Here is a 72,089-nt window from a genome sequence, read left to right on the forward strand (position 1 = left end):
AAAGGGTAAACCGAGTTAGTTTTCTAGTATTCTCTCCTCCGTCAGGCTTCTTCTTCTTTGGACTTTATATGGCAGTTGGCAAACAACTTTAAAGTGCATTACCACCACCAACTGGATTGGAGTGTGGCTCTCAGTTCATCTTTCAATCACCCACATGGGTATATGCTCCTTAAAACCAATGAGGAGATGGGAGAGGCGGGACTTGCAGAGTATCAAGTGTCACAAATAGAACCAAGTTCTATTTTAGCACCTGGCTATGCAGATGACCGTTGACGCGCGCAAGTAGTGTGGTTCCAATGATTGAATAATATTTATGTGTACATTTATTTTGCAACGCTTGCGCACCCGACGTGAGCGGTGTGGTCAGCATGTTAGACAAATTTTTACTGCCAGTCAGTAGCTGCCGTTAGAATCTATGTTCCTTTTTCCTTCTTCCTTTTTTATAAACAGGATATAATGAGGACAACATGAAATATGTATTGCATGTCAAATCAAATCCAAGTTTATTTGTCACTTGCGCCGAATACAACATTTCATCTTACAGTGAAATGCTTACTTACAGGCTCTAACCAATGGTGCGGAAAAAAAGGGTATGTGTGTGTGTGTAGGTAAGTAAAGAAATAAAACAACAGTAAAAAGACATTTGAAAAAAGAGTAGCAAGGCTATGTACAGACACCTGTTAGTCAGGCTTATTGAGGTAGTATGTACATGTAGGTATCGCTAAAGTGACTATACATATATGATGAACAGAGAGTAGCAGACGAGTAAAAAGAGGGGTTGGCAGGTGGTGGGACACAATGCAGATAGCCCGGGTGGCCAATGTGCAGGAGCACTGGTTGGTCGGGCCAATTTAGGTAGTATGTACATGAATGTGTAGTTAAAGTGAATATGCAAATAAGATAAAACAGAGAGTAGCAGCAGCGTAAAAGAGGGGTTGGGGGGGGGGGGGGGCACACAATGCAAATAGTCCGTGTAACCATTTGGTAACCTGTTCAGGAGTCTTATGGCTTGGGGGTAAAAACTGTTGAGAAGCCTTTTTGTCCTAGACTTGGCACTCCGGTACAGCTTGCCATGCGGTAGTAGAGAACAGTCTAGGACTGGGGTGGCTGGGGTCTTTGACAATTATTAGGGCCTTCCTCTGACACCGCCTGGTGTAGAGGTCCTGGATGGCAGGCAGCTTTGCCCCAGTGATGTACTGGGCCGTATGCACTACCCTCTGAAGTGCCTTGCGGTCAGAGGCCGAGCAATTGCCGTACCAGGCAGTGATGCAACCGGTCAGGATGCTCTTGATGTTGCAGCTGTAGAACCTTTTGAGGATCTGAGGACCCATGCCAAATATTTTTAGTTTCCTGAGGGGGAATCGGCTTTGTTGTGCCCTCTTCACGACTGTCTTGGTGTGTTTGGACCAATCTAGTTTGTTGTTGATGTGGACACCAAGGAATTTGAAGCTCTCAACCTGCTCCACTACAGCCTCGTCGATGAGAATGGGGACGTGCTCGGTGCTCCTTTTCCTGTAGTCCACAATCATCTCCTTAGTCTTGGTTACGTTGAGGGATAAGTTGTTATTCTGGCACCACCCGGCCAGGTCTCTGACCTCCTCCCTGTAGGCTGACTCTTCGCCATAGGTGATCAGGCCTACCACCATAGTGTTGTCAGCAAGCTTGATGATGGTGTTGGAGTCGTGTGCGCCCACGCAGTTGTGGGTGAACAGGGAGTACAGGAGGGGACTAAGCACCACACCTCTTAGGGGCCCCCGTGTTGAGGGTCAGCGTGGTGGAGGTGTTGTTGCCTACCCTCACCACCTGGGTCCGACATGTCAGGAAGTCCAGGATCCAGTTGAAGAGGGAGGGGTTCCGTCCCAGGGTCCCTAGCTTGTTGATGAGCTTGGAGGGGACTATGGTGTGGAACGCTGAACTGAAGTCTATAACCAGCATTCTCGCATAGTTGTTTCCCCTTTTGTTCAATTGGTAAAGGGCAAAAGGGGCTATAATCCATCTCTCTCCATCTTCTCTGTGACAGACGGCTCCTGAGCGGTCTTGGCTAGAAGGGATCCAGCTTTTGTCAAATTAACGTCAGACTTGGGTGGCGCAGAGATCTAAGGCACTGCATCACAGTGCTAGCTGTGCCACTAGAAATCCTGGTTTGAGTTCAGGCTCTGTCACAGCCAGCCACGACTGGGAGACCCATGGGGCGGTGCACAATTGGCCTAGCGTCGTCCGGGTTAGGAGAAGGTTTGGCCGGCAGGGATGTCCTTGTCCCATCGCGCTCTAGCAACTCCTGTGATGAGCCGGGTGCATGCACACTGACACGGTTGCCAGGTGTATAGTGTTTCCTTTGACACATTGGTGTGGCTGGCTTGCCGATTAAGCGAGCATTGTGTCAAGAAGCAGTGCGGCTTGGTTGGGTTGTGTTTTGGAGGACGCACAGCTCTCGACCTTTGCCTCTCCCGAGTCCGTATGGGAGTTGCAGTGATGAGACAAGACTGTAACTACCAATTGGATACCACGAAATTGGGGAGAAAAAGGGGTAAACATTTTTTTTATATATATATTAATTTACGTCATATTTGAATTCATAGCAGGTTAGGAGAATTAACGTATCAGGTTAGGAGAATTAGGTTAAGGTTAGGAAAACGATTAGAGTAAGCAAAAATTCCCCAAATTGATATTTTTTACGTTAATAATTTGACAAAAGCTGTATCCCTTCTAACCATTAGCCTCCTCTGCACGTCAGGGAAACGAATGTGATGACGTAAAGAGTAAAGTGGGCGGAGACTGTTTAGGCAAAAAGAGCCATGGCTTCCGTGCAAGCCGAGGTAAGCGAGAGACACATTTACGTCAAGATTGATTTCCATCAGATGGGGGGGGGGTTTGTATGAATATGTGGGCTTGCCCGTAGCAACACATGTAATCGTTTTAGCGAAAGAACGCGAAACTTGGGTAACTGTAGTGAGACCTATGCTTGCAGTCAATTTCAAACTGCCCGCCCGGCTCTATCCTGAGCTTTTGTGTTGGTATGGCGATTGAATGAGCTTGTGTCGTTGGGAGGATGCGCGGCCCTTGAATCTGAATTGTGCAAGTTGATGTATTCAGCGCTGTCGTTGTGGTATCAGTCATACAATTGTCAGGGCTTTATTACTATCCGTCTCTTCACGTCTGGCTTGCCTGTGCAAAACACGTACATTACGTTATTGTAATTAGTTTAACTCTTGCAATGTATTACAACTTAATTTTTTGCATATGCTATTGCAAGATCAGTCAGTTTCTCCACTGGCCCACATGCTGGGACCTGCTAGGCAGCTGATTCGCTTAGCAAGCTAGCTAACGTTAGATTTAATGTTAGCGAACATGAGTAGCCATGGCTGGGGATAACTATATATCAATTTGGATTGGTCACGTACCCATTTTGGAGCTGTTATCGCAGGTGCAGCGAAATGCTTATGTTCTTACCTCCAACAGTGCAGTAATACCCAACCTAACAATTATAAAGGAACTAAGAAATATCAGAACGAGCCATGTCAGAGTTCGGAAAATAAATTACATTTGACATTTTAGTCATTTAGCAGACGCTCTTATCCAGAGCGACTTGCAGTAGAGTGCATACAATTTATTACATTTTTTACATACTGAGACAAGGATATCCCTACCGGCCAATCCCTCCCTAACCCCTAACCCGGACGACGCTATGCCAATTGTGCGTCGCCCCACGGACAAATGTATAGCTATGTATATTATGTTGTGTATAGACAGTATGAGTATAAAATGTGTACAGTACTGTAGTAGTTATGTAGGATGTGTACAAGTCATCAGTATATTGGGTCCAAGCAAGGCTTTCGGCCAAGGATGTAGTTAACTATCATTTATATAACTTAGTTACGGAATTGTTTTTCACGTCTGTTTGGTAGGCAGCAAGCGACATTATTCTGGACAGTTTATTCTGTACCTAATAGCATCGAATAAAGCCAAGTTTCCTCTCAAATCAAACTTCCAGTAGTGTTGCTGGTGTTAGCTGTACGAGACATCAAAAGTTCTATATTGAGCATGTAGAATATAGCTAGCCATCTAGCGTGGAACTCCTACTCGCTAGCTAACTGTGGGGGTTAGTAACGAAACATTTTGAGATCAATATAACACAAGATAGTAATCTGGTGACTTTTTAAAAAGAATCGCTAACGTTTCAGAATAGCAAAGTTTGTATGCACAGGGAAGCATGGGGATTTGTTAGATAGCTACAGTGTAACTTAGCCAGACGTGATTATTGTAGAAAGCTAGCTTGCACGCACTTTCCACCACCCTGTGTTGACTTATTAACCAACAATGTCGAATGCTTAGCTCATATGGGCCGTACAAAAGTAATATGATCAATATGTCAACAGACTTGGGTAACATCTACTCAAACTCTCATGTACATTTGCAATTTTGTCATAATCCGCTGTTATCCGACAGAGGGAGCTCGAATGACATGTTACTCGGGTACAGTCCCTCAGCACCGGACAGCTTCCTTCCATTGACTGGGGCAGCCCTCTGCACCATCTTCATTAACATTTAACATTTAAGTCATTTAGCAGACGCTCTTATCCAGAGCGACTTACAAATTGGTGCATTCACCTTATGACATCCAGTGGAACAGCCACTTTACAATAGTGCATCTAAATCTTTTAAGGGGGGGGGGGGGGGGGGGGGTCAGAAGGATTGCTTTATCCTATCCTAGGTATTCCTTGAAGAGGTGGGGTTTCAGGTGTCTCCGGAAGGTGGTGATTGACTCCGCTGTCCTGGCGTCGTGAGGGAGTTTGTTCCACCATTGGGGTGCCAGAGCAGCGAACAGTTTTGACTGGGCTGAGCGGGAACTGTACTTCCTCAGTGGTAGGGAGGCGAGCAGGCCAGAGGTGGATGAACGCAGTGCCCTTGTTTGGGTGTAGGGCCTGATCAGAGCCTGAAGGTACGGAGGTGCCGTTCCCCTCACAGCTCCGTAGGCAAGCACCATGGTCTTGTAGCGGATGCGAGCTTCAACTGGAAGCCAGTGGAGAGAGCGGAGGAGCGGGGTGACGTGAGAGAACTTGGGAAGGTTGAACACCAGACGGGCTGCGGCGTTCTGGATGAGTTGTAGGGGTTTGGGATAAACTAACTCAGACTATTTCTCCCACTTACTCTGTTTGAGAACTTGAATGTCAGTTTTGTGAGGGACAACGTGCATCTGGCTTGTTGAAAGGGATTAATCTTCTAAATCCTCAGTTGTCTTCTGCACCCAAAAATCCATTAATTATAGGTCCAGAGCCACATAGGCAACACGTTTTTTTTCATGTATACAATATCCTACACGTGCCAGTATATATATACGTATACAATATCCTACACGCCATGCCCATGGAGACCGCTTTGGCAGGGAACACAGAGGAGTGGATGTTGTCCATGTTGTTTAGACTGGTTTCTCTGTGAATCAAGAACACATTTGATGGTTTACTGACATGTTGCCTTATCCTACCTTGCTTTGAAGGTTACTCTTGTAAGTGTGTAGGCTTAAATTCTCATTAAAGGCCCTGGTGGTGGCTCCCTAAAAGAAGGGCCCCGGAGGCTTCTTTGTTGTTTGACAAAGCTCTCTATTGGGCAAAGAGAGAGAGCCTGACCTAACTTGGCTCTATGCTAGTTGTTTCGGCCATTTGCCGGCATTTTGGATGAGAGCATTAGAAAACATTAGTCGAGAGATTAATCTTAAAATGATTATTCAACAAATTATTTATTTACAGAAGTAAAACATTTGCTAAAGAGAAGTGTATTGATTATACAAGAAAGTCAGACTGGTGGTGGTGTGGGTAAACAGGGATACCGCTGGAGGGTTTCACCTCTTGATCATTGTTAGCCAGGAAAGCTAGTTCTTCCCTGCTGCCTTCCCTTTCTCTCTGACTGACAGATGTTGGGCATCAGTGAGCATGCTCAGCACCGAGTTGAGCTCTGCTGCTCCTGCTGTATAGACTGGGTACTGAACAGAGCAGACAACTAGGCCTCATTGAGCTTCACAGGAACGACCCACTCTTATGGCGTCAGCTCAGCTCCTTGAAGGCACGGCCTCTCTGTTGTTGACAGACAAAGGTATGGTGCACTGTGGGGTGGGCTTGGCTGGTGGGGTGTAAACATTCTATATTACTGCAACCTTATACTGGGAGTCTTCTGTTTTGGTCTAATGGGGACATCATTGGTCTTTATTTCTCAATATATTCATTCACCCATGTTGTGGTTATCACACTATTTCCTTCTATCTTATAGATTTGTCAGGTAACTGATAACTCATTGTTTTAGCCACAAACTGTATGTAGCCTAAACCTATTGTAGCCTGTGATGTGCAGGTAGGATATGTGTGGGTTTAGCTAATTCAGGTGTGAGTTGGCTGAAGTGCCGTCCACTGATATCTGAAGTGGCAAAAGGAGAGGGTGATCTTTGGGATGTATCTTATCGATCTTGCTTGGATTGAAGACTGTGTGTGATGGAAAAAGCCTCATATTCCTGTTTTTTGGGTCATGATAGAGCATGCAGCTTATCATCTACACAGATCCTACTCTTGAACGGAAAATATGCAATGCCTCTTTTCGGTGAAACACTTATTTAATGGGGAAGCCTATTTTTGGTTCAGGCTACTTTTTAATTAAATAAACCCAGCAGCTGTACAATGATTTAATGTAAAGTGAGTATAGCTGTGTTCTACAGATAATTTGTGTTGCAATGCAAGCAATTTAATCAATGTAATTCTAGATGCTGTCAACTGATCATAAGGCAGTTATCAACACCATTCAGGTTGTTGGGCAATATATCTTGTTAGTGTTAATCTGTACAAAACAGCTGACAATGACCCATCTGGACTCTTCGTTTTAGGCCTACCTCAGTATAGTTTATCCAAATAAAGAATTGTGAACTTCTTGGCCCCTGGAGGGGTCCAAGTTTGTGACTGGAAAGTGATTATTGCGTTAGGCTACGTAGGGTAGTTTAATAGGGTAGATGGACGTAGGGCAGTATAATTTGTATTTTTAGACATGTGCATTGTTAAAGTCCTTGTTTCTTTTAGGTAAGTGAACAAGATTTAGGCTATTTCAGAGGCTCCGTGCAAATGTATGCTAGATCTAGTATGAAAGACTTGGTCAGATGTTACCCTGATATTCAACCCCAAAAACTTTTCCGGCCATCCTAATCCTAAATCCTCTGGATAATATTGTTGATGTGATTATTAACAGAAAATAATATTTTGGATTGTGTGTCACCGGTTGATTGTGTAAAAATGTATGATTTCATGACTAGACATGAACATTCTGAAATGTTAGACCCCTTGACAATTTACCCATTGTCTCTTGATATAATTTCACGAAATGGCTGCAATGTTTTTTTTCCTCTTCCTTCTCCATGAAGAACAGCAGGGCTCCATCTGAGCATGCCCAGTAAGGGCCATGGCAGAGCTTTATACTGAGAGTTGGTCATGTGACCTGAGCTGGGACGCTGCATGTGTGGGAAGCTAGATGTTGGAGTGTGGAGCTCAACTCTCGCCCTCTCCCTACCCCATTAATGGACACTCACTGCTTTATCCAGGTACTTCAATGGTTGCCTGGGGGCTCAACTTAAAGAAAAAAGGACAGCATTATAACAATCTCCATTTTCAAGTATCTTCAAATGGAGCTTGCTCACATGGATCGTGTTGTCTATCAATGCCTGACTTCTGTCCTTTTTAAGTATTCTCTGCAACCAGTTTGGGAATTGAATATCCTTCATTTGTCTCTTTGTTTTTAAGCGAAAACTCATGATGGACGAATGGAATATTTAATTGGCTAATTAGGCTAATCGATGTAATTGTGTCAACGTTCCACAGACTGGGCCATGTCTTTTACCTGTAGACCAAAAATGCTCTAGTATCAATCACGGGAACCAGATCACCAGCAAGACTTGATCAGCTGCCTATAGCCTAGTATGTGGCTATTGCTAAGCCACATTCCTGTGGTAAAGACTGAGGGACTATCATCTGAACGCTCCATGTAGAGGGGCCTGAAATCCACATCCACCCCAGGAGCTCAGCTCAGCAGGGACAGGTTAGCAGAAGTCCTGTGTTCCACTCTGACTCATTGATTTAATTAATGGGGGCTGATCTGGGAAAGGACTTTGTTCCCAATGAACAGCATTGATCTTTCCAAATCTAGCTGAATTGTATGCTCTCCTAAAAACATTGCATGTAATCCTGAGAATCCTCCCACCTCTGCAACTAATGGTGCTATGTTTTATTGCAGATGTGGTGTTAAAATATGATAACTTGTGTGATGGCAGACGAGTACAGTAGAAACTGTCCAAATGTAGATGAGTAATTGTCGTGTCCTTTTCTTCAAGGCTTTTAGCATAGTTTATTTTAGTGTACTTGTGATGTCTGGTAGCCTCAATTGCCATGCATGTGCATAGGTTCTACTCATCGTAGTGGCTTTAGCCAGAAGAGATAAGGACTAAATGTATCATTGGCAGTAGGCCCCCTGCTTTCTGTGGGTGTGTGGTAGCATACACTGCTGCTAGTAGACTGACAGAGATCCTATCCTGGCTAGAGCTCCTGTAACAACTCTTTCGTTCTCTCTCGCTACCTCTTTCTCTCCATCATGCTCTTGCTCTCATTCATGCACTCTTTCTCTCTCTCCCCTTCTTGTTCTCTTCCTGCGTCGGCTCTATCGAGGCAGAAGAAAACAAGTTGATTCCTGTCAACTGAAAACGGAAACAGATTTTTTTTGTTCAGCGATGTGTAAAGATGGACTATTTTGAGAGAAGGGACTGCCAGAGTTTATCAGATCCTATTCCACCGCTTGCCACTTGGCTAGTTCATAGCTTCAAAATGGCTGAGATGCCTTCTACTGAGCATGCGCAGTAGACTGACTCTCTGCTTTGTGGTGCCATGTTGACAGCCTGAAACCATCATGAAAATAGAGCAACATGAACACAGAGGGCAGAAGTGTTGAGCACCGTTGAGTTCCCAGCCTATGTAGGCTAATTATCTTCATGTTCTGGAGAAAGTTTTGTTATTAGGAAAGTTTTTGGAAAAATTCAAGCCACTCCACTCATAACAGGGAATCCCAGAATAGCGATTAGACATTCTGAAAGACTAGATCCGTGTGCCAGATCTTGAGTGTCCTTATCAAACTATCTCTGAGAAAAGGGATGTTTCTATATTATCCTCCCTTGAAATACTTTTCACATCAGCTTGGCGGGAAACAATTCATTCTGGTGTTTTCATTTACCACAACAAATGAAAAAATGTTACTGTGGAGAGGTGAAAAAGAGGATGGGGAAAACAAGTGTGCATATCAAATCAGAGGAAGACCCTGTGTTATTGTGATATATGTGCTAGTTTCCCCAGTTCTTCTGGGAGGTATTGTGTGGTGTTGCCCTGTGGTTTTCAGCCTGAGGATAAGAAATTAATTCCGTAGTCAGAGAGGAAGTTTTGATGCCTCCCACCCTTTAGAGATGGAGAGGAAGCAAGAGTAGGAAGAGGGAGAGCTCCTGACTATGCACGGATAATGCATTTCACCTCTCGAGAGGTGGACCAGTTACCCAGCAGTGTGAATCAATGGGATTGGAGTAGATCCTAGAATAAGCTTTGGTGTTATGAATTATACACAAACGGAAAAATTATTGCGCCAGAAGGTAGCAACAGATCATCGGCAGTGCCCATGCTTTTGACGTAATTTTTGGGGGGTTATGGTCATGTTTCAGAGATTGTCCTCATCTTCGAGCTATCCTTTCTGTTATTGCCCCTGGTCATTGCTCAATTATTTTGTTCAATAGAATTAACATGAGATTTGTCTGATTCATGTCAGAGAACAGTGAGAGCTAGAGGCCTTTTCTGTCCTCTCCTAGCCTATACAGTGAAGTGGGCCTCATTAGGCTATTTCACAGGTGCATTACAGTAGTTGAGTTGCTTAGGCCTGATATCATTGTGTGTTAGCTTCTCCTTTTCCTGCCCTGAGGCTCTGTGGAGACCAATGCCTCGACAGAAGTAAGATGGTTGAAAGTCGCTCCCATGTTGGTTACATTTGGGGCTGTTCGTCCTTGTGAAGGAGAGCATATGTTGGGTCTTTAGGGTTCTGACTTACATGCAGCTCTCCTTTTTGGCCCCCCTTGCCTAGCTACCTTTCCTCATTTTTTTGTGGCTGTTCTTGAAATGGCTGTGCGCATTCATTAGCAAACAGGTAGCGAGCGAGAGAGACGGGGGAAAAAGAGCCACTGAAATTTGAACTGACTGAGCATGCTCTGCGGAAGCCCTCTGAAGAGAGAGACCAACAGAGGGAGCTGCTGGGTCACATGACCAACAAGATTAATGTGTGCAAGTGGGGAGGACAAGGAAAAGAGGAATAATCCGTTCGAGACTCCCGCTCTCTCTTGCTCGCTCTCTCTGTCCCTCTCAACCACTCTCCTCAATGGAGCCCATCAGGAGAAAGCAGGTATGATGCTTGCTGCAAGTGCATATTTACCACAGGGAAGGAGACGTTAGCCTACACTTTCCCCTTGGTTGCTTTTGAATCGTCCTCTGTCGAGACACATTGAACTTGCTCTGTATTTCCATGTATTTTTTTGTGGCTTTGTCGTCTCAGCCATTGACATTTAGGCTGCTAATCTGTCATCGGTTGCTTGGTCTGGTCTTTGCTCAGAGGAGGCAGTTCTTTGGCCCCTGGGAGGTGCAGCCAGTCTTCAGAGTCCATGACAGAGGGCTTGAACAGAGCGCTTGATCAGTAATCAAGGACTTTTCAGCCTTATGTGATCTTTGATTGCAACATTGCATATGGAAGCAAACCTCTACTACCCTATGGTGAAATGGTTAGTAATGCACTGTGTTCACCTGGGTCAGAGGCTAGAAAAATGTATTTTTTGTCTCACCGAGGTGTTTCGCCAATCCTGCTGTTTGAGAAATGTCCATGGACTGATTGCGTATTGTGCGAAAGGGACTCATTAGCTGTGCTTTGATCATTGACACAAGGGAAAGGAGCAGGCTACAGTAGGCTGGAGATGACTGCGTGCAGGGCAGAGATTGGACTTCCTGGTAATCTCGACTGGTTCTCCTTCCTGCCAGGCAGGCACTCTAGGACTGAGACCCATCCTCTTTTCAATCCTCTCTTTTTCCCTCTGCAGCCTTACCCTCTTCCTCAGGAAATGGCCAATGAGGTACTGCAGGGAAAATGTCCCATATGGTCAAAGCCATTGGATAGAAACAGAAGAAAGAGGAATGACTTCAGGATAATTCTGTGCAATAGTCAGCCTCGGGACCCAGGTCTTTATAATAGCCTAGCCTCAGTGCTGTCCCGCACCATGGTCACTATCCAGTGTGATGGTGCCTGCATTTTACACTCAAAATGGCTTGGTAACAATAGTTGATTTTTCAGTTTGGTGTAAATCCAAACTCCTCACTGTTTGTTCATGCTACCAACTTTCCTTTCAGGTGTTGCTCTCATGGGCAGTCTTAACACCTGCAATAGGAGAAGGCGTAATTGTTGTTTACTATGCTGGACTGTATTAGTAGATGTTTTCTAATCGTTCACCACCTTTCATTAGCTAGACGAGCCTAATTCAGGAGTCTGGCATCGGAAACAACCCAAGATAGCTAGGCCTATAGGCTGACCTCACTGCAATTAGATAGATTTTTGGCAAGAAATACTTGGCAGATAGATGCACAGTCATTTTTAAATGACAGTGTCTGACTCTGATATTAACATTTTAAAAGCCTGTCTTTTTTCTTTTTTTACAGTATCTCAGAATTTGTTTGGGTTTAGTTATATATTTTTGTACAGGATTTTATTATGTAGCCTACATTTGTAAAGATTCTGATCTGTCTTTTCTCATGTGCGCTAATTATTTATTAGTACCAATAGGTGGATCTGCCTTTGAGCTCCCATCCCCCCACCCACGCAAATCCTGGCTCCATGTCCCCCACCTAGTGGAAAAATGCAGCGTTGGCCACGTTGTGTCAGTAAACAATCTGGTTACGAAATGGCGGAGCTCTGCATATGGCTCTCCCCTCCCCCTCTCTTCTCTCGCCAATGGGAAAGTTCCCTTTTTACCCACTAGGGGGAGGACTAAGGACATGGAGAAGCACGGTTAGAGAAGGTTTCTTGATACCATGAAGGGTTTTCCTCCTCCCATATAGATGTGTGTCGAACCACACACCTTGGAACTCCTTGAATACCTTGGAGATCCTTCTTCTTTGGGTGCCTCAGCTAGTCTCTCAGACGAGTAAGCCACATTTACCCTGTAACTTTTGAAAAAGCTAAATGTACATCTGTTTAATGTTGGAAGACTTAGCCTTTATATGGTTATGATTTTTCATAAAACATCTAAGTCAAAGAGCATCTCTTCATTTCTTTATTGCATTTCTCTCATAACCCAGAGGATACAAGTCAGAGAATGCTCAGAATACTAATAGATTTGTCTGTAGAACCACTGAGTTACAAGTGTTGCTATACAGACAGATCACTACGTTGTCAAAAGCCTGGCAAAGGACACCTGTGTCTTTGTCCACTGCAGTGTCAGTGGTCATAATCAATTAACATATCCCTTTGCTCAGACTTAAGAAATTAGCCTATTGGTTGGGTTACTTTTAAAGATTATATTGCTTGTTTTTTTCTAAGGTGAATTATCAACCTTACCACCATGTTCTGTCAGGTGATGCTCCCTGTAGATTCTAGAGATGCATCCAGGTCACGAGAGCAGGGTCTCATGGCAAAATCTTCTTCCCTCAAATCTAGCAGCTAGGCTGTGTCTTTTTTTTATGCTGACAGGCATTGGTCAGGCTAATCCTGAAGGACACATTGAAGCGAGAGGCCTCTGTAACTGATCCAATAGATCCAGTCCTCGTCAGCTTCTGATGATCGCTGGGTGCCAAAAGGTGGGGGCCGTTCTGTGGCCGTGGACAGCTGGTGAAGAAGGCTAATGCTAGGCTAGGCTATATCCTCCAAAACCAAAGCACAAACTTCAGCTAATATAAGAAGACTCTGTGTAGTGGCTCCCCTGCTGGAGACTGAGAAGAAGGGTGCTTTAAGAGTAGACATTTTGTGGTGGTTTTAAAGCCAATTTATGGTTGATCTGAAAATGTGGTCGGAGGCGCCATATGGATGGTGTGACACAATTGCAGAGCCTCCGGAAGCATGCAGAGACAAATGAGCTCTCTAGCGCATCACTGTGCGCCTCCTCAAATTCTGTAACAATGCGGAGGGCTCCTTATAGCTCCGCATCGACATGATTGGTTGACGGTAGGTGAGGGCGGGAGGTCCTGTATAAACACAAACTCACTTCCTTCACAACAGTTCTGTGCTGCTCCATGAAGCGCAAGAATGCCCTGACTTCTGCAGAGGCCCTATCACCATAAATGCTCCACGGCCAATGCCGTCTGGGGGCCGGCCTGGGTTGTCACTGGGGAGGGGAAGATGGTGAATTTCCTTCCATTGCTGTTTTCTGGTGCTGCTGGAAGATTGCATTACCTTGTATTGAAAGAGAGACTAGGTACATCAGTGAAACGAGACAGAATGAGGCAAGGCAAACAAGAACAGACGATGGATTGTTTATTTTCCCTGAATAGGTCTTTACCATCATAGTTGATGTGGTCCTATCCTTCCCAATCACATTGTCTTTGGGTGTCTTAGGTCTCTGATAACAGTTGTTTGAGCATGAGATTCCTCTTCTGAAGGTTTGAGACATTGTAGGTAAAGCTTTTCAGAATGCAGCTCTCTGGAGGTGGAGACACTGTTTGATTCAGTTCCTACTGCTGTATGCTATTTCAGCCATGGGGATCATACGCTTCCAATAATACTTCGACCTACCGTGTTCTTTGAAATGTGTAGGCTAAGTTAAAAAATCTGGTGAAATTGTAAACGGCTGGCTACTTCGGTCAGGTTAATGACTGCATTATCTTAGTCTGTAACTTTTGTATATGGAAACAGAGTTGGGCTCTGTTAGTGTATAGCAGGGCTGCTTATTTTCCAGCATGCTGCTATATAGGACGTTCTCTGACCATAGTTGTGTTCTTGACGCTGTGTATGGAGTTAAGTGTATATGTGTGCTGTCAGCCCACAGGTCTGGCCAAAGGCAGAGTGGTTAAAGGGGAGTCCATGGAGGATGGGATGGAGTCTCCTGGGGACCGAGTGGAGGACGGAGGTGAGTTCATCTTTAAAGTCATCACAGCTAAACATGGCAAGGAGTACTCTGCCAACATAAAGGAAGCACCTACATAAAGTGTCTTAATAGGGCCACCACAAGTCACAACAGCTTCAATGCACCTGGGCATAGATTCTACAAGTGTCTGGAACTCTATTGGAGGGATGCAACACCGTTCTTCCTCGAGAAATTCCATACTTCGTTTTTTTGTTGATGGTGGTGGAAAACACTCAGGCGCTGCTCTGGAATCTCCCATGTGTTGGGTTGATCTGGTGACTGAGACGGCCATGGCATATGGTTTTCATCCTCATTTAACCAATCAGTGATCACTCATGCCCTGTGGGTGGGGGCATTGTCAACCTATGGGGGCATACCCATGGTAGCCAAAATAATGGAATGTCCAGCAATGTTATACATGACCCTAAGCATGATGTGATTTGAATTACTGAATGAAGTCAGGAACCACACCTAAGCACCTGCTTTCAATACACATTGTATCCCTCATTCACTTAAGTGTTTTCATTATTTTGGCAGTTACCTGTATGTCCTCTCTTGAACTAACATAAGGCCATACTGTGAGTGACTGATATCTACTATTATAGATGCATCGAGAGACGAGGACGTAGCTGCCAGACTGCGGTCCAGTCCCAGAGCAGAGGCAGAGCTAAATGGGACCTATGAGAGTGCAGAGTTGGGGAACAGACACAAGAACCCCACCCCCCTGGTCTCCCAGGCCAATGGGTCACAGGCGGCTACAGAGAATGGGATGAGGGAGACGGACCTGCCTCACGGCTCCACCACCGGTAGTAACGGATACATCCTCAGCAAGCAGCAGCAGGAGGGGGGGTCTTCGACGGGCTCGACGGCTCCCCCACACAGGACTAGCTGGTTGCCCTCAGGCACCACCATGATTGGACACACCGCCAAAACTTTCCCGTCTTTGGCAGCCGGGTGTGGCCACAGTCTGGGCGCAATAAGGACTGACATCCAGCGTGCCGTGTCCCCGTCGGGACAGGGGACTTCAGACGCAGAGACTAAAAACGGCACGTCCGCTAGCGTCTCCCCCGCCCCCTCCCCACAGTCCATCGCCATACACCGAGCACGCAAAACCATGTCCATGCCAGCATCCAACCAGACACTAAAGGTAACTAACTTTTGCCTAGTAAAGAGGTAGTCCATTAATTGTTTTCATCTTTGAATGAGACATAGTCCACATTGTACAGTGATTGCATGTTTTATTGGTTCTGCAACTGGTGAGTGAAGCGCAACAAAAATATCAACCATAGCCACCACTTGATTCACTGCTGTTTTTTTTATCCCCCATAGCTTCTAAACAGGATATTAACAGAACCAAAGGGTGCAGACGAGGAGAGTCAGAATGGACCGGAGGAGGAGAAGTCCCAGCAGACGTCCCCCTCCCAGAACCAATTACTTCTGAGCCAAAGCGACGTGCCGGCTGCAGCAACGGCCAAGTCCCAGACAGGTCAGACAGACCGCACTGGGCCCTGGAAAGGGGAGGGACAGGGGTATAAGCCAAATAATCATCACAGTCCACACACAACAATGGAAATGCAGTTATATAATGGCAGGACTTTGCTTACTGAAGGCTATTTACTTGTTTCAAGGCTGCAAAAGCCAGAGGAGTATGAATGAGAGCTTCTGTAAGAGGTTCATGGCTCCTTGAGCTCAATTGAACGCTCTCTTCCAGCATCGAGGAAGAAGAAACGGAAGATGGGAACATACAGTCTGGTCCCCAGGAAGAAAACGAAAGTGCTGAGGCAGGGGACGGTGCTGCAGATGTTTAGTCAACTTCAATCAACTCAAAGTGCACAGGTCTCACTTCCGTAGACTATCTTAACTGTTTTAGAATAAATATATTGTAATTAGGAGATTTAGCTATAAGTGTCATGTTGTAATATTACTCTGCTCCTCCTCGTAGTCTAAAGAGGTATCACACGTGAATGGGGAAAGGGTGGAGAACGAGTCAGAGGAGGAAGGGTGGGAGGATGGAGAGGAGTGGGAGGAAGAGGTGGAGCAGGGTGGAGAGGAGGGTGTCCCCACAGCCCTGGAGAAGAGTCAAACATCAGGCCCTGCCCTTCAGGTTGGAACCTATTGACTTCATTACCTTAGTTTCATTTACCTGGACCTCAGCTGATAACTTTGATAAAATGATGCTCCAATTACATTCATAGGTATCACAGGTATAGAATCACAAATGATGTAGACCATTAAATCCCCAACCCCCCTTTCCAAATGGCCAAACCTCTTTGACATTGTTTGTTGTGATACTTGTCTGTTCAGGGGGAGCTGGGAGAGGAGCCGGGAGAGGAGCCGGACTCTGAGGAATCAGCTGAGGAGGAAGGGGAAGAAGAGGGGAATGAGTCAGACTTGGTAAGATCACACAATTTAATCTTCTTTGAGTCTGCTGATTATACCATCATCCAATGGCATGAAGGAGTGTTTTTCTGAACCCAAACATTATCAATGCACAGTCATTTTCTGTCTTTTTCCACCATCATCTGTTTCACCATCAGAGTGAGGAGTATATTGATGGTCATGGGAGAGAATAGAACTTTACATATCTCAATTGATCTGCTTTCACACAGAGCTCGGAATCCAGCGTGAAGAAGAGGTTGAAAAATAAATCAAAGGGAGACTACTTCTGGCTCCGGCCATCCAGGAAAAGGAAAAGGAAGCCCAAGACTGAGGGACTCCCTTGTACAGAAACCCATCTTTCTGCCTTAAGATTACTATAATAAAGACATGGAGATATATTTTACCCCTGACTTTCTGCTCCCTGTGCTAGCTAACTCTCCCTCCCCTTTCAGGCACAGGGCCCCAGGGCCAGGCAGGCCTCAGTAAGGACAACACAGAGGTTCCCCTCCACTCACTCAACCTTAAAGCCAAGGAAATGCTGCTCTCCCCACAGCACACAGGTGAGTGAGGCCTTATAGGAGTTGGTGATGGGGGAGTAAGAGAAGTGGTGTAGTTGAGAACTGAACTGAACTGCCTGTTGGTAAGATAGTTTCTATTTATGTTAAGGGGCAAGGCCTCTGTCCTCCCTCACTGGGCCAGATGACTCATCAGAGCAGCACTGAGCCCCCCCTGCTGGTGATGTCTGTCATAGAAATACAAAATATGTGACGAGATAGTAGTCTAGAACTGTACCACTATTGTAAACTCAGCAAAAAAAGAAACGTCCTCTCACTGTCAACTGCGTTTATTTTCAGCAATCTTAACATGTGTAAATATTTGTATGAACATTAAAAGATTCAACAGCTGAGACCATAAACTGAACAAGTTCCACACATGTGACTAACAGAAATTGAATAATGTGTACCTGAACAAAGGGGGGGGTCAAAATCAAAAGTAACAGTCACTATCTGGTGTGGCCACCAGATGCATTAAGTACTGCAGTGCATCTCCTCCTCATGGACTGCACCAGATTTGCCAGTTCTTGCTGTGAGATGTTACCCCACTCTTCCACCAAGGCACCTGCAAGTTCCTGGACATTTCTGTGGGGAATGGCCTAGTCCTCACCATCCGATCCAACAGGTCCCAGACGTGCTCAATGGGAATGAGATCCGGGCTCTTCGCTGGCCGTGGCAGAACACGGACATTTCTGTCTTGAAGGAAGTCACGCACAGAACGAGCAGTATGGCTCGTGCTGGGTCATGTCAGGAGGAGCCTGCAGGAAGGGTACCACATGAGGGAGGAGGATGTCTTCCCTGTCACGCACAGCCTTGAGATTGCCTGCAAAGACAACAAGCTCAGTCCAATGATGCTGTGACACACCGCCCCAGACCGTGACGGACCCTCCACCTCCAAATCAATCCCGCTCCAGAGTACAGGCATCTGTGTAACGCTCATTCCTTCGACGATAAACGCCAATCCGACCATCAGCCCTGGTGAGACAAAACCTTGACTCGTCAGTGAAGAGCACTTTTTGCCAGTCCTGTCTGGTCCAGCGATGGTGGGTTTGTGCCCATAGGTGACGTTGTTGCCGGAGATGTCTGGTGAGGACCAGCCTTACAACAGGCCTACAAGCCCTCAGTCCAGGCTCTCTCAGCCTATTGCGGACAGTCTGAGCACTGATGGAGGGATTGTGCCTTCCTGGTGTAACTTGGGAAGTTGTTGTTGCCATCACCTACCTGTGCTGTTCGGATGTGCAGGTGTTGTTACACGTGGTCTGCCACTGCAAGGACGATCAGCCGTTCGTCCTGTCTCCCTGTAGCGTTGTCTTAGGCGTCTCACAGTACGGACATTGCAATTTATTGCCCTGGCCACATCTGCAGTACTCATTTCTCCTTGCAACATGCCTAAGGCATGTTCATGTAGATGAGCAGAGTCAGTAGAAAGAGTCAGTAGAAAGGCCTCTTTAGTGTCCTAAGTTTTCATAACTGTGACCTTAATTGCCTACCGTCTGTAAGCTGTTAGTGTCTTAACGACCGTTCCACAAGTGCATGTTCATTAATTGTTTATGGTTCATTGAACAAGCATGGGAAACAGTGTTTAAACCCTTTACAATGAAGATCTGTGAAGTTATTTGGATTTTTACGAATTATCTTTGAAAGACAGGGTCCTGAAAAAGGGACGTTTCTTTTTTTGCTGACGTTAGCTCTTTACAGTATATTTGTGTCTACAAATTCATCTCTATAAACTCTTGGAAAGAGCAGTAAACCTGTGTTTAGGAAGGGTCACATTGGCATCTGTTGGATGAGCTGAGTTGATGGTCCTCTGTGCAGGAGTTTCTGGGGGTGTGGAGGAAGACATGGTGCATGAGCTACCCCTCTGCAGCTGTCGCATGGAGACACCCAAGAGCCGGGAGATCCTCACACTGGCCGACAGGAAATGCATGGCCACAGAGAGCATTGACCGACAGGTGAGCCTGACGCTTGGTCTCATCCTATTTTTATACTTATTCCATTCCGTATGTTCACGTATCACATTCTCTCCCTATATCTTTGGCTGCCTTCTGATTCTCCATTATTTTCTACGCTGGAAAATTGGGATGCAGCCTTTGTTTCTCACTCAAATCTCTTTCCTTCTCCCCACAGCTAAGCAGATGTCAGAGTGCGGTTCTAAAGCATGAGATGATGCGTCCTTCAAACTCGGTGCAGCTGCTGGTGCTGTGTGAGGACCACCGGGCCGGCATGGTCAAGCACCAGTGCTGCCCCGGCTGTGGCTTCTTCTGCAGGGCTGTAAGTACTGGAACTTCCCTGGGGTGGGAATGGGAAAATGCCATCTAATTCTGAGTTAGTAGAAAGTGTCTTGTAGTAAGCCAGTAAAAGCTCTGGGTCCTAGTTATAGTGAGGGTTCTTGTTAGGGCACCAATATTTTTTCCTGGTCCTGTGCTTTGGAAAAAACCCTGGCCCTATGTAAACCACTGAACTATTGATGGGCTTCATTTTTTCCAGCTGTTGTCAAACTGACATAGCTGTGTTTGGGTTGTAGGGGACCTTCATGGAGTGCCAACTGGATGTCAACATCTCCCACCGTTTCCACCGGGCCTGTGCCTCGGTGCTGAAGGGCCAAACCTTCTGTCCACACTGTGGAGAGGAGGCCAGCAAGGCCAAGGAGGTCACCATTGCCAAGGCCGACACCACCTCCACCATGCCCGCCACACATGCTGCACACGGCCCTGCCACCCCCGGGGCTACAGAGGGCAGGGCAGACACCACCACTGGGGGGTAGGTTCACAGCACTGTTGGGAGTAATGGGTTGGGGGGGGGCGCGCATCCATTTCGGCCAATAGCATTTTTGTCAATACATACAGGTAACTGTCAAAATAAAAGAACCACTTGAGTGAATGAGGGATACAGTGTATTGAAAGCAGGTGCTTTCACACAAGTGTGGTTCCTGAGTTAATTAAGCAATTAACATGCCATCATGCTTAGTCATGTATAAAAATGCTGGGCATGCCATTATTTTGGCTACCATGGCTATGCCCCCATAGGATGACAATGCCCCCATCCACATGGCATGAGTGATCGTGAATGGTTTGATGAGCATGAAAAAGATGTAACCCGTATGCCATGGCCGTCTGTCACCAGATCTCAACACAAATGAACAATTAAGGGAGGTTCTGGAGCAATACCTGAGACAGCGGTTTCCACCACCTTTAACAAAACACCAAATTATGGAATTTCTTGTGGAAGAATGGTGTCGCATCCCTCTAATAGAGTTCCAGACACTTGTAGAATATATGCCAAGGTCCATTGAAGCTGTTCTGGGTTGTTGTGGCCCAAGAAGGCTTGCATGCTATCAAAATACCCTTACCTAGGCCAAAAACAAGAGTGGCACTTCAATACAGCAGCATTAAATCCACTACGCCCATGGAGCTATACATCAATAAAACATCTTTGGAGGATGATGTGGAAGTGATATAGTGGTGGAAAGGGGGGGTTGGTTTCCTATTATATCTCCCTTTCAGTCTGGGAAGAGGTCACTGGTACTTTGAACCGTATCACTCTTCTGTTGTAGTAGTCAGGCATTCTGTGTGCGTTTCAGTCTATCCTGTTTCTCTGTGGGAGGTGATATAAGTGGCCGAGCAGACAGCTCTCTCTCCATCCCCCCTGGGCACACACTGGACACCTCCTTCCCTGGGGGCTCCAGAACCGGAGTAGTGCCTCCTGCGGTGGGGATTGGGATGGGCATAGGATTGGGCACCACCCCTAAAGAGACCTTGGAGAGCATCCTGCTGGCATTGGACACAGAGAAGTAAGACACTACCAAGACTCAGGGTTGAGAGAAGAATGCTGCTCTACTATGCACTCGTTAGGCTAAATTGTTTCAGATTGTTGTTAGTATTGTGAAAAGTGCATTGTACAGTACATTCCTTTGACGTTCTTGTGTGCTTTGCTCATGTTTATGCACGTTCAATTATAGTTTTCTATCAAGATTTTCCTGTTATTGTGAGGGTGTGTGTATTCCTTTTGACTGACTTTCTCCATGTGTCCTGTTTGTGTTGTGCATCAGACCCAAGAAGCTGCGGTTTCACCCCAAGCAGCTGTTCATCTCTGCCAAACAGGGCGAGCTACAGAAGGTCCTTCTCATGCTGGGTGAGGGAGATGCCTTCAGTAAAACCTCAATGGGCCAGCATGTTTTTATTAATCAATTAACAAAAGTCATTATCCGGCCATTCACTCTTTATAACTAGTTCTGTGGTTGGGATTTTATGTTTAAAAAAAAGTATCTTTCTGCATCTCTGTCCACTAGTGGATGGGATGGACCCTAACTTTAAGATGGAGAGCCAGAGCAGACGCACCCCCCTCCATGTAGCAGCTGAAGCAGGCCACCAGGAGATCTGTCACCTGCTGGTTCAGGTGATGGTTGGCTATGGTTTCCCCTGGCAGTGGATGAGTGATGGGGTAGACAATGCATTACTTGGACATGCAGAATAGAGCTTTTCAGAATGTGTTCACTGGTATCTGTCTTGTGACTCACCAGCTTATCATGTTGAACATGGATTGACATCTTTTAATGGACTCATGTTAATTTTGATCAGGCAATATTTTCATATTTTGACACTGTATAAAGACATGTCCATAGTATTGATGAGTAGATTGATCCAGTTTTGATGTCCCTCCCTACCTACCAGTCTGGTGCTAACCTGGACATCTGTGATGAGGACCAGCGCACACCCCTGATGGAGGCCTGTGAGAACAACCACCTGGAGACAGTCCGCTACCTACTGAGTGCAGGAGCCATCGCCAGCCACAAGGTGGGTCAACCAACCCCCCCCTTTCCACCACTATATCACTTCCACATCATCCTCCAAAGATGTTTTATTGATGTATAGCTCCATGGGCGTAGTGGATTTAATGCTGCTGTATTGAAGCGCCACTCTTGCTTTAGGCCTAGGTAAGGGTATTTTGATAGCATGCAAGCGCTGTTGGTTAGTTGTTGCATTGTATTACAGTGCAAATCTTATGACAGGACCAATGTGTGTTTACTGCCCTTTGTTCTCCAGGATGTGGAGGGGTTCACGTGTCTCCACCTAGCTGCTAAGATTGGCCATTACAACATCGTGGAGCATCTCCTCTCCACAGGACTCATAGACATCAACTGTCAGGTGAGTTCTGTCCTTTTCAGTCATAAACCAGTGAAATCCAAGTTATTTCAGCATAACTGTAATTCTGCACAATCAAGTTTAGTCCCTCAAGAAGGCTATGGCTTAGGATGGCACATGTTGGTTGTACTACTGAAGTCAACCAGAACCAAGAATGCTTTCATGTTGATCCAGTTCTATTTTCCTCTGGCCTGTGTGTCATCCTCTCACTAGTGGCCTTTCTGTAGAGGTCTGATTCTCCTCCCGGTGGGTGTGCTGCCCCCATCCACTCGACATGGGTCCCTAATGGTTTTCTCTTACATTGCAGCCGCTACGGAATTATCAGTTCTTTCCCAGCATGCATTAGCTAGGATTGCATCTCCCCTGCTGTGTGATAACCTATTTGTTTGTGTAAAGCTATACACTGCCGAGTAAGTTGCCTTTGACCTCTATTCTGGCCATCTCTCTAAAACGGTTGTTTCTCTTTGCCTCTAAAAATGTATCTCATATCAATGATGTGTGGCAGGGATGCTTGAGCATTTCAAAAGGAGATATCTTTTGTCCTTTGTATGCCACCATCAAAGGCCATCTGACGCCATATGCCTGTGGGACTGCACAGTTTAGAACCCCGGTGTGGTATTTGAAGTGATGGACCTTGCTGCAGGTATTGAGAGATTATGGCAGGTCATGGCATTCTTTGTCCTTGTGGTGGTAACCTTGCCACTTAAGTTAGGTCTCTGAGCTCTTGAATAGAAATGCATCCTCACCCTTATAATACAATCTCTTGGAGAAGGTTAGTGAACTTGCTCACCGTTATATCCAGGACATTTAAAACAGTCCTGTACTGTAGGGGCCCATTCTTAAAGCTATGATGTTGCAACTCTAGGACGATGGCGGTTGGACGGCCATGATCTGGGCAACGGAGTATAAGCACCTAAACCAGGTGAAGCTGCTTCTCAATAAAGGGGCTGACATCAACATCAGGGACAAGGTCAGTAACCATGTGCAACTGAAGGTCCTCATGATCTCCCCCGAGCCAAATTGTTTCAATGGCTTTGTGTCTGACTGTTGTCTAACTTATGTCTGACTGTTATGTCTATGGCTTTGTTTTGTCTGACTGTTGTGAATTTGCTGCTGTTTGTTGTCGTTTTGAAGGAGGAGAACATCTGTCTCCACTGGGCTGCATTCTCTGGCAGTGTGGAGATTGCTGAGCTCCTCCTAGAGGCCAAGTGTGATCTCCATGCTGTCAACATCCATGGAGACTCCCCTCTGCACATCGCCGCGCGGGAGAACAGGCTTGAATGTGTCACGTGAGTAAAGGTTGAGGGGAAATGGCTCTGGTGAGTCAGCAATAAGTAATAGAATCTCCATCTACAGCACTGCTGTGGCTGTAGCCTCCATTATTATAACAAAGGCTGTAGCCACTTCAGGACTATTCCATCTAGTACACTTAAGTGATGTGTTGAAGTCTGTGGTCCCTCAGACTCTTGCTGTCTCGTGGGGTGGATGTCAACTTGAAGAACCGTGAGGGGGAGACCCCGCCGGACTGCTGCAGCCGCAGCTCCAGGGTGTGGCTCACCCTTCAAACAAACAGGAAGATTAGGGAGGCCAGGAGCAGCACCCAGGGGGAGAAGGTCCTCAACAGGTAGAATCCCTTGTTCTCTCTCAATAATCTCCTGCATTACGCTCTTAGACATAATTTTTCTATCGTCGGTAATGCATGGTACCCTGCTCCTTTTTATCTCTCTTTCACTTGTGGCTACCTCTTTGTTTTGATAATAATGCATTGATAGTCTAACACTGAGTCCACTGAGACCTGAGCCTCCATCTCCCTCCACACTACAGAGACATAGCCCGGGGGTATGAGAGAGTTCCAGTCCCCTGTGTCAACTCGGTGGATAGTGAGCCCTGTCCGGACAACTATAAATACGTGCCAGACAACTGTGTCACCTCCCCCATGAACATAGACAAGAACATCACACACTTACAGGTGGGTAATGTTGCTGGATAGAACATCATAGTTGATCATGCTTACAGGCTAGCACAGGGGTGGGCAACATACCCATTCAATATGTCCCGTGGGAGGTTTGGGTAAACAAAGTAAATGACCAACAAAAAAAAAGACTGTCTAAAACTAGATTAAGTATGTCCAAATTGTAAGGAACCTATACTTTTAAATGACAGTCTTTTTTTTCTGGCCCGCAAATTGCTTTTGACAAACAAATCTGTCTGAAGAAATATTTGCGGGCGACTGCTGAATTTTGAAATCCCAATGTGGCCCTCAAGACAATTTTTATTGCCCACCCCTGGGACAGCATGTCATGAAAGATTAAATGACCATCTCTTTTCATCCCTGCTGTCCACAGTACTGTGTGTGTAAAGACAACTGCTCCTCAAGCAGCTGCATGTGTGGCCAGCTCAGCCTACGCTGTTGGTATGACAAGGTAAGCCCGAGTACTTCACTATTGTTGACAAAGTGATGATCTTGCATGATCGTCATGTCTGTTCCGTGACCGTTCTCAGAATGGTCGTCTGCTCCCCGAGTTCTATCGTGAGGAACCGCCCCTTATCTTCGAGTGTAACCACGCCTGCTCCTGCTGGAGAACCTGTAAGAACCGTGTGGTGCAGAACGGACTGAGGTACCGTACCAAGACCGCCTCACATGGCCACACTGACGGCCAAATTTCCTGTCTATACATGCTACCATATTTATGAAACCAAGCCAACACTTGTCAACCCTATTGATAAGAACATCTAAATCAGAAAAATGTATTTCAATGACAGTCAATCAGCAGTCCTTCATGGGAAAGTTTTCATGGATTTTACTTCCCAAATCCATGTGAGGATAATGTTTGGGAGATGAGTGTACTGTAAGAACATCAATGCTGAAAAAGTTAGTTTTTCTCAGGGTCCGGCTCCAACTGTTCCGGACCAGTCAGATGGGCTGGGGGGTCCGGACACTGCAGGAAATTCCTCAGGGGACCTTTGTGTGCGAGTGAGTCCCAGACGTACCCCTTTCACAATGCATAGTTCAGCTTTATTTTGCTGCAAGTTCTTAATGATTTCCCATGCGATGTCATCTGTGTGTTGTGCTGCATTGATATTTGTGGTGTTGCTGGGTCCGGACCCCACTTCTTGTCCACAGGTACGTTGGGGAGATCATCTCTGATGCAGAGGCAGATGTCAGGGAAAACGATTCCTACCTGTTCAACCTGGATAGCAAGGTAGGGATCAGTGCTACTATTCTCATCACCTTATGAAACCTAAATCCCAAAGCTTTGCAGGCGCCTTAGGACAAATCCTAAATGTAACTAGTTATCTCAACTTGGGCTACTGTAATTGAAGGTTTCAATCTGTTACCCAGTGATCAAAAATTAATTTTTATTCCTGTCTCTTGAGGCCTATCCTTGTGGGGTTTCTAAAACACTCAATTCTTCTGATAATTGTCTTACTTTGTTATTCTGTTTGATATCTCTACCACTGCAGATTATGCAGATCCTGCTTTATTCATTATCATCCATTTATGTGTGTTCTTTGGTCGCAGGTGGGTGACATATACTGCATAGATGCCCGTTTCTATGGCAACATCAGCCGGTTCATCAACCACATGTGCGAGCCGAACCTATTCTCCTGCCGGGTGTTCACGGCACACCAGGACCTGCGCTTCCCCCATATCGCCTTCTTCGCCTGCGAGACCATCAAGGCTGGGGAAGAGCTAGGGTAAGGGTCATATACAATGCATTCGGAAAGTATTCAGACCCCTTGACTTTTTCCATATTTTGTTACATAACAGACTTATTCTAAAATTGATTAAATAGTTTTTTCCCCCCTCATCAATCTACACACCATACCCAATAATGACAAACCAAAAACAGGTTTTTAGAAAATTTTGCTAATATATTCCAAATAAAAAAACATTACATTTTACATAAGTATTCAGACACTTTACTCAGTACTTTGGGAGCGATTACAGCCTTGAGTCTTCTTGGGTGTGACGCTACAAGCTTGGCACACCTGTATTTGGGGAGTTTCTCCCATTCTTCTCTGCAGATCCCCTCAAGCTCTGTCAGGTTAGATGGGGAGTGTCGCTGCACAGCTATTTTCACGTCTCTCCAGAGATGTTCGGCCGGGTTCAAGTCCGGCCTCTGGCTGGGCTATTCAGGGATATTCAGAGACTTGTCCCGAAGCCCCTCCTACATTGTCTTGACTGTGCTTAGGCTCGTTGTCCTGTTGGAAGGTGAACCTTCGCCCAAGTCTGAGGTTCGGAGCGCTCTGGAGCAGGTTTTCATCAAGGATCTCTCTGTACTTTGCTCCGTTAATTTTTCCCTCGATCCTGACTAGTCTCCCTGTCACTGAAAAACATCCCCACAGTATGATGCTGCCGCACCCATGCTTCACTATAGGGATGGTCACAGGTTTCCTCCAGACCTGACGCTTGGTATTCAGGCCAAAGAGTTCAATCTTGGTTTCATCAGACCAGAGAATTTGTTTCTCATGGTCTGAGTCCTTTAGGTGCCTTTTGGCAAACTCCAACCGGGCTGACATATGCCTATTGTTTTTTTTGTAACCTTTTATTTAACTAGGCAAGTCAATTAAGAACAAATTCTTATTTACAATGACAGCCTACCCCGGCCAAACCCTTAAACCTGATGACGCTGGGCCAATTGTGTGCCGCCCTATGCGACTCCCGATCACGGCCGTTGTGATACAGCATGGAATCGAACCAGGGTCTGTAGTGACGCCTCTAGCACTGAGATGCCACTCGGGAGCCTTTTACTGAGGAGTGGCTTCCGTCTGGCCACTACCATAAAGGTTTGATTGGTGGATTGCTGCAGAGATGGTTGTCCTTCTGGAAGGTTCTCCCATCTCCACAGAGGAGCTTTGGCAGTGACCATCGGGCTCTTGGTCACCTCCCTGACCACGGCCCTTCTCCCCTAATTGCTCAGTTTGGCTGGGTTCAAAACTTCTTCCATTTAAGAATGGAGGAGGTCACTGTGTTCTTGGGGACTTTCAATGCTGCAGAAATGTTTTGGTACCCTTCCCCAGATCTGTGCCTCAACACAATCTTATCTCGAAGCTCTATGGACAATTCCTTCAACCTTGTGGCTTGGTTTTTGTTCTGACATGCACTGTCAACTGTGGGACCTTATATAGACAAGTGTGGGCCCTTTCCAAATCATGTCCAATCAATTGGATTTTCCACAGGTGGACTCTAATCAAGTTGTAGAAATATCTCAAGGATGATCAATAGAAACAGGATACACCTGAGCTCAATTTCGAGTCTCATAGCAAAGGGTCTGAATACTTATGTAAATATGGTATTTCCGTTTACTTTTTTATAAATGTGCACATGTAAAAAAAAATAATAATAATGTTTTGGCTTTCATTATGGGATATTGTGTGTAGATTGAGAAATGTTGTATTTAATCAATTTGAGTAACGTAACAAAGTGGAAAAAGGAAGGAGTATTCCCATCCTTTCACTTTTTCCACGTTTTGTTGTTACAGCCTGAATTTAAAATGTATTAAATAGATTTTGTGTCACTGGCTTACACACAATACCCCATAATGTCAGTGTATTTGTTTTTTGAAATTTGTACAAATTCATAAATGAAAGGCTGAAATCTCTTGAGTCAATAAGTATTCAACCCCTTTGTTATAACAAGCCTAAGTAAGCACATTTTTACTCCTGAACAGAGGTGCCCAATGTAAACTGCTTGTTACTCAGGCACAGAAGCTAGGATATACATATAATTGGTAGTATTGGATAGAAAACACTCTAAAGTTTCAAACTGTTAAAATAATGTCTGAGTATAACATAACTGATATAGCAGGCGAAAGGAAGGAGAATCCATCCGGGATTTTTTTTTGAGGTCACCACTCATTATAATGGCTGTCTTTTTATTTTTTTTATTTTATTTCACCTTTATTTAACCAGGTAGGCTAGTTGAGAACAAGTTCTCATTTGCAACTGCGACCTGGCCAAGATAAAGCATAGCAGTGTGAACAGACAACACAGAGTTACACATGGAGTAAACAATAAACAAGTCAATAACATGGTAGAAAAAAAAGAGAATCTATATACAATGTGTGCAAAAGGCATGAGGTAGGCAATAAATCGAGTAATTACACTTTAGCAGATTAACACTGGAGTGATAAATCATCAGATGATCATGTGCAAGAAGAGATACTGGTGTGCAAAAGAGCAGAAAAGTAAATAAATAAAAGCAGTATGGGGGGTGAGGTAGGTAAATTGGGTGGGTAGTTTACAGATGGACTATGTACAGCTGCAGCAATTGGTTAGCTGCTCGGATAGCAGATTTTTAAAGTTGTTGAGGGAGATAAAAGTCTCCAACTTCAGAGATTTTTGCAATTCGTTCCAGTCGCAGGCAGCAGAGAACTGGAAGGAAAGGCGTCCAAATGAGGTTTTGGCTTTAGGGATGATCAGTGAGATAAACCTGCTGGAGCGCGTGCTACGGGTGGGTGTAGCCATCGTGACCAGTGAACTGAGATAAGGCGGCACTTTACCTAGCATAGCCTTGTAGATGACCTGGAGCCAGTGGGTCCGACGACGAACATGTAGCGAGGGCCAGCCGACTAGGGCATACAGGTCGCAGTGGTGGGTCGTATAAGGTGCTTTAGTAACAAAACGGATGGCACTGTGATAAACTGCATCCAGTTTGCTGAGTAGAGTATTGGAAGCTATTTTGTAGATGACATCGCCGAAGTCGAGGATCGGTAGGATAGTCAGTTTTACTAGGGTAAGTTTGGCGGCGTGAGTGAAGGAGGCTTTGTTCCGGAATAGAAAGCCGACTCTAGATTTGATTTTGGATTGGAGATGTTTGATATGAGTCTGGAAGGAGAGTTTGCAGTCTAGCCAGACACCTAGGTACTTATAGATGTCCACATATTCTAGGTCGGAACCGTCCAGGGTGGTGATGCTAGTCGGGCATGCGGGTGCAGGCAGCGAACGGTTGAAAAGCATGCATTTGGTTTTACTAGCGTTTAAGAGCAGTTGGAGGCCACGGAAGGAGTGTTGCATGGCATTGAAGCTCGTTTGGAGGTTAGATAGCACAGTGTCCAAGGAAGGGCCGGAAGTATACAGAATGGTGTCGTCTGCATAGAGGTGGATCAGGGAATCGCCCGCAGCAAGAGCAACATCATTGATGTATACAGAGAAAAAAGTCGGCCCGAGAATTGAACCCTGTGGTATCCCCCATAGAGACTGCCAGAGGACCGGACAACATGCCCTCCGATTTGACACACTGAACTCTGTCTGCAAAGTAGTTGGTGAACCAGGCAAGGCAGTCATTAGAAAAACCGAGGCTATTGAGTCTGCCGATAAGAATATGGTGATTGACAGAGTCGAAAGCCTTGGCCAGGTCGATGAAGACGGCTGCACAGTAATGTCTTTTATCGATGGCGGTTATGACATCGTTTAGTACCTTGAGCGTGGCTGAGGTGCACCCGTGACCGGCTCGGAAACCGGATTGCACAGCGGAGAAGGTACGGTAGGATTCGAGATGGTCAGTGATCTGTTTGTTGACTTGGCTTTCGAAGACCTTAGATAGGCAGGGCAGGATGGATATAGGTCTGTAACAGTTTGGGTCCAGGGTGTCTCCCCCTTTGAAGAGGGGGATGACCGCGGCAGCTTTCCAATCCTTGGGGATCTCAGATGATACGAAGGAGAAGTTGAACAGGCTGGTAATAAGGGGTGCGACAATGGCGGCGGACAGTTTCAGAAATAGGGGGTCCAGATTGTCAAGCCCAGCTGATTTGTATGGGTCCAGGTTTTCCAGCTCTTTCAGAACATCTGCTATCTGGATATGGGTAAAGGAGAAGCTGGGGAGGCTTGGGCGAGTAGCAGCGGGGGGGGCGGGGCTGTTGGCCAAGGTTGGAGTCGCCAGGAGGAAGGCATGGCCAGCCATTGAGGAATGTTTGTTGAAGTTTTCGATTATCAGTGGTGACCGTGTTACCTAGCCTCAGTGAAGTGGGCAGCTGGGAGGAGGTGCTCTTGTTTTCCATGGACTTTACAGTATCCCAGAACTTTTTGGAGTTAGAGCTACAGGATGCAAATTTCTGCTTGAAAAAGCTGGCCTTTGCTTTCCTGACTGACTGTGTGTATTGGTTCCTGACTTCCCTGAACAGTTGCATATCGCGGGGGCTCTTCGATGCTATTGCAGTTCGCCACAGGATGTTTTTGTGCTGGTCGAGGGCAGTCAGGTCTGGAGTGAACCAAGGGCTATATCTGTTCTTGGTTCTGCATTTTTTGAACGGAGCATGCTTGTCTAATATGGTGAGGAAGTAACTTTTTGAAGAATGACCAGGCATCCTCAACTGACGGGATGAGGTCAATATCCTTCCAGGGTACCCGGGCCAGGTCGATTAGAAAGGCCTGCTCGCAGAAGTGTTTTAGGGAGCGTTTGACAGTGATGAGGGGTGGTCGTTTGGCCGCGGACCCGTGGCGGATACAGGCAATGAGGCAGTGATCGCTGATATCTTGATTGAAGACAGCAGAGGTGTATTTGGAGGGCAAGTTGGTCAGGATAATGTCTATTAGGGTGCCCATGTTTACGGATTTAGGGTTGTACCTGGTGGGTTCCTTGACGATTTGAGTGAGATTGAGGGCATCAAGCTTAGATTGTAGGACTGCCGGGGTGTTAAGCATATCCCAGTTTAGGTCACCTAACAGAACAAACTCTGAAGCTAGATGGGGAGCGATCAATTCACAGATGGTGTCCAGGGCACAGCTGGGAGCTGAGGGGAGTCGGTAGCAGGCGGCAACAGTGAGAGACTTATTTCTGGAGAGATTAATTTTTAAAATTAGAAGTTCGAACTGTTTGGGCATAGACCTGGAAAGTATGACAGAACTTTGCAGGCTATCTCTGCAGTAGATTGCAACTCCTCCCCCTTTGGCAGTTCTATCTTGACGGAAAGTGTTATAGTTGGGTATGGAAATCTCAGAATTTTTGGTGGCCTTCCTAAGCCAGGATTCGGAAACGGCAAGGACATCAGGGTTGGCAGAGTGTGCTAAAGCGGTGAGTAAGGCAAACTTAGGGAGGAGGCTTCTGATGTTGACATGCATAAGGCCAAGGCTTTTTCGATCACAGAAGTCAACAAATGAGGGTGACTGGGGACATGCAGGGCCTGGGTTTACCTCCACATCACCCGAGGAACAGAGGAGTAGTAGGATGAGGGTGCGGCTAAAGGCTATCAAAACTGGTCGCCTAGAGCGTTGGGGACAAGGAATAAAAGGAGCAGATTTATGGGCGTGGTAGAATAGATTCTGGGCATAATGTGCAGACCAGGGTATGGTGGGGCACGGGTACAGCGGAGGCAAGCCCAGGCACTGGGTGATGATAAGAGAGGTTGTATCTCTGGACATGCTGGTCTCAATGGGTGAGGTCACCGCATGTGTGGGGGGTGGGACAAAGGAGGTATCAGAGGTACGGAGAGTGGAACTACGGGGTCCATTGCAAACCTAAACAATGATAACTAGCCTGAACAACAGTATGCAAGGCATATTGATATTTGTGAGAGACATACAATAAGGCATAAAGTGATTGCAGGTCTTGATTGGGGGAGCTAGTTAAAACAACAGGTGAGATAACAGCAGCTAGTCAGCTAACACAGCAACAGCAGGTAAAAATGGCGACGACCAGGCAGAGAGGGTCGGATTATGGGAATATGGGAATTCTATGGGAATATGAATGGAATACCTCCCAGGTTGCAGTTCCTGGGGCTTCCAGTAGATGTCAACAGTCTTTAGAAAGAGTTTCAGGCTTTAAAAAAAAAAAAGGAGCTAGAATTTGTAGTTTTTCTAAGTGGCTCGCATTTTGGCTGTAGTGTTGTGGTGCGTGTCAGTGAGGGCGTGCACTTCGTTATTTATCTCCGGTAATGAACATACTATTCTCAGTCTTAACTTTTATTGTTTATTTACATATTAGGGTACCTGAGGATTGGTTATAAACGTTGTTTGACTTGTTTGGACAAAGTTTATTGGTAACTTTCAGGATTCATTTGTATGCATTTTGAACGAGGGAAACCGGTGGATTACTGAGTCAGGCGCGCCAATTTAACTTACTTTTTTGGGATATAAAGAACTTATTGAACAAAAGGATCATTTGTTATGTAGCTGGGACCCTTGTGATTGCAACCAGAGGAAGATCTTCAAAGGTAAGTTATTTATTTTATCGCTATTTCTGACTTTCGTGATGCTTGGTTGGAAAATGTATGTAATGCTTTTGTGTGCGTGGCACTTTCCTCAGATAATCGCATGATGTGCTTTCGCCGTAAAGCCTTTTTGAAATCTGACAAAGTGGCTGGATTAACAAGAAATTAAGCTTTTAAACAATGTAAGACACTTGTATTTTTATGAATGTTTAATATTATGAATTTTGTATTTTGAATTTCGCGCTCTGCAATTTCACCAGATGTTGTCGAAGTGGGGCGCTAGCGGCACGTCTATCCCAAAGAGGTTTTTAAAATGATAGTAATTCAACAATCTCATCTCTGTACCCCACATATACAATTATCTGTGAAGTCCCTCAGTTGATAAGTGAATTTCAAACACAGATTAAACCACAAAGACCAGGGAGGTTATCCAATTCCTCGCAAAGAAGGGTACTGTGAATATCCCTGTGAGCATGGTAAAGTTATTCATTACACTTTGGATTGTGTAGCAATATCAATCAATCAATCAAGTTTATTTTATATAGCCCTTCGTACATCAGCTAATATCTCGAAGTGCTGTACAGAGACCCAGCCTAAAACCCCAAACAGCTAGAATGCAGGTGTAGAAGCAATACACCCAGTCACTCCAAAGATACAGGTGTCTTTCCTAACTCAGTTGCCCGGAGAGGAAGGTAACCTCAGAAATTTCACCATGAGGCCAATAGTGACTTTAAGTGATAGTGACTTTTTAGGGTTTAATAGGTGTGATAGGATTTGTTTTTTTAAGTTTTCCATTTTGTCATCCGAGTATTTTGTGTATATTGTTGACAGAAAATGACTTTTAAATCCATTTTCATCCCACCTTGTGAATACTTTCTGAATGCACTTTAATATGTTTTACTTGGCACACGGTCAAGTTATTACCAGTCTTTGGAAGATATTACCCTGTAAGCATATTTAAGTTTGTAATTCTGTGGATTTTTTGGCCTTTAATAATTGTGTTCCCCCTAAAATCAAGATTAGGTTGCTTGATTTAAGATTTCTCTCCAACCCCTCATCTCTCAGGTTTGACTACGGTGACAATTTCTGGGACATCAAGGGAAAGCACTTTAGCTGTGAGTGCGGCTCTCCCAAGTGCAAGCACTCTGCAGCGACCATCGCTCTGCGCCAGGCAGACAGCTCGCCCCTGGACCAGCAGTCCAGCGCCCTCCCTGACACCAGCTCCTCCACCACCCCTTTCTGAGCCCCCTCTCCCACCCCCACAAAAAGGACTTCCAGACCAGTGGAGATACGTCTCCATCCCCAGTTGAATCATCACCTTCAGGCCTGTGGAGCTCATCACTGAGACCTAAAATCAACCCCACAGAAACCCACCTGCTTCATGTCTCAACCAGCTCTAACATCACCTCCTTACCAGCACAAACTCTGAACTTCTGCTGAAACTCACCCTCAGTGCAGGACATATTGGACAGGAAGCCAGTCTGTTTGATTGACGTGTGTCCGACGCACTATGAACAACTTTTATGAGAAGGAATAAAACACTACTATGAGCCTGGCTCTTGTTTTGTTGTTTCCTATTGTCATTCTCATACCGGCTTTGTGCTCAGTTCTGGGTAATGGTGTTTCCTGGCCCTTGGTCGGAATTAAGTTTGTACTAAGCAGCAATGTATATCTATCCATGAAAAATATTTCCACTGTGCGAAAGGCATTTGTAGCATAGGAGTGCCCTTACCCTCTCACATGATACCATAGAAATTAGAAATGTTCATGCACAATTTGAGACATTTGATGTATTTACCTCATGCTATAGTTTGATTGCAAAGGGGACAGAGGACTTAGGTCACAATCATGTATGTTTTACTGGACTTCCCTTGAGCATTTCTACAGGAAAATAATTGTCAGTGCTAGATATCAATTATGAAAACAAATACTTTTGAATTCACTTTATATTCAAATCTAATTTTAAATCTGTTATATTCTGTTACATTTAGTCAAGTGTATTGTATGCAGAATCAGGTTATGGAAAGACCTTTTGATAATGATCATGAGTACAAAATTTGAAGGCAATGAGAATACTAACCAATCATCTCACTGTTCTGTTTAGAGGGGTGAAGTAAAGTTGACACTGTCCAGTGAAGGCAGTTGCAATCTGCTTTGACCACAAAGGAGTGGCAGATTTTCCGTCAGTTCTGGCATGAATTCCTCTTCAACACAATGGTCCTTTTCTATTAAATACTTTTCTTCTGGAAACAGTATGTGCGTATATGAAAGATGTTGTGACATCAAATTGCCCAACTGTAAGGGTGTCAAGATTGCAAAAGAGTTGAGGTGGGAGTTGACTAAGCTGTACAGTTATGTACTATACTGTACCTACAAAATGAAAGCAGGTGAATTTTTATTTATTTTTATCTGCAGGATTTTTAAGCATGTTTAAGGCTGACACCTTGAATATTAAGTTTTAAATACATTTTACATAATTTTGGATTGACTGCATTGGGGTTGAATGTTAATGGGGTGAGATGCAAGCAAATTCTGCTGGCAATATTTTATTTTCCTTTTGTTGATTTTGCATTGTAAAATTAAGCAAATAATTTTTTTCTTTTTACATTTAACTTCAGTGTTTGTATCTGTAGTTTAGCCTGTTTCAATTTTGTTACACCATTTCATGTTGATGGAAACCTACACATTATTCCTATGTATTTAATGTGGTTAGTACAGTAGTGACTCTTGTGCCCATTTTCAAAGGTATGAATATAAAAAGGTTATACAAAATTATTTACTTTCTGTTACATATTTCTGGACCGTGAAACATCCATCTCATTGGTTGTATCTTTCTTTTTCAATAAATGTACTAATGGATATGGCTGCCAGGTTTTATTAACAGAGCATAATGAGTACGGTGGGCACACACTAGACAGGTTCCGGTGGATGAGGATTTTCGGAAAGAAGATTTAAGAGGAAGCCTCTGAGAAACACCTGGAGACAGAAGCTTGAGGCAGATAGTGCCTTCGGGAAAGTATTCACACTGCTTCACTTTCCACATTTTGTTGTGTTAGTCTGAATTTAAAATTGATTAAATTTAGATTTTTTTTATTCACTGGCCTACACCCAATATCCCATGTCAGTGGAATTATGTTTTTAGAAATGTTTACAAATGAATTAAAACTGAAAAGGTGAAATATCTTGAGTCAAGTATTCGACCACTTTGTTATTGCAAGCATAAATATGCTCAGTTGCATGTGAAGACAAACACCATTGTAAATACATATTTTCCCTTTTATGCTTTTAACTATTTGCATGTCATTACAACACTGTATATAGATAGACATGACATTTGAAATGTCTTTATTCTTTTGGAACTTCTGTGAGTAATGTTTACTGTTTATTTGTGTTTATTTCACCTTTATCTACTTCATTTGTTTAGGCAACGTTAACATATGTTTCCCATGCCAATAAAGCCCTTAAAATTATATGAAAATGAATTGAGGCCCAACTCGGCGGGAAAATCTGTCTCCAGCAGGTGGCGTTTTTTAGTTTTTCCCAACAAGCAAGGACTTTTTGTATGGAGGTCAATGAAAGTGTCGAATTTGGCTTATTTGCTACGTGAGGTTTATTTGATCGAATAGAAGGGTCGTAATGCTTGAGGAGTTTGATGTGTACTGATATAAGTAGGACACGTGACAGCAAAAACACTGTATATCGGAGTTGCCTCGAGATGGCTATGCATATTCATGGTATTTTTATTTTAAAAATGTATTTCATGACGTATGAGGCTAGTAGCACAGCATCTTCTCCATAGTATACAGCCGGTTGATGTCAACAACCCTCATCAAATATTCAAAACAGGATTACAATGAGATAAATCCACCAATCCAAAGAAAGGCGGGAGCTAGACAACCCGCGTGCCGTTATGTGGACAACGACTCCCATTGTTAGGGCAGAGAGAGATGTACAGTATCTTGTCAGTATATCCATAATCTTTGGATCAGTGTAGATCCGCAATAAAAATATCTGGTTGGTTTGGAGATGACACCCTAATACAGACAGAAGCATATTTGTTCTACGAAATATACTGTAGTCCCAAAGACATGTATTCTCCAATATTTTATTTTCTCTGTTACGATGTGTGCGCTGAACTGGCATGCATGATTGTTGATGACACTCCAATGTTCAGATGAAGGGAATTAAAGTCTATAATGCGCACCACAACAGCGCTCAACTCGGATAGCGGTGTGTAGCCTACTTTAGCTGCTGGCAAAGTAATTCAAAGCCTATACTTTGTCACTGGATGTAACTTTCCTGTGCTACTATTTTTGCCATGTAATGTTATTAAAACAAAATCAGACAATGCACAATTATTAATGCAATCGTGGGAAAAGCAAGTTTTGGCAAATGTATTTTGAAAGCAGTTTTTGCCTTTGTTTAAAAGAAGAGGGCGGTCCCAGTTTTGCATTGTTACCAAGTTTAATTTTCTACTGCTTCAATTGCACGTGTGGCATTGTTTTCACAAATGCATTTTTGAAACCAGAGCTTCAAGCATGGTTTAGGCGCAGGTACTAAACAGAGCTCTTAAAAAGTGCAATATTGTCTTAAAAGGGCAATGACACACCTTGTAATTACTTTTTTCCTTCGAATTAATAATTGTTTATCTAATCATATAATAATAATAATTAACAATAACAATCAAGATGTTATGTCCAATTCTCCTGGGAGGACCCCGGACCCCCTAAGCAAGGGTACTGGAATTGGCAAACTTGCTGTTTAATACTTGTAAAAAAGTATCCTCTTTCACCTAAAGGCATGAGGGGCATGACTTACTTACATGAAAGGGGAGGTTAACTTAGCCCTAGACAATCGGTCTGAGATCAACTTAAGTTTCAGTCATGGGATTTATTTTGCTTTAACCCCAGCGTAGATGGGTAAAAATAGAAAAAGGCAGACATTGAATATCCCTTTGAGCATGGTAAAGTTATTCATTACACTTTATATTGTGTATTAATACACCCAGTCTCAACAAAGATACAGGCGTCCTTCCTATCCTTTGAGCATGGTGAAGTTATAAATTACACCTTGGATGGTGTACCCAACCATGAGAAAAATACAGGTGTACTTCCTAACTCAGTTGAGTTTAAATTGTTAGAGTTTAATGGCTGTGACAGGAGAAAACTGAAGATGGAAAAACAACATTGTAGTTACTCCACGTATACTAACCTAATTTCAGAGTGAAAAGAAGGAAGCCTGTACAGAATAAAAATATTCCAAAACATGCATCCTAAAACTGCAAAAAAAATGCCAAAGAAATTAACTTCATGTCCTGAATACAAAGTGTTGTGTTTGGGGCAAATCCAACACAACACATCACTGAATACCACTTCATATTTTCAAACATGGTGGTGGCTGCATCATGTTATGGGTATGCTTGTCATCTGCAAGGACTAAGGTGTTTTTTTACTATAAAAAGAAACAGAATATAGCTAAGCACAGGCAAAATCATTGAGGAAAATCTGGTTCAGTCTGCTTTCCAACAGACACTGAGAGACAAATTCACCTTTCAGCAGGACAATGGCCTAAAACACAAGGCCAAATATACACTGTAGTGGCTTACCAAGAAGAGATTGAATGTTCCAAAGTGGCATAGTTACAGTTGCTGTCAGGCAATGACAACAACCAACTTGACAGAGCTTGAAGAATAAAAAAAATGTGTGCAAAGCTCTTAGAGACTTACCCAGAAAGACTCACAGCTGTAATCGCTGCCAACGGTGATTCTAGTATTGACTCAGGGCTGGAATATTTTTTTGTAAATAATATATTTCTGTATTTAATTTGCTATAAATTTGCTAACATTTCTAAAAACATGTTTTCACTTTGTCATTATAGGTATTGTGTGTCCATTTTGAATACAGGCTGTAACACAACAAAATGTGGAATAAGTCAAGGGGTATGAATCGTTTCTGAAGGCATTGTGGCATCTGTGGCCTTTTCTGTAGTCTACATGGCGACCGAATTTAATTTATGACAATGTCACAGACACTTTTTACAGCATACGTGTCTCGGATGAAATATCCTAAATGGCACTCTATCAAATAAAAAATGGCTTCGATGTGAATATGAATTAACATGTTAACAAACACACGATATCAAAGTAAAATAGACAATAGCCTATGGACTGAAATTAGGCTACCCACTGCTGTTGTGTGAGTTTCACTAAGTGGGCTAAATGTTCATGGTAGTTTGCGATTTAAAGTGTGTAGGCCTATTCCTCAATTTCTGACCTGATCATGGCAAAGCAGAAAATAAGAACTGCATTATCCAAGATAACGCAACTCCTGATAAACTTTGGTATGTAGGCTTATAGGAGTCATAGGCGGCACAGCGTATGAGATGTATGTTTGGGGAAGCTAAAATAATGTGTCCTACCATTTCTACCAATCTGCTTCAGTTATGATTTTCGTAATCGCATTATCGTGGAACAGTTTCATTTTGTAAGAAATTGTATTAGATATTGGTAACTTGTTTTAACAACTTCTCAACATTACCTATAAGTTGACACAACATACACACCCCCTCTTTCTCTTGGACATATGCTGGACACATAGGACATATACACGGCACCCACAATTCCCCTCCCCCATGACAATCACACAGACACACCCAACCCATGGTTGGACCTCAGGACAAAGAACTCTCAGGAACCAATGGAACGTGGACACCAGGCCTGATCAGGACTACCCAAGACCCAGATCGACCAATCGGAAGGCCGGACTCGCAGATCTACCTACTTTGCTTGTTGTCTATATAGTACTGTACATTTCTGGAAACTGGCCTCTTTTCCGGACGATTCACTAGGAGTCAGACTGAAAGAGCCTTGCTGCAAGATTTTACTAAGATATCTTTACATGTAATTAAACGGCCTTATTATAAAATTATCCACCTCGTCCTATTGTCTCCTCTTGTTCTCCTGTCAACAGTAAACGTTTTACTAACAAACTTGGAAGCAGAGGATGGTCAAAACATATTTGTATTCGGCCCAATAGAAAATTCATCGGACAGGAGACGAGAGGGAGAAATTTATCCAGAGGAGAGGTGACCTTTTCGAGGGAGAATCGCGATTCAACCCACACAGGAAACTGATCAAAGAGCTCGAAACTAAAGAGGTGAGCAGATGCCCGTTTAACCAAAATCTGTATATTGTATTATAGCCAATATCTAAATTCAATGATCAGGAGTACTGTGGGGAGTGTGAATTGTTGCTAAATTTATGTGGAATTGTTTAGAATTTAAGGCATTGTGTACAGATATCTAAGTATTAATAGGTCAAAGACTTATTCACATAGTCTGGCACTACGCGGTATGCTGATCGAGTAGGTGTACAGTGAAGAATAAGCTTTATAACGATTCACATAGTCGGGCCATATTTGACAGTCGATCAGGTAGGGGTTACCGTGAAGAATCCATAATTAAAAGATGGGATCCAAATAGCCGGGCAGTAGTTAGATTTGGCAAATCAGCTAGGTGTTACCGTGAAGACCCATAAAAAAAAATATATATATATATATATATAACGATTCACACAGTCGGGCCATATTTGACAGTCGATCAGATAGGGGTACCGTGAAGAATCCATACGTTTTCAAATAGTCGTGCAGTAGCTATACTTAGCTAGGTGTTACGTGAGAAATCTAATGTGAATTCAAATAGTCGTGCAGTAGCTATACTTAGCTAGGTGTTACGTGAGAAATCTAATGTGATATTGCATGTGTAAGTTGTGTTGTAATTGTATGTGTGAGTTGTGTTGTCGCAATGTGGGGGATTGAACGTTCCACGAGACCAATTGCTACTAACTAGCCATATGCTAGTTGAGGCTGTGCTAAAGTGACCGCCGTGTCGATGTGTATATATCGCTGTGAAGCAACTATTTTCTGCTGATGAGTTGACCGGATTTTCCCCTCTCCTGCTGTTGATAAATCCCTAAGGGTGAGAATCAATTTGAAAATTATTATAGAAGCGCGTGAATTACTAGTATATTGTCCCCAAAGGAAATTTCTGAAATGTTTTGGCAAAGTATTTAATTAATCGGAAAAAGTTCAAATTAAATCGGAAAAGTTAATAGAAATAATATCTTTCGAATTATATATCATATAATTGCCATTCCAATTATATCAGGAGCGCCTGAATTACTAGTATATTGTCCCCAAAGGAAACTTCTGAAATATTTTGCCAAAGTATTTAATTAATTAAATTAGCGAAAAGCAATAATATTTTTTATTAAAAGTACCTAAAACTGTCATTCCAATTATAACAGGAGCGCGTGAATATATTCGTATATTGTTTCAAAGAGATATAGCTGAAATATTGTTGGAAAACGAAAATAATTCATCGAATACACGGCAATAAAATCCTTTGTCCACGCGAGTCGGACACGAGACTGGGGGAGGTTAGGGGAAGAAAAATACATCGCTGCTTTCGATCAGTGACGGGCTAAAGTATACAAAGATAATAATAGACCCAGACATAGCTTAACGACAAAATGACCACGACTATCGTCCCCAAACACAAATTCAACGAATATTTAGATCAGAGAATGAAAGACAGAGCAGGCGGGAAATTACACTACAAACCCGTTAAAAAGATTTGGGAGGAAGTGAGGCTGAGATGGACTCAAACAGGTTTCCTTAGTGGAGTCGCCCCATCAAAAGGGCAACTCCTCATTATGGAGAAAGAATTGGAGGAAGCAGTGAAGCAAGGGATAGAATGTGAAGTTGATAAGAATAAGAGTCACTTATTTAAAAAAGAAGGGACAAAGCAAAGGGAAAAGGCACAGGCTGAGATGAGAATAGGTTTATGGGCAATTGAGGAAATTAGGAAAGCTCTCCCTTACCGGAAACCTGATACGATGGGAGTGGTCACTGGAGCACCAACTGACACCAAAGAGGGCAGGCCCAACAATAATGACGCCCCACCTACCACCACAGCAGCCCCATCGGCCCCAACCCATCTCAGGGGCACTGTGGGGTTAATGGCAATTCCCCAGGCTCAGTTCAACTCCCATGTGCATCACCACATTACCCAATACAATAAGGATAAGGGAGGGGCTGAAACACAAATCCAGTCCCTACAGGTACAACTTTTGAAACTACAATTGAAAGAGGCCCAGAAAGGAGAGAAACCCAAGAAACAGATGGTGGCTGAAGACCAACAAGAAATCTCACAAATCATTGAAAAAACTGTTTCCCGAATGATACAGCAACAACAACTACCCATCTTCACCCAGCAGGGACCACCTATACACCCACCCCAGGAGCAGCCATTCCAACTGCCGTATGCCTACCCGTTTCAGCCATACCCTTCGTCGGAACCACCACTACAACCCTACTACCCACTACCACAATCAAACTATTCACCCACATGGGGACAGCCCCAGAGGTACTCTGGATCTTATGGAAGCTGTCATAATTGTAAACAAGCTGGGCATATGGTGCGACAGTGTCCACACCCAATAACCCCGGCCCAAAGCCAGTTTCTGGCCAAAAGGGGACGAGGATACGCCCCTAGACCAAGGGGGAGTCAGGCCAATGATGTATCAACCACGTGCGGCCCTTCAACCCGCATACAATCACCCCAATCCAGACCCGAATCAGCAATCACCTCCCCCTTTTCAGGGCATGGCTGACGAATATGCCCCATGGCCCTGAAGCTGCTCACCACTAACCTACACTCATCATTGACCTGGACTACTGAAGCATCAAAGGCTTTTGCACTCTTGAAAACAGATCTCTAAGTGGCAGTAGCCCTAACAGCACCTGACTAAAAAAAAAAAAAAAACAAGTTCCATCTGGATGTTTCTGAAAAAGAAGGATTTACATCATCCATCCTTTTCCAGAACCTAGAGGGGGAGAGTAGAGTGTTGGTGTATCACTCCTCCAAACTGGGCCACATTGAAGAAGGACAAATCACATGCTCCAGGTATGTGGCTGCAGTGGCAAAAGCTATTGGAAAAACAGCCCACATGATAATGTGCCATCCATTGGAAATCCACACCCACCATGGGGTTGCAGCATATCTGATGAGCAAAGAATTCACGTTCAGCGCTGAAAGGAAAACGAAAATCCAGAATAAATGCACACAATCACACATCACATTTGTCAACACTGACAAAAAAATGGCAGACGCACTCAATGCTGAAGGTATTCAATGCTGAAGGTATACCCCACTCCTGTGCAGAAAGAGCTGCACAGGAACTGAAACGGAGACCTGACCTGGGGAACGAACCACTCACCAACACACACAGATATGGGGAAAGACAATGTGACAAATGGAAAAAGGTACCTGTTAGTTATGGTAGACAGGTTCTCTAAATGGGTTGAGGCAATACCAACAGCAGGGGAGGATGCAAAATAGGTCATTAAGTGGCTGCAAACCGAACTCATGTGTATTGTTTAATGACAAACGCTCCATGTACCAATAGGGTCGGATGTGTAAATGTCAACTGATTGTTGTTTAATGATGGGGTTAGTGTACAGGCCACAATCTCATAAGTCTCGTGGAACGCGCCAATCAAATGTATGTGCAGGTTTGAAGTTGATTTGGGTTGAAGTCCTGCCCCTGGCGTTGCTGGCCATGATAGCCTCTCCAGGTGCAGGCACCCATCTCTCTCCTCATGAGACAATGGCTGGAGGAGTCATGCTTGGTCCACCAAGGAAGGGAGGTCATATGCCCGCCCTTGATGTACAACAAATTGTAATGTTTGATAATTGACGGAACTTTCTGCAGCTCTCTCCACACAGATTCATAAGGTCCAACGGGGAAGCAGAAGGGAGATCTGGCACACGGAAGGTAAAAATTGGTGACTGGGTGGGGTTAATGTCCACAAGAGAAAGTGGCTAGAACCCAGGTGGACTGGACAGTACGAAGTGAGGGAGGTTACTTCACACTCAGTCCAGGTCAAAGGTAAATCAGGCGCACCTTGGCACCACCTCACACATTGCACTCCAGCCCCAATCCCTTCTAGAACACTGACTGAAGTCAGAGCTGATTTAAACAGCTTAAATTCGATTCCAAATGAAGACATTTCTGACTCAGGTGATGCGGCATCAAACTCCGCCTCCCCTGATAAAGGAACCTCGCCCAGTTAGAGGGATATTTCTCCCTCCCTGGGCAAGGCTAGGGATATCTGGCCCCTTATTTGTGATATTCCTACTGACATTTGGGGTGTCCCTGGGCACTTTCACATGGTTAATAGAATAACTATAACCGGATCCCCATGGATGTATGTCACGGACACTCTAGTCTAACTAGGTAATAATAGATTAAAAAATTAAAAAAATTAAAAATTTAGAAAACAATAGTTAAAATAAGAAACTAATATGGCTCAAATTGAGAAGGTTGAATAAGAGTGGGTGGAGAGCTATGCAGAGAATGGACAGAAGATGGCAGTATTGCAGCACCCAAATGGTCTCCCAGCCGACTGGTTGAATGCTGGTGACATAATTTTGTTTTTTGGAGTAAACATTAAGGTTAAGGGTTTCCGTGTACCCAGAGATAAGATATCTTAAAAGAATACACTCATATGGGAATAGGAGTTTTACTTTCTGAGTTTTATTTAGGCAAGGGACTTTGAGAAGATAAAGGGTTCTTTTGGTACGTCTAGATATGGAACACGAATGTAGGTGTAACATTTTGACCTGTTTTCTGTTTCCATTGCATTTTCCGGCGACTTGATCACTCGCGGGGAAATGTAGTGAGAATAATGAGATTGTGTCATTTGGGATACTAGTTTTGAGGTGAATTGATTATAATAGAGTTTATAACTCTTGACCATAAGGTAAGCATTTGTATTGGCCATTAGAAGATAGAGATAGGTTAATTAAGGTTATGTTAGGACTTTAAAGATTGACACTATAAGACCTGTTGTTATTTTTAAATCCATGCAGATAAAGTCAAAACAGTGAGACACTTAGTTAATATTGTAAAGGAACACAGAGAAAAAGGCAGACAGATGGGTCTACCCCGCACTGTTGAGACCTTGAAGGTTTGAGAGCAGAGTGGGGAGGGTGGACCAGGAAATGAGCAAGGTAGGCTGTGAAATAAGATAGGAGAGAAAGGGGTTAACATATATAAGCAGCACAGATACATTTCAAAGTAGATAAGACACTTGACAGAGAATTGGAAAAGAATAGATATGAATGTACGTCCAAGGGAGAATTGGATATGCGGGGAATAAAAGGGACGTTCCTAGAATATGATGTACTAAGTTATTATTTAGAGTAGGTAAGGTTGATACCTGGCCAGAGCCAGGTATCAAACGAAGGAGGGTACATTGTGGACTAGGAAAGGATGGGGCCTATTGGATAATAAACTTATTTAAAATTAAACATTTATAGCTAAAAAAATAAATAAATAATTAGGCATAGAAGTTAAATATATAATCAGAAAGAACAAATGAGGAACTGTTTGCTAACCAAACCTGTATGTCCAAGAGTTTATACATTGCAGGTGAATTAAGGGAGAAGGTGAATCACTCGACCTGGGGGCATATCGCACTTGGAGGGTGAGACACACTGACACTGCCGAATGATCACAGAGTTAAGGAGAAGAACTGTTGCTAATAGAGCTCGGGGATCAACTCCTTAATGAAGAATTCCCTGCCCCCGACCTTTCCTCACTGTGTTCGTTCATAGAAGTGAAAGTGTTGCTTGATCTCTGGCTGATGATGTGTTCTCTGGGAGAGGGTGGGGTTTTACAGGACTGCTTGTAGTCCTGAGCTGCCTGATCAGGATACGATGGGGATGATACCATCGCAGTGCTGCCAGAACCACCACCAGTTCCAACGGACCAGGATTCAGCCGGCCTCCTCCACCACTTCAAGACCAAGTCCCACGCCATCACCTAAGCTCTCCAATCTGGTACAGATAATAAATATAAAAGACATCTCAGATAGTGAACATTTGGGGACTGAAACTGGTTATGAGGAAAGGGAGAATATGTGGTTGGCCTACAAAACACTTAATAGAAAAGACTGTGTCGTATGTGGACATGCCAGACCTATTCTGGCTGCTCACCCATTTGTCCTAAGTAATGGGGAAGGTTGGATGTGCATATTGGAAAAGTTCGAGCCAAATTCAACCCTGTGTAAAACTCTGAGTTTTGTGTTCCCAGTGGTCCCTCCCCAGAAGGTACCGTGGGGAGTTAAGGCATATGGGGGATATAACAGCTGTATCCCTGGCACAGGTAGCGGTATAGACTATGGAGGGCTCCCTGCTACTACCTGCATCACTAATACCACTAGGAACTAGAGGTGTTGCTGATGTATGGTGGATGTGTGGACCTGCCAGGCGGGTGACCCCATTTTTGAAAGGAAATTGTCGTTGCTCATGTGTTTTGGCCAGTCTGATACCACCGTTGCCTATTATGATAGCTAATCAACTTCTGGGAAGCTACACAGGACACAGAGGCTTGGGACCAACCCAGGAGACGGCAGAAACGTGACGCTCCTTGGTCCGAGGGTACAGATAACATGCACACCAACCTGTTGGGGGTCCCAATAGGGGTCCCCCACGAATTCCAGACATTAACCAGGAATGATGGCCTGTGGCATCTGATGCCCATCATTGGCCCAGCTATTGTTGATGTTAAAACAAAAGGTCTGGATCAATTATAAACACACCCACACAGGACTTACAGGGATGGCTGAACAATTGGATGCTGCCTCACAAACCAGTAGACACAATAGACTAACACTGGACATAAGTCTGGCCAACCAGGGAGGTGTATGTAAAAAGATTGTAGAACAGTGTTGCACGTTTGTTCCTAACAATACTAGTCCGGATGGGAGCATTTCAAAAGCTCTGAGTGGGTTGGCAAGGTTATCTGTGGAGATGAAGGGTCTTGCAGGTGTGGAGGAGAGTGGACTGTTCCCCTGGCTGGGTGGTTGTTTTGGTAAGTACACTGCAATGATGATTACTGGATTTCTGACACTAGTTGTGGTTTTTCATTTCTGTGTTGCCTGTATCATACCTTGTTTGAAGAAGATTGTTACAGATGTGTAAGGAGCCTCTAGTATGATGCCGTTGCTTGATGCTCCAGTTGGAGAGGCTGATACGAAAACGAGCTTCCGCAGGAGAGTGGGCTGACAGAGGAGGACCCTTGGTTTGCTGTAGTTGATGTTGAATGAATAAAAAGTGATGTTTGTCCTCCCTGTTGTGAAGGTTTGAAGTTCCCGGGTGGCGACGAGCCCACCTGGTACAGGTTGCATAGAGGGATGGACCTGAGGGTTTAACATATTCTCGTTTTTTGGTTTACTAATGTGTGGTTGGCCACTCCAGGGGTAGTTATTGGAGTGGTCTCCTTTTGGGTCCTTGCTCATTTACGACTCAACTTACATTGATGCTATTGGTCTCCCTAGGGGGTGCCAGATGAATATAAACTGGCGGACCAAGTGACAGCTGGGTTTGAATCATCATTTTGTTGGTGGTGTACAGTTAATAAAAATGTGGACAGAATTAACTACATTCATTTTAATGTCCAGAAACTGGGCAATTGGACTCAACAAGGCTTCGAGGCGGTCCATGGACAATTGGCAGCTACGTCCCTGATGGCATTTCAAAATAGAATCGCGGTTGATATGTTATTGGCTGAACGGGGGGGGGGTCTGTGCAATGTTTGGTGAACAGTGTTGTACTTTCATTCCCAATAACACAGCTACGGATGGGAGTCTAACTGTAGCATTGGAGGGACTTCGTACCCTTAATGGTAAGATGAAACAGCATTCTGGAGTGGACACTACTATGTGGGACTCATGGATGGATGCTTTTGGTAAATATAAGACGCTGGTTTCCTCCATCCTAGTATCAATTTCTGTTTTTGCGGCCATTCTTGTACTTTGTGGATGCTGTTGCATTCCATGTGCGCGCACGCTTGGTAGCTGTGTTATAACTGCCGCCATAGACCCTAATCAGGAAAGGGCCCAAATGTTCCCATTGCTTGATGATGGGGAAGCTGGACCTGTCTATCTATTTGAGGACTAAGATACTTTTATGTCACGTCTCTTGTGAGACGTGAAGAGAGGGAATCAAAAATTTGTCTTCTGACAAATTTTATCCCATAGCTTTGTCTTTTTATACTTTTATGTCACGTCTCTTGTGAGACGTGAAGAGAGGGAATCAAAAATTTGTCTTCTGACAAATTTTATCCCATAGCTTTGTCTTTTTATACTTTTATGTCACGTCTCTTGTGAGACGTGAAGAGAGGGAATTAAAAATTTGTCTTCTGACAAATTTTATCCCATAGCTTTGTCTTTTTATACTTTTATGTCACGTCTCTTGTGAGACGTGAAGAGAGGGAATTAAAAATTTGTCTTCTGACAAATTTTATCCTTTAGTTTTGTCTTTTATATACTTTTATGTCACGTCTCTTGTGAGACGTGAAGAGGGGGATTTGTAAGAAATTGTATTAGATATTGGTAACTTGTTTTAACAACTTCTCAACATTACCTATAAGTTGACACAACATACACACCCCCTCTTTCTCTTGGACATATGCTGGACACATAGGACATATACACGGCACCCACAATTCCCCTCCCCCATGACAATCACACAGACACACCCAACCCATGGTTGGACCTCAGGACAAAGAACTCTCAGGAACCAATGGAACGTGGACACCAGGCCTGATCAGGACTACCCAAGACCCAGATCGACCAATCGGAAGGCCGGACTCGCAGATCTACCTACTTTGCTTGTTGTCTATATAGTACTGTACATTTCTGGAAACTGGCCTCTTTTCCGGACGATTCACTAGGAGTCAGACTGAAAGAGCCTTGCTGCAAGATTTTACTAAGATATCTTTACATGTAATTAAACGGCCTTATTATAAAATTATCCACCTCGTCCTATTGTCTCCTCTTGTTCTCCTGTCAACAGTAAACGTTTTACTAACAATTTCAATAATAACGTTTCCGTTTTTCAAAATCATTGTCAAGTGGTTAATAATAAAAATCTGAATTAAAATGGTAAAAATCTAAAAGTTAAAACTCACCTAATGCGAGAGTAGTCCTACCAGCCTCTGCCATTATTGACACATTAATAGGCCTACAAGGTGAGCCATTGGCGGCTAAAGAAATGAGCACATGGAACTCAGAGATAGCCTATAGGCCCAATTGGCCAATTCAGCAGTAGGCCAATAACTTCCATTGTCAACTTAGTGAAAATACATAAACCACAAAAATAAAACTGTAGAAAATGTCCTGATGAAAATTCAGGTTCTTTCAATCACATAAATCTATCTACTCAACCTGTCTGCCTCTCTTTATCTGTCTCGGCTTGAGCTATGGCTAGTGAAGTGCAACATTGTATCAAATCAATCAACCTGGTCCATCCTGAAGCTCGTTGCTAACCAGCTTGCAACATCGTATCAACTAGCCTATTCCGGGCCCTCATAGTTTCCCGTGCCAGTGAGCTCGGGACAGAAAGCTGTTTTTGCACAAGGGAAAAGTGTTCAGGCATTTTTTAAGTTTCTACTGGATATGTGGGATCATCAGAGCATAACATTTTGCTCTTTCACACCGAGGCTTGGTTATTATCGAGGGAGAGTGTTGGAAATGTTTTTTAAATACTGCGAGGAACTAGGCTTATTAGCCTAACATTCGCAATTGATGTTTTTATGTTGACATACTGTATGAGGTGAAGAAAAAAATACTGAAAAATTCAGCGTATTAGTGGTTGTGAGAAATCAAGTCATCCACAAATGTGCACTTTCATACATTTGCGCGCAGCAAGCCAGGTAGCCTACATTATCGTGCTCAGGTGTGCGCAATAAGTCAACATTAACAGGACAGAGAAATAAACCAGACCAGATATATGCCCACATGGAGATCTCCTAACATAAGATCATAAAAAAAATACCAAACTCGTAGGGCTTATACGATGGTATGAAATAAAGCAAAACGTGTTCCTCACAAGTGTAGTAGGTTGTGAACTTTGCAAACAATGTTTCCACTCTGAGAATGAGAACGGCAGTGGTGGAAAAAGTACCCAATTGTCATACTTTAGTAAATTAAAGATACCTTTATAGAAAATGACTCAAGTAAAAGTGAAAGTCACCCAGTAAAATACTACTTAAGTAAAGTCTAAAAGTATTCAGTTTTAAATATACGTAAGTATCAAAAGTAAATGTAATTGCTAAAATATACTTAACCTACAAGTTTTCTCTCTAAAAAAGGAAGGTCATTGCATCTGATTGTCAAAAGGTTCTATGACTTTGTCGGCACAGGGCATCTGAACAGACAAAATACATTTAGATGATTTTCATTGCATTTTGGGTGTTTTATTTAACTTTCGTACCCGGTCAAAAATGACGGTTCATTAGAAATGAATGGGTGAGACTACAATTAGTGTATAAAATTTAGTTCAGGTACAAGCCCATTCATCAGATGGACACACTTCCTCTCCCAGACCCCCACATGCATGTGTGTTTGAGCACACACCTCACTCCCCTTCTTGGCTTCCATGGCAACCCCCACAGGAACCTTTCCCCCAATAGAATCATTCCCCCAAGGGAACCACACCTGTTGGCATTCTCACAAACAATCGCAACATTGTTCCAATAACATATAGAACTTTTGTCGCAGCTTTGGCATATAAAGCTTTTTTGAGGCCTTGCTCACAATTCATTCTGTGGCAGCACAATGACCAAACGATATACTGTATTTGAGGCTCTTGATCATATCTTGATCATGACACTGTTGAGGAGGAGAGAGTCCTTGTTAAACTTTGACACAAAGTAGTCTGTGATAAATAGCACAATATGTTTCATCTGAGTATTTGTTATAGTAAAAATAATCCATACATTATACTTTTTTTACTCAAAAACGAGTTGTATGAGCTCAGGTCAATGAGGTCTACAGATCATAAATAGCAAACAGAAGTTCAAAACTTGTAATGTTCACAAGAACTTAAGATGATAAAAAGATCTAACACAACATTAGGTGATAATTTATGTATTATTATGGATTTATGATCAGCTATAATGGTGCGGTCATTTTGGACAGAGAACACAGAAATAATTAACATGAAACGAACACAACAGGAGGGTGAAGAATCAAAAGTACAAGTATAAATAATTTCACACTCCTTATATTAAGCAAATCAGACGGCACAATTTTCTTGTTTTTATTTATTTACGGATAGCCAACACTCAGGCATAATTTATAAACGAAGCATTTTGTTTGAGTACCTCCAGATCAGAGGCAGTAGGGATGACCAGGAATGTTTTCTTGATAACTGTGTGAATTGGACCATTTTCCTGTCCTTCTAACCATTACGAATTGTAACGAGTACTTTTGGGTGTGAGGGAAAATGTATGGATTAAAACGTACATTGTTTAGTTTAGTAATGTAGTGGAGTAAAAGTAAAAAAATATATAAACAGTACAGTGAAGTACAGATACCTCAAAAAACTACTTAAGTACTTTACACCACTGGAGAATGGTAAATGTGGTTAATACATGCATTAACTTTTGTAGGCCTAACCAAATTAGGTGATTAACGGTACATTTACTAGGCTACTGGTGACATATGTAATGGGGAATTGATAAAAAGAAACAATCAATGGGCAAGCAATACGCACAATGAAACAATTAATGCAGCAAGAATTGGTGGGAGACAGCTGAGCGCATTCTGGAGAGATGCACCTATATCTTCGCCACCCACCCCTCTAGTTGGGAAGCCAGCAAGTCTTGAGTGTAATTTGAAATGTTGAGACAAGAAGAATTCACTGTATAGCCTAGGCTACTACTCTACTTTGCGGGATAGGAGGTTGCAATATTTTTTGTCTGGCCTAGGGTGGCATATAGGCCAGGACCTGATGCTGCAACCTGGTCTCATTTTCATATTATTCTGCAGGTGAATCACACTTAATTTAGTATGATATGTTTCGTATGGTATGTATTGATTTGTGGATGTCCATCACCCATTTCGTATGTTATGTTACTAATTACAATTCGTATGATATGTTACGAATTTGCAAACTTATAATATGTTACGAATTCTTGCAAGGTGGCTAGGTGGCTAACGTTAGCTAGCTAGCTAATGTTAGCTAGGCTAGGGGTTAGGGGTTAGGGTTTAGGTTAAGTTTAGGAATTAGGTTAAAGGGTTAAGGTTAGGGGAAGGGGAAGGGTTAGTAACATGCTAAGTAGTTGTAAAGTAGCTCAAAAGTAGTAAGTAGTTAAAAAGTGACTAATTTGTTAAAATGCTAAAGTTGTCCGTGATGAGATTTAAACTCGCAACCTTTGGTTGCTAGGTGTTCACGTTATATGCCCACCCATCCACCCGATCCTTTTGTTTTTGCCTTAAGTAACCATCTGTCTTATGTAACCATACCAAATGTTACATATCATATTCATTTGGTGTTCCAGATTTACATTTACTACGCTATGTCTAGTCTATGAGACCAGGCTGGACGGTTGATCCCATTGAACTCAAACAGTTGTTTATCTATCTGAAATCTATGCATTCAGAGATAGGCATTGGTAGATGGCTTAGAAAGGCCTCTGATGCTTGAACTCAAAATGTCCCCAGAAGAAACCAAGCAACGAGAACACATCAGGAAGTGACTTTGATTGTGAATCAGCAGTCCTTTTAGGTCTTATAAACTAGACGATGATTGCTTCCTTCCTGATTACAGAGAAAGAGGGAGAAAGAAGCGTTGATCATTGAATTAGAGGAGAATTTTTTCCTTCAGAATTGAAGACATTTGGGCTGATAACAAAGCTCTTAACTAGCAGAACAGGAAACAGCCTTTCCGCATTCCATGGGGGCAAAACCTTTTTGTGCCCCCAGTCCTTGTGCCACGTAGAGAAGTCCCTGTAAGCAGGCATATACACAGTAGAAGTGAAATTTTAGTTGGCTTGCTTTTGTAGCCATTTCATTTTTTTTTACCTTGGATTATAGACACAGCAGTTAGTAAGGGAGCAGTCATGGAGAGGAGGGCCCCAAACTACTCCAAATGGGCGGAAAGGCGATCCACTGTGGTTTATGGTAGGTGAGGATTCTTAAATTGCAAAGCTTCCCTCGAAGGTGCATCCATGATGGGACTTGGTTTATGGTGCTTCTTCCTTTTCTGGCTGCCTTCCTCACTCACTCCTCAACATTGCAACACTGTTATACTCCACTTGCTTTTGTGTCAGACAATGAGTCACTTTTTTTCAATCCTGTTTGTGGTTCCTTCTATTATTTATCATTAAATAAAACTTGGTTTTGTACTTCAAATAATTATTTGGACACTACAGCATGCACCTCACATTTGGCCAGTACATTGTGTGCATTCCAATTTAACCACTATTAAAGGCCCAATGCAGCAGTTTTTAAGTACCATATTGTAATAGTTTTCTATTAAAATTGTCAAAAAGAAACAATAGCATTTTATCAAAAAACTATTCCAGAAGTAAGAATTTAGCTAGGACTGTCTGGTGGGAGTGGTCTGAGTGGATAGGGGAAAATGGAAAAATATCCATTATTGGCAGAGATGTTTGTAACTCTCTTTGTTATTGGTTCATTAACTCATTTACCACCTGGTGATGTCATGAGGCAAGCCAAAACTTGCCCCATGACATGCAAAAAACCTGCTGATTAGAAAGTCTTGTGTAGATTGTATTTTCACCCAGCAACTATCAGGAAATAACACAACGTTTTTTCACACTTTTACAGTGTTAATTTCATCAGCTGTTCAACAATATAATACCAAACACAATAAAAAAATTTTTTTTAACTGCACTGCCTTTAGCCAATTTTAGGCTAACATTGAATTCAATTGAGTAAAATGCACAAGCAGGCATAGTGGATTAGAGTTGCCTTTTATTTTGCTGGTTTGGGGCAAATTTGCATGGGATTGACTCAAATTAGTGACAGGACAGGCCAATAAAAAACAGCTACAAGACCAGATATGATGCAACAAGTATCTGTAGGCCATATCTCATAAAAACAAATAAGCTGAAGAAACGAATAGACAGACCAAAGATAACTTCATCACCCCTGACTTGCCTAGTTAAATAAAGGTTACATGTATGATTTATTTTATTTTGTTAACCCCACAAGCAATGCGCTCTGCCACATTCGGCTCGTGGAGGATGCTGACTTTGGGCGCGGAATACAGCTCATGGGCCCAGTCACCCGAAAGCCTTCGTCAACGACAGGCAGTGATAAGCGAGAACGCTGAAGAAATGGACAGCATCGACATTGACCCGTCATGGAGAGAGCAGCAGATGGACGTTCCTCAACAGTATGATGCCATCCTGCACCTTGACGAGAGAGCAGCTTCAGGAGGGTGTCGTGGTAATCATAACATCATTCGTACACACGAAGCCCTCAATAGCACGCCATGGTCCAAGTCTAACAGGTAAAGTTGATAGTCCCTTTGATATTTTAGGTAGAAATTCTGCATCAATATTGACATTTAAAAGCCTGTGATATTCAATGAAGTTCCTTTCAATATAGACCACATAGAGAATTCAATAAATCAGATTTGTTATATTAATACAGATTTTCTGAAGTGCCAAAATTCTGCATTTTGACATGTCCCTCTGTGCACCCTCTGTTACTTCCAGGAACATTTTAACCCACGTAACCGCAACATTTCTCAAAGTTTTCACCATCATTGGAAAGTACTAGTTATTTCTGAAGATTGTTATCATGTGATTAGTGATTCATAAACAATTTTAATAATAATAATGTTGATCATTTCATTCGTTTTAATATGGTGAAACTATTCATTTTTAAATAATAATAATTTAAAAAAACATTGAACTTTAATACTTCAAATCATAGTTTAAAAGCAGTTGAGATGGTTCTACTCTTTTTTGGCAATTTTCTAGTGTTTTGTGGTGGAAAACTGAGTGAGTCGAGCATAACACATCAACCTTGATAGATAGGCTAGAAATGTTTAACAAATTCAATTGCCCCTCTGTTGCACACAACAAGCTTCCATTTCCCCTGTCACAAGGGGATTTCTGCCTGATTTAAGATGAATCATCCACCCTGTTACACCGGTCAACCCTGTTAGTTTATTTTCCACTTAATAGGCACTTTAATGGTCTTTTTTTTATTCTCTGCGAAAACGTGTTTTTTATCAAGTTAAACATGTGCTCTTTATGACAAAATTTTAAAAATAGATTAAATAAAGTATTTGTCACCAAGGTAAACATCTCAAAAAGGAAACGAATTGATAGAACAAGTCGAACGACCCAGTAATGGTATTCTCAGGCTAGGCTAGCGCAATGACCTGAGGAAGATTAACACTTTTGACAACTTTGATATGGAGGCTTTCTTCCCAGTAGCGTTTGTGCAAGGGATATTTTGTCTCTAATATCACTGAAAAGGTTACTCATTAATTTGCATATTCATTCTGTTGCAATACATAATTACAGCCACCAGAAGGATTAAAACCTCACTCAACTCCTCTAGAAATCTACAAATCAAACACAGGCCATGAGTTATTAGGCACTATTACGCACAGGCATTTCTCAAAGTTTCTTTCTATCAACCTAAGAGGCTGTTCTGTTGGATTTATTGCAACATTGAGCTTATACCATACCATCAATAGCTCTCTTACATAGATGAGGTCAATTAAACACATTCAATAAATGTATAGCAGAGGCTGGTGGGAGGAGCTATAGGAGAATGGGCTCATTGGAATGACTGGAATGTAATTTCTGGAACGTGTCAAACCTGTGGTTTCCATGTTTAATACCTTTCCATTTATTCCATTGCGTCCTCCTATAGCTTCTCCCACCAGTCTGATGTATAGGCTATGAAAACCTGAATTCCAGTGATCCTTGAGGATAGTAAGTGACAGTGATGCCAAGCCGGCACAGAGGGAGATAAGCTCCTAAACCAGGGGGCATCCAAGCAGCTCAAACAGGGTCTTTGGCTCAGGGGGACAGACCGACCATGGTCGCACAGAAAGACCCGCCAGGCCACTGCCATCCCACCCACAGTCCCTAGTTGGGAAACACAGGACGACTTCCTAGGGAATATCTTCAGCAGTGAGCTGGTGGGGGAGGCTCATCTCCATTCAGTCTGATGTGAGTCAGTGATAAATAGCTGAAAGTCTACATGCTCTCTGCTCTGTGAGCTTTAGACGACTCCTCTGCATTTACCCCATTTGACACAGAGCCGCTTAGATATCTATTTCCACTGCAAAGGCCCATGCTCCAGACATTGAATTCAAAAAATTACGTGCATGATGCAACCAATCTTTAAGCATGTGATTTTGGTTAACCACAGACACATGATTTCGATCAAATCCATTGGATACACAGATTAGCTCTATAGACAATGTGATTTTATGAATAGCTGAATATAGAATGTGGAGTATTTTTTTAATCACAAGATCTACCAGTCTAGTATCTCTTCACATCTACACCACAACACAATAATAACGTTACAGTAACACAGTTACAATGCATTTATTTTCTTATAGAGTATAAACATGTTCTTTTAGAGTAAACACACCATTTTTACACTTAACCAGTACATCACTTGTTCCCTTTTACCTCACCACAGTCAGACATTTTCAGTGGTGCTCTTTTAACCCTGTGAGGTCTGTCTTTTGAATGTCTAGTGGCACTGTGATGCCCTGGTCAGGAGCCTGAGTAACAGTGGGTTGTGTTTCAAAGCCTGTACTGTTCTCAGCCTCCAGTGTTGTCCTGCTCAGTGAGTGTTTCACTTGTGTCATTGATTCTGTACGTTTTCCACATGTCTTGTTCCTTGTGTAGCGTGCTCCATTAGAGACTTTTGCTTACAACCTTGTGTGGTGTAGCGTTGAATGGCATTGTGAACTTATTCACCTTTTCTTGCCACAGCCACTTTGGAGTACTGTGCTCGTGTAACAGTTGTTAAAATACTTTGTGAATTTCACCAGGTTCATATATTATTATAAACTGGGTCGTTCGAACCCTGAATGATGATCAGACCATATACCACGGGTATGACAAAACATGTATTTTTACTGCTCTAATTACATTTGTAAGCAGTTTATAATAGCAATAAGGCACCTTGACGGTTAATAGAATATGGTCAATATACCACGGCTAAGGGCTGTATCCAGGCAATCTGCATTGCGTCATGCAAAAGAGCAGTGGTATGTTAGCCATATACTGTACACCACACTCCCTTGGGCCTTATTGCTTATAAACTGGGTGGTTCGAGCCCTGAATGCTGATTGGCTGACAGCCATGGTATGGGTATGACAAAACATTTATTTTTACTGCTCTAATTATGTTGGTAACCAGTTTATAATAGCAAAAAGGCACCTCTGTTTGTGGTATATATGATGTGTGATACGTGTTCCGCCGAGAACTAGGTATACAACTACATATTCACTCGCTATTGGGGAATAAGCTTTACAATTCTCAAAATGTCCACTTGTAACAGCATTACATACCTCTCTCAGTTCGGGATGTTCTCATCTCATCATTTGCGTTTGGTACAATAATGACCACACCACTGTGTTTACCCATGGGTTAGGGCCATTAACAGGTTCTATGTCCATGTCCAAAAGTTTCTCTACATTTTGGTCTACCTTCTGCCTGAGGTTGAATGGTAGGCGCCTAAGCGGCTGGACCACTACTGGTTTCACGTTTGGGTCAATGTGCTGACTGATCCGTTTAATTGTAGGTTTTCCCACTCCCTGGAACACTTGTAAGTACTGCTGTTGTAGTTAGTGCTTGGTGTGAAATAAAAAAGTAAAACATTTCACTGTTGCGACATCAGTACCTATTCTCAGAACCCCCAGTTTCATGTCTGGCTCTTTGCCCAGGAGTGGTTCTCCATTTCCTTTGATTACAATGAACTCTGCTTGATCAGCCCTCTCCTGTACTCCCTGTTCACCCATGTCTGCGTAGCCACGCACGCCTCCAACTCAATCATCAAGTTTGCAGACGACACAACAGTAGTAGGCCAGATTACCAACAATGACGAGACAGCCTACAGGGAGGAGGTGAGGGCCCTGGTGGAGTGGTGACAGGTAAATAACCTCTCCCTCAACATCAGCAAAACAAAGGAGCTGATTGTGGACTTCAGAAGACAGCAGAGGGTGCACACCCCTATACACATCGACGGGACCGCAGTGGAGAAGATGGAAAGCTTCAAGTGTCTCGCCGTACACATCACTGACAATCTGAAATGGTCCACCCACACAGGCAATGTGGTGAAGAAGGCGTAACAGTGTCTCTTCAACCTCAGGAGGCTGACAAAATTTGACTTGGCCCCTAAGACCCTCAGAAACTTTTACAGATGCACAATTGAGAGCATCCTGTCGGGCTGTATCAGAAGGTGGTGCGGTCTGCCCAATGCATCAACGGGGGGCACACTGCCTGCCCTCCAGGACACCTACAGCACCAGATGTCACAGGAAGGCCAACAAGATCATTAAGGACATCAACCAGCCGGGCCACAGCCTGTTCACCTACTATCATCCAGAAGGCGAGGTCAGTACATGTGCATCAAAGTTGGAACCGAGAGATTGAAAAACATCTTCTATCTCAAGACCATCAGACTGTTAAAATAGCCATCACTAGCCGACTAATACCCGGTTACTCAACCCTACACCTTAAAGGCTTCTGCCCTATATACATAGACATGGAATCACTGGCCACTTTAATAATGTTTACATACTGCTTTACTCCTCTCATATGTACAGTACTAGTCAAAAGTTTGGACACACCTACTCATTCAAGGGTTTTTCTTTATTTTTTACTATGTTCTATAAGACATCAAAACTATGAAATAACACACATGGAATCATGTAGTGACCAAAACAGTGTTAAATAAATGTAATATTTTATATTCCTCAAAGTAGCCACCCTTTGCCTTGATGACAGCTTTGCACACCCTTGGCATTCTCTCAACCAGCTTCACCTGAAATGCTTTTCCAACAGTCTTGAAGGAGTTCCCACACATGCTGAGCACTTGTTGGCTGCTTTTCCTTCACTCTGCAGTACAACACATCCCAAACCATCTCAATTGGGTTGAGGTCGGGTGATTATGGAGTCCAGGTCATCTGATGGAGCACTCCATCACTCTCCTTCTTGGTCAAATAGCCCTTACACAACCTGGAGGTGTGTTGGGTCATTGACCTGTTGAAAAACAAATGATAGTCCCACTAAGAGTAAACCAGAAGGGATGGTGTATCGCTGCAGAATGTTGTGGTAGCCATGCTGGTTAAGTGTGCCTTGAATTCTAAACAAATCACTGGCAGGGTCACCAGAAAAGCACCCCCAAACCATCACACCTCCTCCTCCATACCTCATGATGGGAACCACACATACGGAGAGCATCCACTACTATCTACAACTAAAAGCAAACATAACATATTTGATATCTAACTAGCTAGCAAGATAGCTACATTAGCTTCTGTATGTCTTGCCTTTTCAGCAGGTCGGTTTTGAATAGTTTATCTACTCTCCACTTTGTGAATGCAAATACGAGGTTCAGTCTCGACCTTAGTCTTGGCCCGGGCTCTATCTATAGAGCCAGATAGCTGCCAAAAGGTTGAACGTACGTATCATTAGGATCGTAAGAAAAGCCATGTGTGAAACATGACACAAACGTTAAATTTAATCTGTGAACATACAAACACAATGTTACGATTACGGACTAACATTTAGGCTTGAACAAATCTAGTGTTGCAATTCTGACATACAATAATACCTTTCAGAGTTTTGGCAGTTTCATCTCACCAACAAACAAACATAAAAAACGTACACCAAACTGCCTGTGAGAAGTGCTACGCGAACAAGCATAACACAATATAAAAAAAACGTAAATCAGGGAAACCAGAAAGAGGTATCCTGCACATTTTCAAGTTAAGTCTCTATTACTCAGTTGAGTTTACTTCACATTTAGGTAGCTAATGTAATGGATTTGTTTGCCAGAGCAAGTCTAGATAGCACTAGCTGTATATTGCCTACAACAGTGACGTTTCAGTCCGCTAGGTGTATCTGTACAGCATGGGCATATCTCTGGGTGATGTGGACATCCCCATGCATGCACCTGCATCAAAATATGACTAATTCAATATTGCACCATCCCATTCTCTGGGCTCTGTCTGCAATCAAAACCAGTAGTATCTACCAGGAATAATGAAACATTTATTATTATTCTATTAATAATGTATGACCCCTGGAGTCTTTGACACTCAACATAATTTTGTATAGACTATTTTGACATTTATTTCATCACTCAAAATCTTGCCAAAGCATATTCTGTATGAGTTAATATGAATTTAAAATAATTTGACATGATTTATATGAATAGGGTCATGAACATTTGGACTTTGAAATTAACATGGGAGAGGTTAAACATAGGCTACATAAGCTTATTCCCACACTCTTAGGTAGTCTCCGTATAGGCTTTTCCTCCATCGCAACACTGCTGCCCAGTTGAAGAGCTTGTGATCTCCATGCAGCACCACACGCCTTCGGAAAAGCACCCCTCAGCCCCAGAAGATGCCCCTCTGGAGGCATGCAGCCATAGAGTCATTATACTCTAATGTAGGCCTATTTGTCTACTAGCCAAATAAAAGTGCAGAGCATGCATGATGCGTGCAACTCATCATTCCAACATATTTGAACATTTAATTCATCCTTCATTCAGTATGTCATCCATTCTGTAATTTGTCTGAGTTGCAATAGAACAGTCTTATCTGTTTGTTTATTGAAATTAATGTGTGCATTCAAAATTATCTAAATTCTCCAAAGTTCTTTTGCCTATCACTTTAATAATTCAATGTTTTATTTAGGCCTATTCATGCAGTGACTGATAAGGAAAACAGTACTGGCAATAAGAATAGGCTATAGAAGGCTTAATCGAGCTAGCCGTCTTGATTACTTCCTGGTTTCATTCTTGCTGGTATCAAACATTTTAAAAAGTATCTATAGGAGACCGAATGCGATCGGACCACCATCTAATTGGCCTCCATATAACTCTTACAGAATTTCCATGTGGACAGGGAAATTGGAAATGGTATCAAAGCCTATTGGATGACACTTTGTTCTTAAATAAGAAAATAATAGGTCTCCCCATGAGACCCTCTCCGGGATACCGTCTTCTGGACTCCGGGTCTTGCTGTATCCTGTGAGGAACAAAAACTAAACTCCCTCCTTTTACCTCTGGAACCGTCCCCAACTATACGGGAGTAACATTTCTTCCCCCAGTTCCTCCTCCCGTGTGCTGCAATTCTGGCAGCTTTATGGGACCCGTCCAACTGGTGAGGAATCAGCCCTTGATTACTCACCAACCACAATCAGCCCCAATTAGTCCTGGCCGGAGAGCACTTCGAGACCTGGCACGCCCAGCAGAGGGAGCCATCGCCTTGTGATGTATATCGCCTCGACGAGTCTCCCCTTGGTGGCTGACCTGCTGTACGCCACCCCACCCCCTCCCCCCCTCCATTAGCTCTGTTGGAGAGGGGACTGTCATCAGTGCGACGCATGTCTCCCTTCTCGATAGGGCATCCTCGTTTCCATGTTTCGCCCCTGACCTGTGCACAACAGGAAAAGAGAAGCGTTGAAGGGACAAGAACCACCTGGTGACCCGATCGTTTTTGTCCCTTCCCCTGGCCATACAGACCAGGGGAGCATGGTCAGTGAACAGGGTGAAGTGGGTACCTAACAGGTAATACTTGAGAGTGTCTAGCACCCACTTCACCGCTAGACACTCTTTCTCAACAATAGAGTACTTTTTCTCTATGGGTATCAGCTTTCCGCTTATGTACATGATGGGGTGCTCCTCCCCATTGTGTATCTGGGACAGAACGGCCCCTAGTCCCGTGTCACATGCATCCGTCTGGACCAACATTGGCACCTGGAAATCGGGCGTTACGAGAATCGGATGGGAGCACAGCGCTTCCTTCAGGCGCCTGAACGCCGCTTTTGTCTCGTCCGTTCATTTCACTGTTTTCGGGAGGCGGGCCCTGGTTAGAATGGTGAGGGGGGAAGCTATAGCCGCAAAGTTGGGGATAAACCGGATATAGTATCCTGCCAGTCCCAGGAAGGACTTGACCTGTGTCTTGGTGCGTGGAACGGGCCAGTCACGTATCGCGTGAACCTTCCTCTCCTGGGTCCTAACCATAACACGGCCAAGGTTGTCCTCTCGTGCCACATCTTCAACAGGCTCAAGTGGTAAATCTGTTGGGGTTTCCGTCTCCCCGGCTGCCGTACGTGGTAATTGACAGGTCCCAGCTTCTCTATCACCTCGTATGGCCCGTGCCATGTTGCCAGGAACTTACTTTCGGCCGTGGGGATTAAGACCACGACCAACACCAACACGTTGGGCCTTCTCCATATGTTCCCTTACCACTGGCCATATGGCTGTCATCCGCTCCCTCGTCGTCTCCACGTGCTCTACCACGCTGCGTAAGGGGGTCGGTTGAGCTTCCCACACCTCCTTGGCGAGGTCCAGTAGGCTGCGTGCCCTCCTACTACTTCTCGGATTGAGAACATTAGGAGGGGTAGTAGCTGGTCTCAGTTCCTCCCGTCCTGCTCGATGACCTTCCGCAGCATTTGTATGAGAGTTTTATTGAACCGCTCGACGAGCCCATCCGTCTGCGGGTGAAAGACAGAGGTCCAGATCTGCTTGATCTGCAGGAGAGCACACAGATCTTTCATTAGGCAGGACATAAACTCAGTACCTTGGTGTGTCAGGATCTTGTTCCGGATGCCCACCCGGCTAAAGAGGTGGAACAGCTCTCGGGCGATTCCCTTGGATACTGCCGCCCGTAGGGGAATGGCCTCGGGATACCGGGTGGCATAATCTACTATTACCAAGATGTACCGGTGTCCTCGTGCTGTTTTTACCAGGGGTCCCACTATGTCCATGGCGATACGTACAAAGGGCACTCGATGATCGGTAGGGGGACCCGTGTGTTTCCGAAGTGTGCTTTTAGGGCAGTGATTTAACACTCCGGGCAGCTGCGACAATAGTCTTCCACGGCCCTCCTCATCCTGGGCCAGTGTAACCGGGTGGCGATCCGTTCCCGGGTCTTCTCCATTCCCAGGTGTGCACCCAACATGTGGGTGTGGGCCAGCTGAAGAATGCTTCCCACGTACCGTCGGGGCAGCAACAATACCTCTCGAAGTTCCCCCTGTTGGCGCGACACCTGATACAAAAGGTTATTCTTGATTTGGAAATGGGGGTATTGCCAGTCACTCACCCCCAGAAGTAGCTGTCCATCCACCGCTATCACTTGGGCTGCGGCAGCTTTCAAGTTCGGATCCTCCCACTGGGCAGTCCCGAATTGTCCCCTCAGTTCACCCCCAGCGGGTGTCTCGACTGGACCCTCGAAATCGAGGAGGGGGAGGCTGGGCTCCTCCTCCAGTGGTTCCCCAGGGGGGTTGGGTTCCGGCGCCCCCTCCGATTCCGGACCCGTAGATACAGGTTGGTCAAACGTTTGCTTCCGGGCCACACAGGCGATGGGTCGTCCTCACTCTCATCTTCGGCCGGCTCATACCTTTTTCCTCAGCTCGTGCCCCCACAGGGCTGCGAACAGCGGACAATCTCGTCCCACTAGGAGAGGTACCGGCAACTCTGCTATGGCACCCAACATCATCTGGCAGCTGCCTTGTGGCGTCACAATGTTGGCCCATACGGTTGGATACTGCTTTGTCACCGTGAACACAGGAAATGGACATCTCCCTACCACGTTCGGTCTCCTGGTCCAGCAGGCTCGTGGTTACGAGCGTAACCATACTCCCGGAGTCTAATAGAGCTTCCGTGTCATGTCCGTCAACTTTCACCGGGACCATGGGTACAGTTGATTCGTGGTGTGCCCAACAGGAGGTGACGTAGTTCACTGCGTGACCCACCTCGCCTCTGGGGCTTGCTGATGGCATCGACTCCTCTCGAGCCAGGCAACTCCAGGCAATGTGCCCCCGGGCGCCACACTCAAAACACCTCCTTTGGTCTCCATCTACCTGGGGTCGTCGGTGGCGGGTCGGTTCTACCCCAGTCGTCTCTCCACGTGTTTGCGGTCCTTTGGCCCTGCTGACTGTTGGTTCGGGATACACAGCAGGGGGGCTGTCCTTCAGTCCCCGACTTGCCCCGGCTCCCACTCAGCAGGGCCTGAGTGTTCTGATGCGTCTCAATTGCTTCCAGGAGGCCCTCCAAGGTCTGGGGCCCGCATAGACTCGCTGCCCTCTTCATGTAATGGCGCAGCGCCCGTAAGAAGCGATCCAGGACCACTTTGTCTAGGATGGAGAAGGTGGATACGTCGGTTAGGAGCCATGCCCTGGTGACGCGCAGTAGGTCGCTCATCTGGGCTAGGGGGGATGCATCGGCTATGACCTCCAGTTGTGGAACAGTTGAGCCCGATGGGCCAGGCTGTACCAGCAGCGGCTGAGTATCTCCCGTTTGAGTCCATTGTAGTTAGCTGCCTGTTCGTCGTTCAGGTCCCAATACGCCTTTTGGGCATTCCCAGAGAGGAAAGGGCCAACAGACTTGCCCACTTTGGCCTTGGCCATCCTTCCCGTAGTGCTGCCCGTTTAAACGTACAGAGGTATGTTTCGATGTCATCGTCTTCCGTTAGCTTGATTGATGTGATTCAGTAGACGCTCCTCATTGTATCTTCCTGATTTCCTCAACGAGGCGGACGTTTTGTAGTCGCTGTTCCTCCAGCGTTTGTTCCTGAACCACCAGTTGTGTTTGTTGGGCCCGAACAAACTGAGCTATAAACTCGTCCATGCTGATGCTACATAAATGTCAACCCTGATCTGACCATGTTATCAGAATGCCTGCATTCTCCACCACTTGTGGCAGACCAGGAGGTTTGGTAAAAACGTTTACACAGATCAGACACGGACAGAGTAGGATTAGCTCGGTTTCAAGGGTGTTTATTTGAATAACAAACCAAAATAAAAGAATAGGTCTCCCCCATGAGACCCTCTCCGGGATATCGTCTTCTGGGATCCAGTTCTTGCTCTATCCTGTGGGGAACAAAAACTGAACTCCCTCCTTTTACCTCTGGAACTGTCCCCAACTATACGGGAGTAACATTTCATCCCCCAGTCCCTCCTCCCGTGTGCTGCCCTTCTGGCAGCTTTATGGGACCCGTCCAACTGGTGAGGAATCAGCCCTTGATTACTCACCAACCCCAATCAGCCCCAATTAGTCCTGGCCGGAGAGCCCGTCGAGACCTGGACCATCCAGCAGAGGGAGCCATCGTCTCGTGATGTATACTCCGTCTGTCACCAGGCCTCGACTAGTCTCCCCCTGGTGGCTGACCTGCTGTACGCCACAGTACTTTTATCAAATCAAAATGTATTGGTCACGTACAGTAGATGGTAATGGAAACTGTACTATAGAGGCACAGAGTAGGTTAGAGGAAAAACGAATGGGAGGCACTTATTCAAGAATGATCAAGTGTCAGTATGTCATACATTCTTGAAAAAAGAAAGCGAATTGGATGAAAACTGTGCAAAAATTAACAAAATTTTTCTTGAATCTTCAACATAGAAATGCTAAGAAAAATTTGTTACAGAAACTCGATACAAATAATGGAGTCATCCATGATTAACCAAATTATATTACGAAAGAGGAAGCAAAATATTTTAAGCATATGCTTTCTTTTCAGTCTCCTCCATTTCAACCGAATGATGTTAACTGTAAGGATTTCTTTCCTAATAATAATAATAATAATAATGTCAAATGAACACATTTACAAAAAGACCTGTGTGAAGGCCAACTTACAGAAGAGGTACTTTGAGGCAATTAAATATTTTCAGTCTGAAAAAACACCAGGACTTGATGGTATACCAGTAGAGGTATACCAGACCTTTTTTGATGTACTCAAAGATCTCCCATAAAAATTGTAGACTTTCAGGTACTCAACAAGAAGGTCTGATTTCATTACTACTAAAACAGGACCCAGGTGGTAAGTATAAAGATCCAGTCCATTTAAAAAACTGGAGGCCTCTTACACTTTAATGTTGTGATGCGAAAATCCTGGCGAAATGCATAGCACATAGAATAAAAAAGGTTTTACCAGATATTGTTCATCCTGATCAGACAGGTTTTTTACATGGACGATATATTGGAGATAATATACGACAATTACTTGAAACAATTGTACATTATGAAACATCAAAGATATCAGGTCTGGTCCCCCTAGCAGATTTTGAAAAGGTGTTTCATAAAGTACAACTAGAATGTACAGTGGGGAGAACAAGTATTTGATACACTGCAGATTTAGCAGGTTTTCCTATTTACAAAGCATGTAGAGGTCTGTAATGTAGAGGTCTGAGGTCTGTTTATCATAGGTACACTTCAACTGTGAGAGACGGAATCTAAAACAAAAATCCATAAAATCACATTGTATGATTTTTAAGTAATTAATTTGCATTTTATTGCATGACATAAGTATTTCATCACCTACCAACCAGTAAGAATTCCGTCTCTCACAGGTCTGTTAGTTTTTCTTTAAGAAGCCCTCCTGTTCTCCACTCATTACCTGTATTAACTGCACCTGTTTGAACTCGTTACCTGTATAAAAGACACCTGTCCACACACTCAATCAAACAGACTCCAACCTCTCCACAATGGCCAAGACCAGAGAGCTGTGTAAGGACATCAGGGTTAAAATTGTAGACCTGCACAAGGCTGGGATGGGCTACAGGACAATAGGCAAGCGGCTTGGTGAGAAGGCAACAACTGTTGGCGCAATTATTAGAAAATGGAAGAAGTTCAAGATGACGGTCAATCACCCTCGGTCTGGGGCTCCATGCAAGATCTCACCTCGTGGGGCATCAATGATCATGAGGAAGGTGAGGGATCAGCCCAGAACTACACGGCATGACCTGGTCAATGACCTGAAGAGAGCTGGGACCACAGTCTCAAAGAAAACCATTAGTAACACACTACGCCGTCATGGATTAAAATCCTGCAGCGCACGCAAGGTCCCCCTGCTCAAGCCAGCGCATGTCCAGGCACGTCTGAAGTTTGCCAATGACCATCTGGATGATCCAGAGGAGGAATGGGAGAAGGTCATGTGGTCTGATGAGACAAAAATAGAGCTTTTTGGTCTAAACTCCACTCGCCGTGTTTGGAGGAAGAAGAAGGATGAGTACAACCCCAAGAACACCATCCCAACCGTGAAGCATGGAGGTGGAAACATCATTCTTTGGGGATGGCTTTCTGCAAAGCGGACAGGACGACTGCACCGTATTGAGGGGAGGATGGATGGGGCCATGTATCGAGAGATCTTGGCCAACAACCTCGTTCCCTCAGTAAGAGCATTGAAGATGGGTCATGGCTGGGTCTTCCAGCATGACAACGACCCGAAACACACAGCCAGGGCAACTAAGGAGTGGCTCCGTAAGAAGCATCTCAAGGTCCTGGAGTGGCCTAGCCAGTCTCCAGACCTGAACCCAATAGATCATATTTGGAGGGAGCTGAAAGTCCGTATTGCCCAGCGACAGCCCCGAAACCTGAAGGATCTGGAGAAGGTCTGAATGGAGGAGTGGGCCAAAATCCCTGCTGCAGTGTGTGCAAACCTGGTCAAGAACTACAGAAAACGTATGATCTCTGTAATTGCAAACAAAGGTTTCTGTACCAAATATTAAATTCTGCTTTTCTGATGTATCAAATACTTGTGTCATGCAATAAAATGCAAATGAATTACTTAAAAATCATACAATGTGATTTTCTGGATGTTTGTTTTAGATCCGTCTCTCACAGTTGAAGTGTACCTATGATAAAAAATTACAGACCTCTACATGCTTTGTAAGAAGGAAAACCTGCAAAATCGGCAGTGTATCAAATACTTGTTCTCCCCACTGTATATATAAATGCCTGGATTACTTTAATTTCGGTGAATCTCTTATACAATGGCTGAAAGTTATGCACAGCAACCCCAGATGTAAAATAGTAAATAATGGTTACTTTTCAGAAAGTATTGAGCTTTTAAGAGGAGTAAAACAAGGCTGTCCATTGTCTCCATATCTATTTATTATGGCCATTGAAATTCTAGCTATTAAAATTAGATCCAACAAGAACATCAAGGGGTTAGAAATCCAGTTGTTAAAAACAAAAGTGTCAATGTATGCAGATGACTCAAGTTTTTTCTTAAGTACGCAATCTGGATCCCTGTACAGTCTCATTGAAGATCTTGATCACATTTCTAGCCTCTCTGTACCATATTAAGTATTGGATCGTTAAAAGACACAGTGTTTACACTACCTTGTAGTTTACCAATAAAATGGGTGAATGGTGAAGTAGACATACTTGGAATGTTGACAGATGCGCCATAGAGGTTGCAAAATAAATGGGAAGAGATTTTCGATGTAACGATTCCATGGTATATATAATATATATATTACAACAATTCTGGTATTGCAACTATGTAGCTTGTTTCTGGGCACAGGTTCAAGAATGGTTGAAAAACAAATCACAACATTCACTTAAAATGTACCTTACAAATAGCAGCATTGGGCGAATTGGAAAGCCATAGTCAGTCGATAAATTATATAATAATACTCGTAGGAAAGGTGTTCATCTTTCGTTCACAATCTGTGGATACTATACGATTAGAAAGGTTCAAAATGTATGTCAATCACCACAGCACAATTGAAAAATATATGGCACATGGAAACCAAATGAGGGGGGTCTATGGTGACAGGTGGGATAGGCTGAGAGTGGCTGAGGGGTGGGATTAAAGAGCTTATGATTGGTAATATATTATTGTTACGTGAATGCTTTATATAAAAGTACCATGTATGTAAAATATATGTATATATGTGTCAGAAAAGCTGTAAAAAAATCTAAAAATATAGTTGTCCTCCGTAGAGTGGGGGTGGTGGATGGGTTAATAAAAAATATAAACAATCATAGGCTATAGATAGTCTTGACCATTTGGGACCCCTTGGCTATTTCACTCGTGATAGGTTATAGCCAAGACTTAATCAATATTTTGTTTTGTCTCATTTATTGATATGAATATAGCCTCTGCATGATGGGGTTGTGCAACGCAAATGGCTATAACAAGCCTACATACAGAGTGGAATTCACGAATACAACAGTCAAAATGCCTAATATAAGGCCTACAGTTCATGCTCCTAAATACTGGAAAAGTGTGATTCATTAGGTTACATGATCACCATAGCCCCACGTGACTATAAAAATAAATTATGCAATTATATAGCCATTAAATAACACACAACAGCATGGCATATTTAGATAGTGGAATAGGCCTAGCCTAAATCAGATTTACTTTCTATTTTGCAGCTCAGACCTTTATTCTAGACAAGGCTCTTCTGTGTCTTTATAGAATCATTCTCACAAAAGTAATTTGCTGAAGGCCCAAGCCTATACTACGTCATCTACTGGTATAACGTCTTTATCGAATGCCATTCTAAAATAAGCTCTTGACTTTTATTTTGATCATTAAAACGGAAGATGCAAAGCAACTCTATCATCTGGCCTAGAAGTTGCTTGATTGACTAGCTAACTTCGACTAGCTAAGTTTGTTTCATGTCCTTTGCAGATGCCACATTCCTGACAAAAGTTTGTACATATAAAAAAGATCTGTAACTGAGTAAAGCAAGACGTAAGTAAGAATTAAACGATTATATTTTGATTCATAGTCTTAACATATGGTTTGTACGTTTACGTATCTATTTTAACGGTTACTTTTCATGTTTCACGCATGGCTTTTCTTACAATCCTAACAATTTATGTATGGATTTTCTTACGAGCTTAATGATACATACGTTCAAACTTTTGGCAGCTATCTGGCTCATATCTATCGTTTTCTCCCGTTGGCCATCCAGTTCCCATTTCTTTGGGTTAGATAGGGTCCGAGCTGCTTGGTCAGGTTGTGTGCTACCCTTATCTGCTAAATGGGCATCGACATTCCATTCATATCCATTCAAATCTGTCTGAGCTGGCACTGCCTCCAGAAACTGGCCAGTCATTGTGCAGCTGTAAATATGGCCGCAAACTCGGACCAGACAGGGAAATTGAATACAGAGGTTCAGGCAGACTGGAGGTGCGATTTTGTAATGTTTGAATCACATTGGATGACCTCTGGTGACTTATTAGTGCTTTTGAACATAAACAAATAATAAAACAATTTACATATTGCAGCTTTAACGGTCATTGACATGGCTGACATCGGCTCCTCAATTCTCTCAGACTGAGAAAATAGTTCCAACATGCGGGCTAGCGTTAGCTTTGCGCCTTCCTCGAGTAACTTTGTGCATAGTCTGATGTAGGCTACATTTGCTAAGAATAGCATTCCTGATCTGATTCTCAGTATCACCGGGAAAATCTGTCTCTTGCACCCTGCCTAAGGCGAGTGCTAAATAGTTGTACAGTCTCTCCTTCCCTTTGTGCAATTTTCTGAAATATTATGCAGGCAAATGCTGTGTTAACTTGTGGAATGAAGAAGATTCAATGCTCTGATCGCAGCTCCATAATCCGCATCATCCGGTCCAGAAAAAGTAGAGCTCTCCTGCCTTGACAGTTGCACACAATGTGGACCTTTTCTGTAATCAGTAGTGCCACAAAAGCCTACAAGGGGCACTCTTTTCAGGCCACTTAGATACAACGATTTTCACTTCATGTAGTGACGTCATACATCAAGGATGCCCACTAGTGTCAAACCCAGTAAACTACATGACAGTATGATTTTATATGTTTTGCGCGTTTAGCCTACCAACAAATTTTAACTTATTATACATGTTTCATGTAGGCTTAATGTTTAATCGAATACATTATTAAACACAAATTAAATACAGGCTCTTTGTGCGTCCTTAGTAAATAATTATTAGAAACTCTCTGTCACTCACATCCATCCAGTCACTCACATCCATCCAGCTCCATCCGCAGAGCGCTCCTGAACTGGTCGAGTACCGATAGGCTAATTTTGGTCACATGCGCTGATTGTTAGGGACCAGTAAATCATTGGATCGGAGTCTACTGAATTGGTTGCGTTGTACAGACAGCGAGCGATCAAGTGAGAATCGGGAGGAAACAACCCCGTAATAGTTCATTGCTATGTTATTGGAATCGATAATTGACACTTGCAGACAAAACATAACTGTTTTGTTTACTTTTCTTTTCTTCTGGAGACTCAAAATACTTTTTCTGGGGTCTTTCAACTGGTGTTTCAACATTGACAAGATGTTGCCACTACCGAAAAGATACACGCGTGTGTTTCATTTCGGCATTTTTCCTGTCGTGGCTGCATGATCTATTTAGTTGGAGCAGGCTGATATGGATGTAATATGTGGAATGAATTGGAGAATATATCATTCGATAGGTTGAAGTGCATTTGGCACATACTGCGATTGAATGCAAACTTTATTTAATTATATTTCGAATTTCTTTGAGAATGGACAAAAAGGAAAGGATTTACACAAAGAAAATCGATGTATTTTCTTAAAACACAAGCCATACACTAATGCAAACTTTTGGTCTGGCTAAGTGTGTTTGTTGTGATGCTTCTGCCCTCCATTTCCACTGACACCAGTTTGGATTTTTATTGTTGGATCTGTGCGTTTCCAGAATGGCTCGCTTCGCAGAAGGTCTACCCACTCGCTATGGAGCTGGAGCAGGTGGAGGAGGCAGAGGTGCGCCCGGCGCAGGCAGAGGGGGCGCCCGGACTGGTGGACCTCCAGGCGGCCAAAGGATGTACAAGCAGTCGATGGCTCAGAGAGCCAGGACAATGGCCATATACAACCCTAACCCTGTCAAACAGAACTGCTTCACTGTCAACCGATCCTTGTTCATCTTTCGAGAGGACAATCTCATTAGGAAGTATGCTAAGCGAATAACCGAATGGCCATATCCTTTCCTACCCAAAACCAGGGTACACATTGGTATTTGTATAACGTACATATCATCATTTGACAAACACGCATTGGTAGATTTTGATTAAGAAACATGACACAGGGAGTGAAGCGCTTATATTTTATTTCAATGTTTGCTTTTACTGAACATGACAAATGTATGCCATTTGTCACCATTTCGAAGCTCATATGTAAGTGTACTCAATCGATTATTACATTATAGGAAGTATCCCTATTCTGGTGTAAATGATTAGTTCATTAAACCTTTTGCTTAACACCTGGTACACCTGTCACTCAGTGTTCTGCCTGATTGGACACGAGAAAGGATTTTCCTCCAATAATCGTGTTAGCATATACAGTTTAATGACTTGGCGAGAGGTGTATGTGCAAACGAGACGGAATACAGAGGTGAATTAAAAAACGAACCCTAATCCAAGAGAAGCAAGCGCTGAGAGATAATGTACCGTCTACACACTCACGAATTGTGCACGACTGCTTTTTACTTCAAACATGTTTGATTGTGATCCGCAATTGCCAACTACCTATTTGCTAGATTCAGTTTTCAGTTTCGATTGTAAATGAGCGAGTTTAATCTCTGCAACGTGTATGTATGTTTTTAGTTCTCTCAGCGCTTGCTTCTCTTGGATTAGGGTTCGTTTTTTAATTCACCTCTGTATTCCGTCTCGTTTGCACATTGCCTGTTTGTTATCAGTGTCATTTCAACTGTTGCTGTTCACCGATTTGTCCGTTTCCATGGTAAGGTGGGCGAGCGCCCAGTGAGTTGGAGACCGCTGGCTCTGAGGTTGTAAAACGCCTCGCCTAAAGGGCAGATTCCACCATTAATTTTTCGTATTTGTCCACTCAGTCGAGTAAGGCTCGTTTTGGCCT

General features: G+C 43.6%; 1 protein-coding gene across 8 annotated transcripts; it reads left to right on the forward strand.

Annotated features, from left to right (window-relative positions):
• Positions 1-2,708: 2,708 nt before the first annotated feature.
• Positions 2,709-35,557, forward strand: LOC129818345 (histone-lysine N-methyltransferase EHMT1-like). 8 transcript variants are annotated; one of them, XM_055874143.1, is made up of 27 exons: positions 2,709-2,816; positions 14,061-14,148; positions 14,751-15,292; positions 15,475-15,631; positions 15,857-15,981; positions 16,088-16,249; positions 16,450-16,539; positions 16,755-16,866; positions 16,977-17,084; positions 18,894-19,030; positions 19,206-19,349; positions 19,603-19,838; positions 20,659-20,868; positions 21,127-21,209; positions 21,367-21,473; positions 21,749-21,871; positions 22,121-22,222; positions 23,085-23,189; positions 23,354-23,508; positions 23,682-23,843; positions 24,044-24,188; positions 24,565-24,642; positions 24,722-24,837; positions 25,107-25,193; positions 25,344-25,422; positions 25,743-25,918; positions 33,436-35,557. In XM_055874143.1, exons 1-27 carry the CDS (start codon positions 2,796-2,798, stop codon positions 33,611-33,613), a joined length of 3,828 nt encoding a protein of 1,275 aa, XP_055730118.1. In that variant the 5' UTR covers positions 2,709-2,795; the 3' UTR covers positions 33,614-35,557. The 8 variants fall into 8 exon arrangements, with proteins under 8 accessions (XP_055730118.1, XP_055730115.1, XP_055730119.1 ...); XM_055874140.1 differs by lacking the exon at positions 2,709-2,816 and adding an exon at positions 5,960-6,087 and having other exon boundaries at positions 14,068-14,148; XM_055874144.1 differs by lacking the exon at positions 2,709-2,816 and adding an exon at positions 5,982-6,087.
• Positions 35,558-72,089: the final 36,532 nt, after the last annotated feature.

The sequence above is a fragment of the Salvelinus fontinalis genome, chromosome 21 (genome assembly GCF_029448725.1).
Source record: "Salvelinus fontinalis isolate EN_2023a chromosome 21, ASM2944872v1, whole genome shotgun sequence".
NCBI classification, from domain to species: Eukaryota; Metazoa; Chordata; class Actinopteri; order Salmoniformes; family Salmonidae; genus Salvelinus; species Salvelinus fontinalis.

Excerpts from the sequence above, each read along its gene's own strand:
- LOC129818345 (XM_055874139.1), top strand. The coding sequence starts at position 10,325 with ATGTGTGCAAGTGGGGAGGACAAGGAAAAGAGGAATAATCCGTTCGAG. Across the intron at positions 14,149-14,750 it reads GGACCGAGTGGAGGACGGAG|ATGCATCGAGAGACGAGGAC; the intron begins GTGAGTTCATCT and ends CTACTATTATAG. Across the intron at positions 25,194-25,343 it reads CAGGGGACCTTTGTGTGCGA|GTACGTTGGGGAGATCATCT; the intron begins GTGAGTCCCAGA and ends TCTTGTCCACAG.